Here is a 71,696-nt window from a genome sequence, read left to right as displayed (position 1 = left end):
GCTGCAGCAGCGGGGACTGAGGCAGAGGCAGTTAGGGGCGATGAGCCAGGCAGGCAAGCAGTTAGGGGCAATCAGGCAGGCAGGTAGAGTGGTTAGGGGTGATCCGCAGGCTGGTGAGCAGTTAGAGGCATCAGGCATGCAGACAGAGTGGTTAGGGGTGATCAGACAGGCAGAAAGAATGGTTAGGGGCGATCAGGCAGGCAGACGAGCAGTTAGGGGCAAAGAGGCAGGCATGTGAGTGGTTAGGAGTGATCAGGCAGGCAAGGAGGTGAGCAGTTAGGAGCTAGCAATCCCAGATTGCGAGAGGATGCAGGCCAGGCTGAGGGACCCTCCCAGTGTATGAATTTTGTCCACTGGACCTCTAGTATTGTTATAAATAGCCTTTTTACGAGGTCACCATGCTCCTTGCCTTGTGTCTCTACCTTTTCTTTTTTATCCTTTTATATCTGTTCTTGCCCCATCCTGCATTTCCACACAATTAGCAACAGTTATTTCTACCATTCTTACTCTGCCCCCTTTCATCTTTCCAATCAGGCAGAGGTCGGTGAGCAACAGAAGCCTCAGATCAGAACACATAGAAGCAGGGGAGCAACTGCAATGGCTTCAGGAATCCTGGTGAACATAAAGGAGGAAGTAACATGCCCCATCTGCCTGGAGCTCCTAACAGAACCCATGAGCCTGGACTGTGGGCACACATTTTGCCAAGCCTGCATCACTGCAAACAACAGGGACTCCATGATTGGCCAAGAGAACAGCTGCCCTGTGTGCAGGATCAGTTACCAGCCTGAGAACCTGCGTCCCAATCGACATGTGGCCAACATTGTGGAGGCCCTTAGAAAGGTCAAGTTGAGCCCACAAGAGGAGCAAAAGAGAGATCTCTGTGTGCACCATGGAGAGAAACTCCTGCTCTTTTGCCAGGAGGATGAGAAGATCATTTGCTGGCTTTGCGAGCGGTCTCGAGAGCACCGTGGTCACCACACATTCCTCATGGAGGAGATTGCCCAGGAGTACAAGGTAACAGACCAGGGTGGAGGAAAGACAGGGCAGAAAATAGCACTTGATGGGAAACCTCAACTTTTGTATTTGACTGTAATTTTTTTGCCACCACAGTCCTGAGGCCATCACTCTTCTTCCTACGTTCACCTTACAAGGCCTGAAGGACATTTCTATACATTCCACACCATCAATTACAAATGATGAGCAGACTGTAAAGGAGAGTAGGTATTTTCAGACCTTGTGCTAGTAGGTAGAGGTTTGGTGCACAAGCAAAGCTGTTATCATCTCTTTAGATATGAGGGGTAACTGGGCAGCTGGGTAGATCGAGACCTAAGTTCTTTCCTTTCTACAGGATCAAGTATTTTCTTCTAGGCCAAAGAAAATCAATTTCTCTTGACATGGTAATGGTGACTTCTATCTTCTGAGTCTTTTTTTTTTAAATTAAATCTTTATTGTTCAGATTATTACATTAGTTACTCTTTTTTCCCACCATAACTCCCTTCCACCCAGTTCTCACCCCACCCTCCGCCCTCACTCCCCACCCACTGTCCTCATCCATAGGTACACGATTATTGTCCAATCTCTTCCCTCACCCCCACACCCCTTCCCCCCCGCAAGAATAGTCAGTCCATTCCCTTTCTATGTTCCTGATTCTATTACAATCACCAGTTCATACTGTTCATCAGATTATTTATTCACTTGATTTTTAGATTCAGTTGTTGGTAGATGTGTATTTGTTGTTCATAATTTGTATCTTTACCTTTTTCTTCTTCTTCCTCTTCTTAAAGGATACCTTTCAGCATTTCATGTAATACTGGTTTGGTGGTGATGTACTCCTTTAGCTTTTTCTTATCTGTGAAGCTCTTTATCTGGCCTTTACTTCTGAATGATAGCTTTGCTGGATAAAGTAGTCTTGGTTGTAGGTTCTTGGTATTCATCACTTTGAATATTTCTTGCCACTCCCTTCTGGCCTGCAAAGTTTCTGTTGAGAAATCAGCTGACAGTCGTATGGGTACTCCCTTGTAGGTAACTGATTTTCTTTCTCTTGCTGCTTTTAAGATTCTCTCTTTGTCTTTTGCTCTTGGCATTTTAATTATGATGTGTCTTGGTGTGGTCCTCTTTGGATTCCTTTTGTTTGGGGTTCTCTGCACTTCCTGGACTTGTAAGTCTATTTCTTTCACCAGGTAGGGGAAGTTTTCTGTCATTATTTCTTCCAATAGGTTTTCAATATCTTGTTCTCTCTCATCTTCTGGCACCCCTATAATTCAGATGTTGGTACGCTTGAAGCTATTCCAGAGGCTCCTTACACTATCTTTGTATTTTTGGATTCTTTTTTCATTTTGCTTTTCCGGTTGGGTGTTTTTTACTTCTTCGTATTTCAAATCTTTGACTTGATTCTTGCGACCCTCTGGTCTGCTGTTGGGAGTCTGTATAATATTCTTTATTTCAGTCAGTGTATGCTTAATTTCTAGTTGGTTCTTTATCACAACATCGAGGGTCTCATTAGATTTCTTGAGGATCTCACTACATTTATCGGCGGTCTCACCAGTCTTCTTGAAGATCTCACTACATTTATCGGCGGTCTCACCAGTCTTTTCGAGGGCCTTATTAAATTTATCGGCGGCTTCTAGACAGTTCTTTAAAGACCTTAAAAGTGTGGTTTTGAACTCTATATCCAACAGTTTGCTTTCCTCCAATTCTGTTGTTTGTGTCCTGTTTCTTTGTCTCGGCATTTTTTATGCTTCGCTGTGTCGATAGAGTGCTTTTCTGTGCTAAATGTCCTAATTACCTGAGGTAGACACTCTTGGTGCATCCCCTTGTGGTCTTTGTGCACAGTCTTGTTGTAGTTAAGCCTTGATTGTTGTAGTTATCACTGGGAGGAATTGACCTCCAGGCCAATTGGCTGTTAGAATCAGCTGTGTCTGCAGTAGGAGAACTTCTGTGCTGGAGACACCCCTCTGGGGCTAGACTTGCTTCTATGGGGCTTTGGTGCTCACTGAGTCTGCCCCTAGAGTGTGTCTTTTATGGTTCCACAGAGCTGCAAACTGGATGGTCCCACTCTGACCTCTGGGCTTCCTGGCTCCTGGATCTCTATGGAGGTGCTAATCTCGCCTTTGCCTGAGGCTATCCAGCAAAAGTCTCCCTTCAGGGCTTGGGCACTGCAGGTCCCACGGTATCAGGGCGGGGTTAGCAATTATGGCTGCTCTCAGTCTTGCCCTCAAAGGCTCTGCTTCTCAGTGTCCCAGTAATCGCTGCAAGCCCCACGGAGAGAAAGCTGACCTAGGGTTCTGAGCGATGCCAGACAGTCCCACTTCTCCCATATGAGTCTGGGTCCCTAGAGACTCCCCCAGAACTGGAACCCAGAGCCTAAGACTCCCTCCCGATTGAAAACAACAACCGCGCCCTCAGCTGCCAGCCCACTCCGCATGCACTCCACACCTTAGTATTTTACTTCAGCACTGTGCCTCCTCTGAGTCTCTGTATGCTTTTCTCGTTCCTCCTAGTTGTAGAACTTCCACTCAGCCAGCCTTCCTGTGGTTCTGGATGATGTCCGTTCCATCTTTTAGTTGTATTTTTGAAGTGGTTGTTCGAGGCAGCAAACTCCGGTGTTTACCTATGCCGCCATCTTGGTTTCTCTTTTCTATATTCTATCATCTGAGTCTTAAAGAACACATAACCACATCAGGTTTCCTTAAAATCACAGGTTCTAATGGTCATTTTACAGTTTCTTTAGAGATGAACCTGATTTCTTCCCATTTAACCTCTCTTCTGATGAGGACAGAGCCCATAGCTTGACCCTAAAGTGATTCTTCTCCCATAGGAAAAGATCCAAGCAGCTTTGGAAAGGCTGAGGGCAGAGCAGCAGGAAGCTGAAAAATTGGATGATAACCTTGAAGAAGAGAGAACTTCCAAGAAGGTAGGAGGAGAGTCTTTCTGGTAATTATCCAAGAATCTGGGCATGACTTTGAGTTTTAGTCACAAGGATCCCCTTCTTTCTTGTTTTCTGACAGTTGATATGTTCAGAGTCATTGATTAGCCATTCTTTATCCTTTCCCTGGTAGAAATAGGGCTGGGAATAAGCATGTCACAAAATAATGCAGATATTTGTAGGTTAGTTATTCCCATTGATAGACTCTCTCGTGAGGATGGTAGTGAATTTTATATTCGTTTACCTTTGTGTGTGTGTGTGTGTGTGTGTATGTGTGCCTTTAACTCTTCCAGGGAAGGCAATTGCCAATGGTTCATGGCTCTGTCCCAGGTGCTCAACATAGGCTGAGGGTGGGGTGGGGTGAGGAGTAATGCATGAGGGCATCACTGTCCTGGGCAGCTCTGAGAGCTGAGCCACACCCAGGTGTCCCATTTTGGTTCAGGGTTGGCCTCCATAATGTAGACATGAGAGCATTATTTTGAATGTGATGAAGATGAAATAATGGGAAAAATCAGCCTCCCCAAGAATTGCTCCTCTGCTTCCATCTCTCTTCCCTCTGAGAACATCCAAATCAAATACTTCCTTTTCTGGATCCCACTCTGCCTGTTAACCTGAGTCACTGTCTTTCTTTCTCATTCCTGAAGGATCAGATAGAACATGAGTTAAAAAGTGTCCAGGATTATTTTAAACAACTGAGAGGTATCCTGGCCAGTGTGGAGCAAAAGGAGCTGCAAAGGCTGGAGAAGGAGGCGGCAGAGAATCTCGATGACCTGGCTCAGGCTGAGAGTGAGCTGGCCCAGCAGAAGAAGTTGTTGAGAGACCTCATCTCAGATCTGGAGCATCGGTTGCAGGGGTCAGCAGTAGAGATGCTGCAGGTAAGACTTAGAAATAAGCCCCAGCATCTGAACTTAAGGAAAATTAAGACTAAGTTTCCTTCTCTGCTGTGTGCTCGTTGTTTGTGGTGTTGACACTGGGGTTCCATTGGTCTTGCAGTGACCCTTCCCTGTATCTATTTCAGAGGTTATTGAAATTGTTGAATGCATGAACAACAGGGAAAAATCTGGTTCTTATTAATGTATCAATTAAAGTACAAAATTGACTGTGAAGAGAAGATTCCTTGTATTCTGTAGGCCCCTGTGTCAGTGATCTAGCCTAGAACTTTATTCAGGTATCTCTTCATAATACAAGAGTTGTTGTTTCTCTTTTTAGAATAAGTTGAAGTTTTTCTGTTCTTTCTGAATTTTCTGAATAAACAGTTGTGAAGGATTGGTATTATTTATTTTTTATTTCCGTACATTTACCATTGAAACCATTTTACTCTGGGCCTTTATGTTAATGGAAAAGTTTAAAATATTTTTTTTATTTGTATTAGGTTTTCTCAGGTTTTTTATGTTTTTTGAGTCAGTTCTTGGTAATGTACATCTTTGTAGAAATTTTTCCATTTTAAGTTGTCAGATTCATAAGCATGAAATTAGTCATTATTTCTTAGAATGTTTTTCATTTCTACAATACTAACAGTAATGGCTCCTCTTTTGTTTCTTATTTTGTGATTATTTTTGTTCCAGTAAGTTATAATTTGTCAAGGTCATTGACATTTTTTGGTTTGTTTGTTTGCTTTTTAATATATATTTATTGATTTTAGAGAAAAAGGCAGAAGGTGAGAGAGATAGAAATATCCATGATAAGAGAGAATCATTGATCTGCTGCCTCCTGCATGCCCCTACTGGAGATCGAGCCAGCAACTGGGGCATGTACCCTTGACTGGAATCGAATCAGGATCCTTCAGTCTGCGGGGCAAAGCTCTGTCTAGTGAGCCAAACTAGCCAGGGCTCATTGATATTTTTTAAGAATAAATTTTACTGTGTTATTATTTATTTATTTACTTACTTATTTATTTATTTATTATTTATATTTAACCTGTCTATATCACAGGTTTCTACTCTCACTTACATAGTTTCCTTAGTGTGTGTGTATGTAAATGCACATTTATATATGAGAGTGTGTATGTGTTTGTGTGTGTACATTGTATTTAATTCATTGTTCTTTTTCCAGTTTCTTTTTTTTATATATATATATATTTTATTGATTAAGATACTACATATGTGTACCCTCTACCCCCCCCCCCCCGCTAATCCCCTCACCCCCCCCCCCCGTTGTCCGTGTCCATTGGTTAGGCCTATATGCTTGCATATAAGTCCTTTGGTTGATCCTTCCCCTTTGCCCCCACCCTCCCCTACCTTCCCTCCAAGGCCCAACATTCCAATCAATGCCTCTCCATCTCTGGATCAGTCCTTGTTCATCAGTTTATGTTGTTCATTATAGTCCACAAATGAGTGAGATCCTGTGGTATTTATCCGCTCTCCAGTTCCATCCATGCTGTGGCAAATGGTAAGAGTTCCTTTTTCTTCTTCCTCTTCTTAAAGAATACCTTTCAGCATTTCATATAATGCTGGTTTGGTGATGATGAACTCCTTTAGCTTTTTCTTATCCGTGAAGCTCTTTATCTGACCTTCCATTCTGAACAATAGCTTTGCTGGATAAAGTAATCTTGGTTGCAGGTTCTTGCTATTCATCTCTTTGAATATTTCTTGCCACTCTCTTCTGGCCTGCATGGTTTCTGTTGAGAAATCAGCTGACAGTCGAATGGGTACTCCCTTGTAGGTAACTGACTGTCTTTCTCTTGCTGCTTTTAAGATTCTCTCTTTATCTTTTGCTCTTGGCATTTTAATTATGATGTGTCTTGGTGTGGTCCTCTTTGGATTCCTTTTGTTTGGGGTTCTCTGCACTTCCCGGACTTGTAAGTCCATTTCTTTCACCAGGTGGGGGAAGTTTTCTGTCATTATTTCTTCAAAAAGGTTTTCAATATCTTGCCCTCTCTCTCCTTCTGGTACCCCTATAATTCTGATGTTGGTACGCTTGAAGTTGTCCCAGAGGTTCCTTACACTATCTTCATATTTTTTGAATCTCTTTTCTTTTATCTTTTTCGGTTGGGTATTTTTTGTTTCTTTGTATTTCAAATCTTTGACTTGATTCTTGGGATCATCTTGTCTGCTGTTGGATCTCTGTAAATTATTCTTTATTTCAGTCAGTGTATGCTTAATTTCTAGTTGGTCCTTTTTCATGTCCTCCATGGTCTCACTATACTCCTTGAGGGATTCATTAAATTTATCGGCGGTTTCCATAAAATTCTTGAAAAACCTTATAAACGTGGCCTTGAACTCTATATCCAGTCGTTTGCTTTCCTCCATTTCTGCCATTTGTGACCTGTTTCTTTGTCTCCGCATTTTGGCTGCTTCCCTGTGTTGATAGAGTGGCCCTGCGCGCCAGGTGTCCTGTAGGGCCCAGTGGCTCAGCCTCCCCAGTTACCTGGGGTGGACACTCTTGGTGCACTCTTGGTGCCTTGGTTGTTGTAGGATCACTGGGAGGAATTGACCTCCAGACCAATTGGCTGTGGGAATCAGCTGTGTCTGAAGTGGGAGAATGGTCCCCCTCTGACCACTGGGTACAGTGGCTCCTGGATCTAAGGAGGTGCTAATTCAGCCTCTGCCTGAGGCCACACAGCAGGAGCCATGAAGAGGCTCAGCTGTGAAGCAATGCAAGCCGCTGCGGGGCCTTGGGCCTTCTCTTGGAAGTTCCGGGTCTGCCTGGCTCGGCTGCAGTTAGGTACATTCACATGCAAAAGCCTCTGCCGCAGCCTGGGTGGGGCGGGGTCTCAGGGAGTCCAAGGGTGGAGAAAGAAGCTATGGCTGATTCTCCGCCTGGAGTCGGGTGTCTCAGTGTCCCGGTAATGGCTGCAAGCACCTCTGAGGGAAAGCCGCCCTCAAGTTCGCCCGCTGCCGCCTGACAGACCAGCTTCTCCCCGTATGAGTCCTGGGTCCCCAGAGACTTGCTGGAACCGGAGTTCAGAGCATTCGGGAGCTTGTGATTCAAAAAGACAGCCGCGTCCTCAGGTGCCACCCCCTTTCTGCCGCCGTACCTCTGCACTTCACCTCCGCAGCTCCTCTGGCTCTCAGCGTGCTTTTCTTTTCTTCTAGTTGTAGAATTTACACTCAGCCAGGCTTCCTGTTGTTCTGGATGATGTTTGCTCTGTCCTTTGCTGTATTTTTCAATTGTTGTGTGAGGCGACAATTTCCCGGTGTTTATCTATGCTGCCATCTTAGTTTCTCCCCTTTTTCCAGTTTCTTAAAGTGAGAATTTCTTGTTTTATTTTGTTAGTCCTCACCCTAAGATATTTTTTCCACTTACTAGAGAGAGTAAAGGGAGTGAGGTAGGGGAGGAGGTAGGGAGAGGGGGATAGAGAGAGGGAGAGAGAGAGAGAGAGAGTGAGTGAGAGAGAGAGAGAAACATCATGTGAGGGAAACAGATTCATTGGTTGCCTCCGGCACACACCCCAAAGGAGTCCAGGGATCAAACCTGCAACACAGGTACATGCCCTTCACCAGAAATTGAACATGGGAGTCTTTGATCCTGGGGCCGACACTCTCACCACTGAGCTACACCAGCCAAGGCTTAAAGTAGGAATTTTGACCACTGATTGACAGTCTTTTCTCTTATAGTTTTTAATGGTATAAATGCATTGTTTTAGCTGTATTCCATACTTTGGGATTATTTACCTGTTTTTTTTGATTTCAGAGAGAAAGGGAGAGTGAGAGTGATAGAAACATCAATGATGAGAGGCAATCATTGATTGGCTGTCTCTAGCACGCACCCTACTGGAGATGGAGCCCGCAACCCTGGTGTGTGCCCTGACTGGGAACTGAACCTCAATCTCCTGGTTCATAGGTCAGCACTCAATCACTGAGCCCCACATGCTGGGCCTTTTATTATGAATCAATTTAACATTTTTTTCAGATTTTCTTTCTTATTTTTATCTTAACCCTTGAAATATTTTAAATGGTGCTGTTTAATGTATAAACACTTGGTGATTGTTTCACTTTTCCTTTGGTTGTGTATCTTAAATTTAATTCCTTTCTAATCAGAAAGCATATGTTTTATTATTTTAGTCTTTTAGATGTATTGACATTGGCTTTATTGACGAAAATATTATTTGAAAAGAATGTGAAGTGTATATTGATTGGATGAAAGGGTCTTTAGCTGTCAGGTGGAGCTGGTTGACAATGTTGGTCATGGCTTCCACATCATGATGATTTTCTTAATTACATTTTTGCTTTTTATTTTCTCCTTTTCTTAAGTCTCTTTAACCTTTCTTATTATACTGATTTGGTGGTGATTATCTCCTTGAGCTTTTTCTTATCTAGGAAGCTCTTTATGTCACCTTCAATCTACATTAATAAAAGAAAAACATGGCAATTGGCGTATGACCGCTACCCTTTTCATTGGCTAATCAGCGAGATATGCAAATTAACTGTCAGCCAAGATGGCGGCCGGCAGCCAGGCAGCTTGAAACTAACATGAGGCTTGCTTGCCTCAGTGATGGAGGAAACCAACATTCACCGCCTGCAGCTGCAGGACTCTAAGCCTGCAGTTTCAGACATTGTAACAAATACCGCCGGACTTCAGCTAGCAGGATCGCAACATTGTATGCAAAGGCCAGAAACCTACTTTCAGCAGCGGAGGCCTAAGAGCTGGAGCCAAGCCTCAAGCTAAAGCTGGCCCAGAATAAAAAATTAAAAAAAAAGGAAAAAAGGAGCAGTTGGGAGTTCAGTCACCCCCAGCCTGAAAACAGCCCTCAGCCCCTCACCCAGACTGGCCAGGCACCCCAGTGGGGACCCCCACCCTGAAGGGTGTGTGACCAGCTGCAAACAGCTATCATTCCCTCACCCAGGCTGGCCAGGCACCCCAGTGGGGACCCCCACCCTGATCCAGGACACCCTTCAGGGCAAACCAGCTGGCCCCCACCTGTGCACCAGGCCTCTATTCTATATAGTAAAAGGGTAATATGCCTCCCAGCACCGGGATCAGCGGAGCCGTGAGGCCTCCCGGCACCGGGATCAGCGCAACAGGGCGCAGCGCCCAAACCCCCTGATCGCCCTGCAGCTCTGTGTGTGACAGGGTGCAGCGCCCCAACCCCCCCCCCCCCCCCAACGGGCCCTGCTCTGTGTGTGACGGGGTAGAGCCATAACCTCCCCATTGGCCCTGCCCTGAGTGTGAGAGTGGCGGCGCCCCAAGCCCCTGATTGGCCCTGCTCTGTGGGTGATAGAGGGTGATGCCCCAATGCCTTCCCCCGCCCCCCCCCCCCGAGCCCTGCTCTGTGTGTGATGGGGTAGAGCCATAACCTCCCCATCAGCCCTGCCCTGAGTGTGACAGTGGAGGCGCCTCAACCCGCTGTTCCGCCATGCTCTGTGTGTGACAGGGGACGGTGCCCCAACTCCCCTATCGGCCCTACTCTCTGAGTGACAGGGGGGAGCTCCTCAACCCCCTGATGGGCCCTGCTCTGTGCATGACAGGGTACGGAGCCCCAACCCCCTGATGGGCCCTGCTGTGTGCGTGACAGGGGGCAGCGCCCCGAACCCCTGATTGGCCCTGCTCTGTGCATGACAGGGGGCAGCACACCAACCCCCTGATGGGCCCTGCTCTGTGTGTGACAGGGCGTGGCGCCGCAACCTCCCCATTGACCCTGCCTTGAGTGTGACAGGGGGCGGTGCCCCAACCCCCCAATCGGCCCTACCCTGAGGGTGACTGAGGGTGGCATCACAACCTCCCAATCCGCCCTGCTCTGTGCATGACAGGGGGCGGCGCCCCAACTTCCCAATTGGCCCTGCTCTGAGCCCGACCAGGGGCTGCACCTAGGAATTGGGCCTGCCCTCTGCCACCCGGGGGGAAGGCCTAAGCCAGCAGGTCGTTATCTCCCGAAGGGTCCCAGACTGCGAGAGGGCACAGGCTGGGCTGAGGGACACCCCCTCCTCCCCAAGTGCACAAATTTTTGTGCACCGGGCCTCTAGTTCTAAATAATAGCCTTGCTGGGTAGAATAATCTAGGTTGTAGGTGTTTGCTTTCCATCACTTTGAATATTTCATGCCACTCCCTTCTGGCCTGCAAAGTTTCAGTTGAGCAATTAGTTGGGATTCTGAGGGATCCCCCTTATAGATAACTAACTGCTTTACTCGTGCCACTTTTGAGATTCATTTTCTTGGTATTTTTCATTTCTCACAGGGTATTTTTTATGCTTTGTATCTCCTATTTATGTTTTCTCTCTCTTTGTTGAAGTTCTCAGTCAGGTAATCTATTCTTTCCCTAAGTTCATTGAGCATCCTTATAACCAGTGTTTAGAATTCTGCATTTGATAGATTGCTTGCCTCCATTTTGTTTAGTTATTTTTCTGAAATTTTGTCCTAATCTTTCATCTGGGACATGTTTCTTTGTCTCCTCATTCAGCTGCCTTCCTATGTTTATTTCTATGTGTTTGGTATATCTGCCACATCTCCCAACCTTGGCAGAGTGGCCTTATGTACATAGCAGGCTTCCCTTGGGCCCCAGTGATGAAGTTTCTGTGTTCATCTGAACCAGGTTCTCTAGGGGTGTCTAATGTTTCGGTTGTGCTTGCTTTCTTGTTATAGTTGAGCCTTGATTGCCTTTGGCACATCAGTGTGTGGGACTGTCCCTCAAGCTGAGTTGGGGTCCCATTTCATAATCTACACCTGTGGGTGTGGTACCAGCCAGTTTCATTTTGCCCCTCCTACCAGCCTTGTGTTGATTTTAAAAATAAATATGTGTTGATTGATTTTAGAGAGAAAAAAAGGGATAGGGAGAAACCTGTGAAGATAAATAAGATTAGATGACTGAAAATATTTAAGAATATGGAATGAGCTGTCTTGTTAGTGCCTGAAATGCAGTAAATATTATAGTGTTTAGAATAGCGGCCAAGTGGATATTGGTAGCATGGAAAAAGGTGTATAAAAGAGGAGATAATTTCTTTGTTGAAAAGTAAGTTACATAGCAAGCATCCTAAGTTACTGGTTCCTGTGGCTTCTTTAGTAGGTATTATATTAACCTGCATTTAAGAGACAAAACTGAGTAATATTAAAGGCTTGGAAATAAATTATAAATATATGTGTTTTGAATTTAAGGGTGTAGATAAGATCAATTATAGATAGTGGGTGAAAAATAAGAGACATTTAAGAAATGCCTACATTAATACATTCGTTTGCTTGTACACTAAGCAGAAGCCATGTGAATTTTTGAGGAAACTATCACTACTCATCTTTGTTTCTACAAATTATGGCAAAATGCCTGACAAGTAATAGTATACCACTTTACATTTGTGTTGAATACATGAACAAGCCATGAAATATTCAAATCATCTCATGAGGAGTCTTATGAACATGGGAATATATCAGGGGCCTCATATTTTTCTCATAAATATGTCTCATCTCCAGGTACTAGAAGCTTAAGCTGTGTTGCCACAATGGTCAACGCTGTTTCTATATTTTAGGGACACATACAACTATTTGAATATTCCAAAATGATTGACCCGGGTCTTGTCTCTATTATTTTACTCTCACATTAAGACCATCTCTATTCCCACCAGATCAGGGGTGGGGGGTTGGGGAGTGGGAAGATGTGTTGAAGCTTTGTTAGTGAAAAGAGCTTATTACTTCATGACTTATAGTTTCTCTTTCCTCCCTAGGATGTGAAAGACACTATGGAAAGGTATGTGTGGAAGACCAGAGATGGTGTTTTTGTGCTGTAAAAAGAAGTTTAAGCCATTAAAGTTAACTAGTGATTAATTAGAATAAAATATTTCTCAGGGCAGACAAATTTAGATGTAGTTTTATCTTAAATTTCTGTTCACACATGGTTTGTGTATTCCATATCTATTGAGGGTGAACCAGCTTTTATTTAGGCAATTTACTTGGGAGGAGTTGCAGAGTATGGATTAGTAGCAATTAAACATCAGATGTCTCAGTATCAGACCCATCTGACTTCATAAATTCTATGTACTCATCATGCCTGTATCTAATTCAGATTTCCACATTTCATAGGTTATGTATTCACTGTGGGAATGTCCTGTCTTCTTTACCTCAGAGGCACCCAGAATTTGAGACAACTCCTTTATATTTAAATGTCTTCTCTGGGAATATAAGATATGGTTCTCTTTCTTTCCAAAAGCAGGCTTGAATATCAAGGAATATTTTGACCTTGGGGAAAACCATTGCTCCATCTTGTACTATATTTTAAAGTTAGAATGGAAGGACATCATCTTTGTATCTAAATCTGAACACCTACTTGGCCGCACTAATCTCTTCCAAGCACATGAAATTCAGACCACTATTAGTATCATATTTACAATGTCTTCTTTTCCAAGGGTTACATTTTTTTCCCAGAAGACTGAAATCGCAGATGTAGTTCTGGAGGCCTCACTACAGGGCAGTGGAACTTAAAGGTGTTCAGCCTCCCCAGACAATATTCCCACACTTGACATATCTCAGACATAAACAGCCATGTTCACATTCTTTTCATATTGCTGGGAGACTACATACATGTCATGACATTTCCTTATACTAATTTATTTCACGGTACTAAATTTTGCATTTTAAAGAAATTCACTATGGCACATAATTTCATATGATTTTTAGGAGTTAGAAAGGGAGAGGATAGTTATCACAGTGAAAGGAATAAACTATTCTGAGAGGTCAGTGCCTTTCCAAGGGCAGATAGCAGTCAACTGGGAAAGTGGATTGAGCACATTTCTTCTGGTGCCAAGGTCAGAAGTCTACTCTCTCCTTTCTGAGGGGTCCATGAATGGGGGCTCAAGTTCTCCTTGGGGTGAGTAGATAAAAATCAGTGGTTTTGAAGAGACAAAAATTCAGAGGTGTGTGGATCTATTTTGTCATCCCTAGGAGTAAGACCTTCACTCTGAAGAAGCCAAGAACTCTCCCCAGGAAGCAAAGGACAGTGTTTCAAGCTCCTGACCTGAGAGGGGCGCTGGAAGCCTTTACTGGTGAGGAATGCTAGAGCATTGGGTGGCTGTGAGATTTTTGTTATGGGTTGAAGGTCAGGTTTTAGGTATAGATAGAGGAGACAAAGGAAGGCGGATATTATATGCTGATGATGTATTCAATGGGGAGTGGTCAGCTGTCTTGTTCACCTCTCATTCTTCCATGTACTACTATACATACACCCCAGTCTTTCTCTGATTTTGAGAGAAATTAGATGTTAATGTAGAATCTTTTGCCTGTACTTAATGTTATGGATTTTTTCTAATTTCAGAACTAACTGATGTGCGACGCTCCTGGGGTAAGGAGAAATCACAATATCATGAAGCCACCTTGTCCTCGTCTTGTAGTATTTGTCATTCTCTGCTAGGTCTCATGTATAAATCCATATTTCCCCTCCCACCACACACATACATATTATATTTCTGCAGTGTGTACTGCTCTTGAAGAACCAAACCAAATTCTTCCCATTTCCCACTCATTTTATTCTCAACACCTCTCTGACAATGTCACAAATCAAGGTACATCATATTCCTCACCAGCCCTATAATTTTTCTACAGTACACGTGACCCTGGATCCTCCCACGGATAAATCAAATATTGTCATTTCTGCGGATCGGAGACAAGTGAAGCCTGCTTTTTATTTGAGAACACTGTATTTGTATCAGAAAGGCTATTATGAGGATTATGGTGTCCTGGGGTCACCTCCTATCACATCAGGAAAACATTACTGGGAGGCAGATGTGTCAGACAAATATGCCTGGGTTTTGGGGGTGTATGGTGAAAAATGTACTGACTCCAATATGATGGATTTTGAAAGACAAGGTGAAAAACATGTTATTGTAATACAGGGTAAAAAACATCTGCATGTTTGCTCTCAATATCAACCTAAATATGGCTACTGGGTTATAGGGCTACAGAACCATTCTGAATATAAGGCTTTTGTGGATTCTGCCTCCTCTGACTCCACGACCTTAACCCTGTACCTGGGTGTTCCTCCCCGTCGTGTTGGGGTTTTCCTAGACTATGATGCTGGCACTGTCTCATTTTTTAATGTCACTAACCATGGGTTTCTCATCTATAAATTCTCTTCATGTTCCTTTTCTCAGAAAATGTTTCCGTATTTCAATCCTATGAAATGCACTGCCCCCATGACACTGTGTTCTCCAGGCTGTTAAACCTCTTACACCCTCACCCACTTCTCTGGAGTGCCTCTTGCCTTGGGTGCATCTAATTAGTTGAGCTTAACATTCTCACCATCTTTTCCATGCTCTTTTTTGTTTTTTTTTCAATTTGAACACCCTTCATTCATCAATAGGGTGTACAATTTTCCTCATGTCATATTTTCCCCAAAATCTTATTTGCATTCATAGACAATCCTAATTCTTGAGTTTTATCATCTCAAGGAAAATGACTAATGCCTCATAAAATAAAAGACATGTATGGAGGTAACAGCTCTACCAAATTCTACAATCCCATGTCCTCTGCCCTTGACTGAGAAGATGAAGGAAAGTTTTTCAACAACTTTTATTGAAGACCTTGAATAGAAGTCATTCACTACAGACTGAATCCTCAGAGGTCTGTCTGTCTATTTACCCATGATGCTTGTTATTCATCAAGGAGTGAAGAAGAAAATATTAAATGTGCGGTTTTAATTGATTTCTGAGAGAGAGAAAGGGAGAGGTAGAGAGAGATAGAAACATTAATGAGAGGGAAACATCAAAGGGCTGCCTCCTGCATGTTGCCTACTGGGGATTGAGCCTGCGTCCATGCAATGTGCTCTGACTGGGAATTGCTCCAGCGACCTCTTGGTGCACGGGTCGATGTTCAACCACTGAGCAACATCAGTCAGGCAATAAGAAAATATCATAAACTAGTGGCCTGGTGCACGAGATTCTTCCACTGGGGAGGGGAGGGGTCCTTCAGCCCAGCCTGCAGATCTCTCTCAGTCAGAGATCCTGGGGGGGATGTCTGTCTGCTGGCTAAGCTGGCAGTCAGACATCCTGCATGCAGTCCGGGGCTCTCTCAGTCCAGGACCCCTCACTCCTTCCTGCCCTCCTGCAGCGGAGGCAGGAGAGATTCCCACTGCTGCTGGGCTCACCAGCTGTGAGCCCAGCTTCTGGCTGAGCAGCACTCCCCCTGTGGGAGTGCACTGACCACCAGGGGGCAGCTCCTGCTTTCAGCTTCTGCCCCCTGGTGGTCAGTGTGCATCATAGCGACTGGGTGTTCTGCCACTCAGTCAATTTGCATATTATGCTTTTATTATATAGGACTAGAGGCCCATTGCAGGAAGATTCCTGCAAGAAGAGGGCTTTGCTCCCTCCTCTGCCACCTTGGCTCCCTCCCACCTCCTGCTGCCTCCCACCTCCTGCTGCCTCCCACCACTGCCTCCTGTGGCCTCCCACTGCCTCCTGCCATTTCCTGCCACCGCCTGCCGCCTGCAGCCGCCGCCTCCCACTACCTCCCACATCCTCCTGCTGCCATCGCCGCCTCCTGCAGCCTCCTGCCGCCTCCCGCCATTTCCCCGCTGCCGCAGCCTGCTGCCCACTGCCCAATGCCACCCGCCACCACTGCTTCCAAAGTCTCATGTTTTAGATCCCAGATATCTCTGTGCTGCTGTCTAGAATCCTCCAGCTCTGCCAGTGGTAGACAAGACTGTGTATGAGTGTGTGTGTGACTGAAAATTTTATTATAAGTCTGGTGTTACTGCATATTAGCCTTGATCAAGTAATCTGAATTATACATACTCAGTTTCACATTTGTAAAATAATATGAAATTTACCTGATGTATTATTGTGAAAATTAAACCATGGAATATTTTCAATAACTTCTGTCATGGCTAGTACATAATTAGTCATCATGTATGGTTTCGATTCATTTTTATTTGCCTCTCACTGTGACTGAAATAAATGATTTTAAGAATATATATTAGTTTTCTTTCAACTTTATTATTCTTGCTTTGATTTAAGAAATAAAAACAACTTGATGAAAAAATTGTAAAATCTTATGAACAAAATAATCTGATGAACAAAATGGAACCAGAAACAAGGAACAGACTGGTTGGTACCTGAGGAGAGGTGCATGAGGGGTGACTGAATAAAGCAGGTAAGGGTGTTAGCTAAAGAACAGATATGCATACCCCATGGGCATGGACAATAGGCTTGTGAAGGCCAAGGGACAATGTCAACATTAAAAATTTTTAATGAAAAAAGTTATTATTCACAAAATGATGTAAGTGTAAGAACAATTGTGGGATTTCTTAACAGTGTGTTGTTACCCAGTTCAGCCTTACTTTTTCAGTGAGGTGCAAGTTTGCAGGAACAAGAGAAAAGCCAGTTCTCCTACAAAGAGATAGCAGGGGCAAGATTTCTGCAATAGATATTCCCACCATCCCCTTGTCTTTTGGAATTTTTATTCCCAAATCTGTCCCCAAAGAAGTAAAAGTTAATTAATTAATTAGCTGACTGGGCTCTCTTGTAAATTATTATCTGCTCTCATCTCTGCATGGTCACAGGAATATCTAAATTCCTCACTTTGGATTATCTTTGATGTAACAAGGGATTGCAAGGTGGATATTATACTGTGTGTGTGTGTGTGAGTGTGTGTGACCTCTGCCTTCCTTTCATTCCATTGCTATGATGTCAGCGGCTATTACTTACTTGCAATACTCATTAATTATTGACAAATCAACTCCAGGACATTCCAGTTACTGGAATCCCAGTCCTCCAATTCAGGATGAAGTCTCTACGTACAAGGAAAACAAGACCTGAATGGTCAGATACAGCATTGTTGAGGCCCTTATCATCACTGACAAGACTGCTCAAACACACACACACACACACACACACACACACACACACTCACACACACTCACACACACACACACACACTCGGGAGGCATACTTTTGTTTTCAATTGTTTTCTCCCTTTTGGCCTCACTCTTTCCAGTGGGCTGACAGACTAGGGCAGTCCCCAGGACAGAAGACAAGTCTGTTCTTCCCCTTTCTGAGTGAAAGGGAGGGGAGTTGAATCTGCAGTGAATGTTCACGCAGGCCTTGGTGGGATCCCAGTCCAGTCTTCTGAAACAGAAAATTTCTTGCTCTTGAGGAAGTAGTATATGCAGATTTACTGGTCTTTAGGTTCAATGTATCTTTTGCCATAATAAACAGACAGGTTTCCCCCCCCCCCCCCCAAGTATTTGTCCAACTTTCCATTCTCAGTGGATAAAAGAGAACAGGATGATTTGGGATCTAGTGGTAAATGCGGAGATATACAGCAGAGGTATTTTTTGTATATTTGATCTACAAATTTTCTGACAATTGAAGGGGAGGGGAGGGCTCCACACATGCAGTGTTTTTATGTGGAGTGCCCATGGATAGCTTAGGACAGTGGTCGGCAAACTCATTAGTCAACAGAGCCAACTATTAACAGTACAGTGATTGAAATTTCTTTTGAGAGCCAAATTTTTAAAACTTAAACTATATAGGTAGGTACACTGTTATTAACTTAATTGGGGTACTCCTAAACTGGCCTTTGCTAAAAACGTCCTCAATCTGATTGAGGTACGTTCGCTGAAGTCGACCCCTTCCAACTCCCATCCACACTGGTCTTGTATACTTGTTTCATCTATCTCCTTTCGTTCATCCTCTCTATATGTCCAAACCATCTTAACATACCCTTCTCAATCCTTGACACTACATCTTCTTTCACTCCACAACGTTCCCTAAAATTAACTTAATAAACTTTACTTAAAGTTTTAAGTCTTAGTTAAACTATAGGTACGTTGAATTAATCTTAATATCATACTTAATAACCTTATTATTTATTGATAAAATTAACTTCCTTACAATTTACCTTACAATATCCATAAAATTAAATCATGACAATGACTGACAAACACTAATGTGAACAATGGCCTTACATCTCCTTGGAAAGTTTGAGTAAGTCAGGTTTCTATGTTGTTTTTATTTTAGGCACGATTCCAGGTTCTCATCAATAAGACGACTTCTCAATTTATTCTTGATAAGGTTCATGCTTGAAAATGATTGTTCGTATTAATATGTAGACCCGAAAAGGAAACAACAGCAAACGCTAGTTTTTTCAGTTGATTATATGAGTCAGGAATACTATTCCAGGAGTTAAAAATCAACATATCTACCTTCTCCAGGTCTTTCAAAGCAGACCACTTGTGCTGTGAACTAAGTTCACATTTGTTTCCCTCCAGCATTTCTATATCAGCGCAAAGACGTTCAAATTTTGAGCTCCACAATTCTTTGTTTTTTAAATCCAGCAATTGCATTTCAAAGTTGCCATGTCAATATTAAAGGGAGAAAAATTTATTTCAGTTACAGTAGCATTGAGAGGTTTTTTAAGAAAGGCTAACGTCGCTTTGCTGTTTCTGAATTCCTGAAACCTGTTGAGAAAAGCTTCCCTCATATTTAAAAGTGTTGTTTTGAAATAGCAAATGTCAATATCAGAATTATTTTTTTGGCGATGTTTCAACAGGCTTGGAAAGTGAATCAAAGTTTCTCTTTCAAAATCTTGAGCAAAAAGAGATAATTTGTTTTCAAATGAAATAACTTCTTCTAACATTGAAAAAACTGTGTTTCCTTTCCACAGTAGCTTATGATTAAGCTGATTTAGATGAGACATAACATTTACCATGAAATAAAATTTTTGGATCGACTGATTGTTCGTTAGTTCTGGATAGTGAACACCCTTCTCAAGGAGAAATGCTTTAATTTCTGTTAATAGGGAAGCAAAATGTTTCAAAACGTTTCCTCTTGATAACCAACGTACCTTGTTATGCAGCAGAAGATGTGCGTACTCACTCTCCATTTCAACTAAAAATTCTTTAGCCCTAACCGGTTTGGCTCAGTGGATAGAGCATCGGCCTGCGGACTCAAGGGTCCCAGGTTCGATTCTGGTCAAGGGCATGTACCTTGGTTGCGGGCACATTCCCAGTGGGGAGTGTGCAGGAGACACCTGATCAATGTTTCTCTCTCATCAATGTTTTTAACTCTCTATCTCTCTCCCTTCCTTTTTGTAAAAAAATCAATGAAATATATATTTTAAAAAATAAAATAATAATAATTCTTTAAATTGCTAATGATTAAGAGCTTTAGCTATAATGGAGTTGAAAATCTTAATCACCTATTCCATAACTTTGCAAATTCCTTCCGGAAATGTATGTGCACAAAGCGCTTCTTGATGAATGATGCAATGGTAAGTAAATATCTTGTGATTAATTTTTTCTTTCAAAATAGCAACAAACCCATTTCTTATGCCAGTCATACTTTTCAACCTGTCTGTTGAAACTGAGACAATTTTATCGAGTGGAATATGATGTTTTTCAATGCACTCATTTACAGCATTTGCTATATCCTCTCCGTGTGTTTGACCTTTGAGTGGCAATAATCCTAAAAGTTCTTCTTTAGGACCTGTAGATGAAATTAATCGTACAAAAAGTGAAACTGGCACTGTATCATTTATGTCACAAGACTTGTCAACTGCTATTGATAAAGCTGAAACCAATTTAAGATCTTTGACTTGCTGGTTGGTTATATTTGAAGACATTTTGACTGTTCTATCTTTCACTGTTTTAGCAGGCAATGGTAATTCTTTAATTTTTTTTTTTTACAATATCTGCTTTGTTCTTAAACTCACGAAATAGCTCTTCAGGTGCATTTATAAAACAACTTTTTTTATGTATTCGCCGTCTGTATATGGTTTTCCTCTCTTAGCAATCTCTTGACTAACCACAAAACTTGCAATATTAACATTGTTGGAAGATTGCATCCAGTAATTAAATACAGAACTTGATTTTTCTTGACTCTTCTGAAGTTCCTCAACTGCTTTCTTCCTTGCATCACCGACAGGATATTTAGTACTAAATGACACGTGTTTAGTCGTAAAGTGTCTCTCCAAATTTGATTTCTTTTTATGCGCCAATTTTTCCTGACAAATAAGGCAGGTCAAAAGGCCATTTAAGTTTTGAATAAACGTGAAAGTCTTGGTCCATTCAACTTTAAATTCACTCTTTTCGACTTCTATTTTTCTTTGCTTCTTCTTTGTAGCCATGTCAAACAGGGCACCTAAAAAAATGTTTCATTTATTAATAATAAAGCCACCTACACAAAATAATTACAATTCTTAAATTGATGACAAAAATACCTGTAGGATTTGCTGCTGGTTGGAAAAATACAGGTAACTTTATGCTTCGAGTAGGTACTTCTGTCACTTGTGCGCCATTTGAAGACGCCACTAGCACTAATCACTGCACAATGAGCCTGCTGACTGACTGGCTCACTCAACTCATGCATGAATCACGCGCGCCTCCCCGCGCTGCGCACTGGGTATCCTGCGGCCTGCCAGCTCCTAGTTTCCCGTCGCCCCACCTACCTTCTTCTAACGCGACTTCTTCAAAATAGACTCGCCCAGGCTGAAAACCGACTTCTGCACATGGACCACGAAGTTTCAATCGCACTGTAAGTGCGCGCCCGCAGGTGGTATTTTGTGGAAGAGCCACACTCAAGGGGCCAAAGAGACAGATGTGGCTTGTGAGCCAACCATTGCCCTAACCTGTTTGCCTCAGCGGATAGACCCTCGGCCTGAGGACTGAAAGGTCCCAGGTTCGATTCCAGTCAAGGGCATGTACCTTGATTGCGGGCACATCCCCAGTAGGAGGTTTGTAGGAGGCAGCTGATTGATGTTTCTCTCTCATCGATGTTTCTAACTCTCTATCCCTCTCTCTTCTTCTCTGTAAAAAAAAATATATATATATTTTTAAAAAATTAAGTGTTATCTTTTTTTGTAGCTACTTACTCCTTTTTTTTAAGTACGGGAATAGCTTTTTTAATCTAAGTGAATATACTAGATAAAAGTTGATTTGAGCCCTAACCAGTTTGGCTCAGTGTATAGAGCGTTTGCCTGGGGACTCACGGGTCCCAGGCTCGATTCCTGTTAAGAGCATGTACCTTGGTTGCAGGCACATACCCAGGAGGTAGTGTGCAGGAGGCAGCTGATCGATGTTTCTCACTCATCTGATCGATGTTTCTCTCTCATCGATATTTCTAACTCTCTATCCCTCTCCCTTCCTCTCTGTAAAAAAAGCAATAAAATACATTTTTTAAAAAAAGGTGATTTGACCTTCTTTTCTCTTCCCATAGTAATTCTCTTTCATTAGAAAGCCTTTCCTCTGTTTGCCCAGGTAGGGCTCCATGTTTCAGGTGTTGGTTCACATTATGACTTCCAGTGACAGAGGAGGGTCAGGGGTTCTGGATGGCTCCTCAGCAGTGAGGTATGTAGGTCAATGTTTCCCTTTCCTGGCCAGCCTCGCTCTTTCCAGGGAGCTGAAGGGCTGCATGTCCTCAGGAGTGAGTAGAGCCTCGTCTCCCCTCCAGTGAGACAGCAGGGCAGATGCTACAGGAAGGAGTGTTCCTGCAGCACGTGTCTGGCATTTTCATTTCCCACTCTTCCCAACCTGCTTATCAGCCAAGAGACATAGAAACACTGGGCTACTTGGCCAGTGTCTGCTCTGGTCCCTGTCTCACACGACATTCTTCAGTTCTCTGTTTCTGGAAGGCCTGTGGTGGGAGAGGGATTCCTAGATAGTTATGGAATAGATAACTATCTATTAGATAGATCATTCTCTTTCTTTCTCCCTCTCTCTCCCTCTTTTTCTCAATCTCTCTCTCTCTCTCTCTCTCTCTCTCTCTCTCTCTCTCTCTCTTTCTCTCCTCCATCTGTACTTTCCTCTACTGTGTCCTGTGGCAGCAGCTGCTTTGACCTCAGGTACTTGTAGCCCCACCATAAAAATAAATTCCGCAGCCCCAAGACACAATGCATGCTCTACTCCTCCTCCCTCTACAGGCTCCTGGTGGGTCTCAGGATGGGTTGGATCTTGGTTGAGGTACAAAATGATTGGCGGTTCCTACGCCAGGTTTGTGTCATGCTGGAGACATAAAACAGGGGTAGATATTAAATGATATCTTCCCTGGTACAATGTCTACCGCTGACCCTGCTGTTCATCAGAGCCTGATCTGGACCACAGTCTCTGCAGCCAGTGCTAACTGCATGTGGCCTCTGGGCTGTTTTCAGTATCTGGACCACTAGCTGGAATACACTTCTGTTCTCCTTCAGTCTCATTCAGGTTCCCTTCATGTTCAATGAACATGGTACCAGTGAGCAATTTTAGTCTGTCTAACTTCATCTCAATGCAGCCTTTATATTTTATTATTGCTGTATTTTACTAGTTATATTGTACCTTAAACCTATGTTATCACTTTGATATTTCTTACAGATTATTGAGGAACAAAGCTGAGAGATCAGGAGCAGGAGGAGCACATGGGAAGTATTTCCATAAGGGACATGTTTATAACATTTCATACAGCATAATGAGAGGCCTGATTGGTGTTAATAATCTGAAAAAATATCAGAAGTGTCATGACAACAAAATCTTAAGACCAATGAAAAAAGTGAGTTAAGGTACAGGTGCCTCTTCATTCATTTATTTAACTACCTCTCCCTTTAAAGACATAGCGGCGCCCAGACTGACACAGTCATTGCTCTCTCTCTCTCTCTCTCTCTCTCTCTCTCTCTCTCTCTCTCTCTCTTTCTTCTCTGGCTTCTCCTTATGTGATTTTCTCATACTGAATTCAAGATGACTTTGTGTGTTTTCACCTCTAGAACATTGTCCTTGTACCCTTCACTACCCTCAGTCATTTTTAGGCATACACGTTTTGAAATTGCACTGTTCACCAGATTCATTACCATTATCAATATCACATTTCACCTGTGCCAGTTAACACATGACTTTAGAATTATTTCATGCTCTATTAGTCAGGGTTCTCCTGAGAAACAGAACCAATATTGTAGATATATCCTTCATATATGTGAAAGAGACTGATTTTCAGGAATTGGCTCATGTGATTACAGAGTTTGAAAGGTTCCTGGCCCTGCCTTTTACAAACTGGACACTCAGGAAAGCTGGTGGTGCAGTTTAGTCCAAGTTCAACAGCTTGAGAACCAGGGTAGTCACTGGTGTAAGTCCCAGTCAAACGGCAATAGAAAACCTATACCCCACACAAGCAGGTATGCAGGAAGCAAAAGGAACACCTTCTTTCTGTCTTCCTCTGCCTCCTTGTTCTGCTTAGACCTTTAATCTAATTTATTGTGACCAAAGATCCAAATGCTATTCTCATCTGGAAACACACCCTCACAGACACACCCAGAAATAATATTTAATCTGGGCAACCAGTGGACAGTCACGCTGACTCATAAAATTATTCTTCACAATTACTTTTGTGTTTCATGTTTATTATGTCAAGACTATAAAGATTATATGTTAAATGGTATTAGAAAACTTTGCCCATCAGATGATACATCATGTAGTTCGATCTGTGCAGTCCATTTAGGAAAAGTATCATCTTGCCCTTATTGAATCCAGGTTCTGAAAGCCAGCATCACGGTACTACCATCTGTGATAGCCCCCTGGCTGACCACCTGAGGTAACTTCAGATTTGGGTAGCCGTTCCCTTTCACAGGACGGCCAGGACACAAGTTGGCCAGGTTCACTTAGCTTAGCTGGTAGGGACAGGACAGGGGAGAGCTGCCAGGATCACTGCCTCAGGTGGGCCTTCAGGGAGGGTCCTCCCTGTGGTAAAGGAGGTATTTCATTCCCTCCTCATGACACCTCATCCCGAAGGAACAAGATGAGGGTGATGGATAGGAAAACCAAGATGGCGGCATAGGTTAACACCAGAGTTTGCTGCCTCAAACAACCACTTCAAAAATACAACTAAAATACAGAACGGACATCATCCAGAACCACAGGAAGGCTGGCTGAGTGGAATCTCTACAACTAGGAGGAAAAAGAAAAGCATACCGAGACTCAGAGGAGGTGCAGTGCTGAAGTAAAATACTAAGGTGCGGAGTGCATGCGAAGTGGGCTGGCAGCTGAGGGCGCAGTTGTCTGTTTCAATAGGGAGGGAGTCTCAGACTCTGAGCTCCAGATCCGGGCAAGTCTCTAGGGACCGGGACTCAAACGGGACTGTCTGGCTTCGGTCGGAACTCGAAGGCATCTTTCTCTCCGAGGTTTGCAGTGGTTGCTGGGACTCTGAGAGGCAGAGCCCCTGGGGACAGGACTGAGAGCAGCCATAACTGCTCGCTCCACCCACCCTGTTGATCCCCTGGGACCTGCCCCACCCAAACCCTGCACAGAGGCATTTGCCGGATAGCCTCAGGCAAAGCCTAGATTAGTACTTCCCTAGAGATCCAGCACAGAAGTTCTCCCACTATAGACACAGCTGATTCTCATAGCCAGTTGGCCAGGAGGTCAAATCCCCCCCAATATTACCTACAACAATCAAGGCTTAACTACAACAAGACTGCACAAAAAGACCACAAGGGGGTGTACCAAGAAAGCATAAAAAATGCGGAGACAAAGAAACATGACAGAAATGGAGGATATAGAGCTCAAAACCACACTTTTAAGGTCTTTATATAATTTTCTAGAAACTGCCAATAAACTTAATGAGATCTACAAGAAATCTAATGAGACCCTCGATGTTGTGATAAAGAACTAACTAGAAATTAAGCATACACTGACTGAAATAAAGAATATTATTCAGACACCCAACAGCAGACCAGAGGAGCGCAAGAATAAAGTCAAAGATTTGAAATGAGAAGAAGCAAAAAACACACAACCGGAAAAGCAAAATGAAAAAAGAATCCAAAAATACGAAGATAGTGTAAGGAGCCTCTGGGACAGCTTCAAGCATACCAACATCCAAATTATAGGGGTGCCAGAAGATGAGAGAGAGCAAGATATTGAAAACCCATTTGAAGAAATAATGACAGAAAACTTCCCCTACCTGGTGAAAGAAATAGACTTACAGGTCCAGGAAGCACAGAGAACCCCAAACAAAAGGAATCCAAAGAGGACCACACCAAGACACATCATAATTAAAATGCCAAGAGCAAAAGACAAAGAGAGACTCTTAAGAGCAGCAAGAGAAAGAAACTCAGTTACCTACAAGGGAATACCCATAGGACTTTCAACAGATTTCTCAACAGAAACTTTGCAGGCCAGAAGGGAGTGGCAAGAAATATTCAAAGTGATGAATACCAAGAACCTACAACCAAGATTACTTTATCCAGCAAAGCTACCATTCAGAATTGAAGGTCAGATAAAGAGCTTCACAGATAAGGAAAAGCTAAAGGAGTTCATCACCACCAAACCAGTATTATATGAAATGCTGAAAGGTATCCTTTAAGAAGAGGAAGAAGAAGAAAAAGGTAAAGATACAAATTATGAACAACAAATACACATCTATCAACAAGTGAATCTAAGAATCAAGTGAATAAATAATCTGATGTACAGAATGAACTGGTGATTATAATAGAATCAGGGACATAGAAAGGGAATGGACTGACTCTTCTTGGGGGGGGGGGGAAGGGGTGTAGGAGATACGGGAAGAGACTGGACAAAAATCGTGCACCTATGTATGAGGACAGTGGGTGGGGAGTAAGGGCAGAGGGTGGGGTGGGAACTGGGAGGAGGGGAGTTATGGGGTGAAAAAAGAGGAACACATGTAATAATCTGAACAATAAAGATTTAATTTAAAAAAAAAGAAAATTTTTTAAAAAAGAAATAGGTAGATATAAAAAAAAAAAAAAAAAAAAGATGAGGTTGATGTGTTTGAGTCTCAGCTCAGGTCAGCCTAGTTCTCCAGAGGATGAATTACTGTGAGAGCCACGAGAACAGCTTCAGTGAAAAAAACTTAGATAGGATGAAGAAAGTAGTCACTGGCCCCTCTGAGCTAAGGAACAAGGTTGCTATTTCCCTGAGGTCCTTATGAAGGCCTCCCATTGGTCTATAGATTATCTCCTTTCTTGCTCCTCCCCTAAGAATTTAACTTTCATTTTCACTCTGTGCCTTTAAATCCCTTTTGTGGACATCAGGTCTCTGGTTTGGAGAGTGAATCCTGATCCTCACATAGCTGAAACTCCAGAACAAGTGAATAGGCTTTCTTCCCTGGAAGAATGGGGGTAAGTTTCACTCTGCTCTCTGAGCTGTGCCCGGGGGGTGCTAGTCTACCCAACACTGTTTCAGATCTTGAGGCAGGGAAATGCAGCCCCTCCCACCTCTGCCACTAGATCCTTGGGCTCAAGGAGCTCCCCTGTGAGGGCTGCCCTAGCCCAATGGCCAGGGCAGAGCCGTGGTGGCTGGCAGAGGCCACTCCAGTAGAATCACAAAGGTGAGGCAGGGGTGATAGCCCTGGGAGATGATGGGTGCCTGGCACTCCCCAGTCAGCTTTGGCCATTGGGGCTGCAGCATGGGGATATGGCTGGTGTACCCAGGAGCTTTGATCTGTTAGACTTGCAGTGGTTCTCAACCTGTGGGCCGCGACCCCTTTGGGAGTCAAACAACCCTTTCAAAGGGGTCACCTAAGACCATCGGAAAACATATATATAATTACATATTGTTTTTGTGATTAATCACTATGCTTTAATTATGTTCAACTTGTAACAATGAAATTGGGGGTCACCACAACATGAGGAATTGTATTAAAGGTTCGCAGCATTAGGAATGTTGAGAACCAGTGTGTTAGAGGGAGATGCAGCCCTGCTCTCACAAGGTAGGGGGTGGAGCATCAGTGTTGCCCCAACCCCTGAGTCTCTGACTCAGGTGAGTCCAATAGGCTTCCACTTCTTCCCAGGAAAGGGATCTCCTTCACACATGGTCTAGGTAGGCACTTCTCAAAAGTCTGCTTTTGCGTGGGTCATGGAGCAAGTCCTAAAAGACCTTTAAGTCCTGGGCACCTGCCCTTTAAAAGAGGAATATCCTGTACCCTACACCCCTAGGGTTCTTCTGGACACAAACCTTGTTGGTTTTTGAAGGCAGACACTCTGTGGATTCAAGTTTCTGATGCAGGTCCCCAGAGAGCCTCATGTGGGGCACAAACCCCTAAGTCCTCAAGGATGGGCTTCACATGTGTGATATCCTTCCAGCGCAGACACTACTCCTGTTCCCATATCTATCTCCCTGCCTTCTGTGGAACCCTAGTCACTGCGTAGGTATTGCAGGGTCAAACTCCATGTGTGAGGACTCAAGCTCCTCTGTACTTTCCTCTTCTGTGTCCTGTGACAGCAGCTGCTTTGACCTTAGCTCCTTGTAGCCCCAAGGGAAAATGCATACCCTGCTCCTCCCTCCTCTACAGTCTCCTGGTAGATCTCAGGATTGGTTGGGTCATGGATGAGACACAAAATAATTGGAGGCTCCTACCCCAAATTTGGATCATAAATGCTGGAAATGATAAACCAGGGATAGATATTAAATGACATCTACCCTGATAGAATGTCTATCCCTGATCCTGCAGCCAGAGGCTAACTGCATGTGGCCTCTGGGCTGTTTTTAGTACCTGGACCACTAGCTGGAAAACACGTCTGTTCTCCTTCAGCCTCATTCTTTATCAGGTTCCCTTCACGTATGATGACCATGGCACTAGTAGACACTGTTAGCAAGTCGAATTCCTCTCCATGCAGTCTTTACAGTTTTTTCCCTTCAGAGAAGAGAGCAAAGGGAAAATTTATTAACTGATACTCAGATCATTTTTTTACCACCAAACTTTGGCAACCATCATGACATGAATATCTACTGAGACCTTTTCTTTCTTTATTGCTTCATAGTCCCATGTACTTGAAGTTCCTGAGAGAGCTCCTGATCCTAGACTATAGCCGCAGGGCCATACCGAGTCCAGGTGGGAGAGTGAGCATCACTGTGTTACCGCTCCGTGATACCCTCTGGTAACTTAAGAAACATTCAAGCCTGTGAGGAAGTTTTGTGTATTTATTTAAGCCAAACTGCCCACAATTGCTGGGAGCAGAATCTCAATGGATTGAGATAATGCTCTAGAGAATGGTAGTTTTGCATCTTATATTATACACAAGAGGCCTGGTGCATGAATTCATGCACTGGTGGGTCCAGCCAGCCCTCCCCAATGGAGGCCAATCCGGGTTGGGGTCAGGTGGGGCAAAGGGCCACAGGGGGTTTGCCGAAAGGCCCTGCCCCAGATCAAGGTGTGAGGGCCACTTGGGGGTGGTGCCAGCCAGAGGCAAGGTGCCAGGGTAGTTCTGTTTGTTCTGTTCCTTCTGCTGTTCGGTCGCTGGGTTTTTATTATATAGGATTAGAATCAAAAGAGAAGATATAAGTATGTTATATGGAATCCATTGATGATAGATTAGTGAGGCTGAGGCAGAAGAAAGGAAAGAGGGGAGGGTACAGAACCCTGGGGTTGGATAAAAAGTAAAATAATAGACATATTCCACTTTTACTTAGGTGGGTGTAGGATAGTTAACTGTAACAATTAACTCAATAACAATGAGGGTATCTGTGGTCTCTGTACTGTGGTGTATGTGCTTTGAGGGGTCCAGAAAAAAAGGAAATTACCTGGACATTCCAACTCTATGTTATTATAGGTGCAAAAGGACAATAGACAGGCTCAGTTAAAGTAAAGATTGACTTTGTCAGGCAAAAAGGCCAGCCTAGGATATGACTAACCAACAAAAATGCTTTTTTATTTAATTTTTTTTTTAAATTTCAAACCATTCTTTGTGGTTATTTTAGGTCTCTGAATTTGCAAAGCTACCACACAGGCCTTTCCTGAGTTACATAGGTTAGCATGTGGTCCTTTTTGTCCACACCTCTTTGACCAGCATCCTTTGCAATTTGGATGGTCATTACCATCTTGTGACCTGTGAGATATAAGCTGTCTGGGTCACTTAGCTGAGCTGAGGATACAGGACAGGAGGCAGGGCATGCTGACATTGGCTGCCTTAGGGAAGCTATTAGTGGCGTTCTTCACAGTGCTATGGGAGGTACTTTATTTCTGTCATCTCAGACTTTTAAGAAGCCAGACTTAGTAGATGTCTGTGAAACCACTACAGTTTAAGTAAGCCTAGAGCTAGAGAGGGAAAATTACATTGTGAAAGCCCATAGGCATAGCATCCAAGGGCTATAAAGATACACAGGTGGTTATAAAAGTCACAATCCCCTTATGAAAAATGAAACCTAAGCATATTAACTGGCATTTGGGGTCTATATGAAATTCTCCTAAATCCAAACGCACTTTCCACATCAGGCTAATTTTGCTATCAACAATCTGGCCTTTTAAGGAAGCTGATCTTCCACTTTATTATGGCCTCATGAGTTTTCCAGACAAAAATAACAAAAGAACAAATTAGAAAACTTATCCAATATTGCCATTCAAGGAAGAAAGAATCCAGGCCTGATGTTAACCTTTTGTTCTCCATAATCTAACATAACTTCCAATCCATTCTTCTTAACTCATCCTATGTCTTACTCATCACCTGCTCTCCATGTCCTTCATCTTCTTGTCCTGAAAGCTATCATCATCTCTCCCCTGAGCAACTGTATGTGCATCCAACTCATCTTTCCAATCCTCCACTGGATCCATCGATTACTCCACACCCAACACTGGTGATTACTTTTGCTCTCAGCTCTAAACGTTACCTAATTCACTAAGTGCCATAGGTCACTGCAGGCTCATGTGATTCAGGAGGCCTAGCAGTTTTCTCACACGAGCCACACTGGCATTTTCCATCTCAGACAATGTGGTGCATCTTCAATTGACGGGTCATTTCCTTTACAAAATAATTTTCTTTTCTCTCCCATATGCCTTACTTCCTTCATCTTCCTCAGGTTTCAGTTCAGCCCTTAGGTATTTCAGTCTGAATTGCTGGACAACCCGTTATCTGCCCCAATAATTTGATTTCCCAACAACATGCACATCTCTCTAGTAGTGTTTTTCACATCAGCTTGTATATACATATGACTTAATTTACTGTTACTTTCCAGGTAGATGTCAGGGTCACAGTGGCTTAAACTCTCTGTTTAGACTCATTTCTGTGTGTGGGTATTAGTTTAGTTGTTAGCATGTAATTCATAGTGATGAAAAATTAGTTGAATGATCTTGCCTAATATTTTGAGATTTCTTTTGCAAGACTGATATTTACTTCATCTGTGTTTCTATTTTTTCAGATATGTGACTTGTGTGATCCTATGAACATCTTTATGCTATCTCCCTCCCCATCATCAATATACATACACACCATTAGGCTCCTGTCCATATTTTTGGCATATTTCCAGGCAAACATGAAATTGTACTATTTATCCAACAAGACTCCCCAGAACCTCCTAAGTTACCTATTTTGTCTTTAATTAACCCTGTAAGGTAGGAAGGGGGACCCTGAATACATTAGGATCATTGCAACTCTGTTTTGAAAATAAATGGTCTCCGTAAGTCACTCACTAACTTTATGTACACATCTGATAAAGGGTTTGCTCATGACATTTACACAAACACATTGTCACATATTATCTATACTAATAAAAGGGTAAATGCTAATTAGAATGGATAGACCAGAAATCTTCTGGATGTCCTTCCAGACGTCCTTCCAGACAAAGCCATGGTGGTGGGGGCCAAGGCAGAGGTGGTTAGGGCCGATCAGGCTGCCAGGGGAGAGCTCTTAGGGGCAATCAGGCCAGCAGGGGAGAGCACGTAAGGGTGATTAGGCTGGCAGGAGAGAGCAGTTAGGGGAGATCAGGCCAGCAGGGAAGAGTACTTAGAGGCAATTAGGCAGGTAGTGGAGCAGTTATGGGCTTCAGGCAGGCAGGCAGAGTGGTTAGGGGAAATCAGGCAGGCAGGTAGAGTGGTTAGGGGCGATCAGGCAGGCAGGTAGATGAGCGAATAGGAGCCAGTGGTCCTGGATTGCAAGAGGGATGTCTGACTGCCAGTTTAGGCATGATACCCAGAGCAGGTCTTTCTGATAAAGGAACATGGAAAGAGATTGTTAACGGAAGGATGAAAGTGAGTCCTACTGATACCAGGGTAGCAATGCCTGATGAAAGAACAGGTATAAAAGCCCAGACCCAAACGTGGTTTGGAGATGTGTTTGGTATAGGAAAGATTAAGCTGGAGAGATGCTGGGTCACACAAACATTTTTTCTTTGTAAAAACGCCTCAGGTCATCTTTGGTTTAGTAAGAGTAAATGACAATAACAACCATTGCACAGATGAAAATCTTAAATAAAAGTATTTAAAACTCTTATGTGCCTGGCTGGAATTTCTCAGTGGTTGGAGTGTTGGCTTGTGCATGGAAGGGTCATGGACACTTACCAGGGTTGCAAGTTTCATCACCACCCAGATTTGTGTACCAGTGGCAGACAACCAATTTATCTGTCTCTTTCAAATTCATGTCTGTCTGTCTGTCTGTCTGTCTCTCTCTCTCTCTCTCTCTCTCTCTCTCTCTCTCTCTCTCTCTCTTTCTTTCTCTACCCCTTCCTACCTTCCACTCTGTCTAAAAATCAATGGCAAAAAAATCCTCAAGTGAAGACTAACAAAAATATTAAAATAAATAATATTGGTACAAATAGTCTTTTTTTCTAGGTCACCATGCTCCTTGCCTTGTCTCTCTACTTTTCCTTTTTTGTCCTTTTACATCCGTTTTTGCTCCATCCTTCATTTCTACACAATTAGCAACATTTATTCCTACCATTCTTACTCTGCCCCCATTAATGTTTCCAATCAGGCAGAGATCAGTGAGGAACAGAAGCCTCAGATCAAGAGAGAAACGAGCATGGGAGCAGCTGCGATGGCTTCAGGAATCGTGGTGAACATGAAGAAGGAGGTAACCTGCCCCATCTGCCTGGAACTGCTAACAGAACCCATGAGCCTGGACTGTGGGCACACATTTTGCCAAGCCTGCATCACTGCACACAACAGAGAGTCCATGATCTGCCAAGGAGAGACCAGCTGCCCTGTGTGCAGGATCAGTTACCAGCCTGAGAACATGCGTCCCAATCGACATGTGGCCAACATTGTGGAGGCGCTTAGGGAGGTCAAGTTGAGCCCACAGGAGGAGCAAAAGACAGATCTCTGTGTGCGCCATGGGGAAAAACTCCTGCTCTTCTGCCAGGAGGATGAGAAAATCATTTGCTGGCTTTGTGAGCGGTCTCGAGAGCACCGTGGTCACCACACCTTCCTCATGGAGGAGATTGCCCAGAAGTACAAGGTAACAGACTGGGATGGAGGAAAGACAGGGCAGAAAATAGCACTTGATGGGAAATCTCAACTTTTGTATTTCACTGTAATTATCTTGCCACCACAGTCCTGAGGCCTATGATCACTTTTCTTCCTATGTTCACCTTCCAAGGCCTGAAGGGCCTTTCGATACATTCCACACAATTACATATGATGAGCAGACTCTAAAAGAGAGTAGGTATTTTCAGACCTTGTGCTAATAGGTAGAGGTTTTGTGCACAAGCAAAGCTGTCATCATCTCTTTAGACATGAGGAGTGACTGGGCAGCTGGGTGGATGGAGACCTAAGTTCTTTCTTTACTACAGGATCAAGTATTTTCTTCCAGGGTAGTGGTTCTCAACTTTCCTAATGCCATGACCCTTTAATACAGTTCCTCATGTTGTGGTGACCCCTAACCATAAAAGTATTTTTGTTGCTACTTCATAACTGTAATTTTGCTACTGTTATGAATCATAATGTAAATATCTGATATGCAGGATGTATTTTCATTGTTACAAATTGAACGTAATTAAAGCATAGTGATTAATCACAAAAACAATAGGTAATTATATATGTGTTTTCCGATGGTCTTAGGTGACCCCTGTGAAAGGGTCGTTCGACTCCCAAAGGGGTCTCGACCCACAAGTTGAGAACCATTGTTCTAGGGCAAAGAGAACCAGTCTTCTCTTGATATAGTAATGGTGACTTCTATCATCTGAGTTTTAAAGAACATATAACCACTTCATGTATCCTTCTAATCACAGATTCTAATGGTCATTTTACAGTTTCTTTAGAGATGACCCTGATTTCTTCCCATTAATCCTCTCTTCTGATGAGGAGAGAGCCCATAGCTTAACCCTGAAGTGATTCCTCTCCCATAGGAAAAGCTCCAGGCAGCTCTGGACAGGCTGAAGGCAGAGCAGCAGAAAGCTGAAAAATTGGATGATGACCTTGAAGAAGAGGGAACTTCCAAGAAGGTAGGAGGAGACTCTTTCTGGTAATTAACCAAGAATCTGGGCAGGACTTTGTGTTTTAGTCACAAGGAGCTCCCTTCCTTCTTGTTTTCTGACAGTTGATATGTCCAGAGTCATTGATCAGCCATTCTTTATCCTTTCCCTGGTAGGGATAGGGCTGGAAATAAGCATGTCACAAATTAATGCTCCTCTGCTTCCATTTCCATTCCCTCTGAGAACATCCAATTCAGATACTTTCTTTTCTGGCTCCCAGTCTGCTTGATAACCTTATTCCATGTCTTTCTTTCTCACTCCTGAAGGATCAAATAGAAAATGAGCTGAAAAGTTTCCAAAATTACTTTAAACAACTGAGGGGTATCTTCACCAGTGTGGAGCAAAAGGAGCTGCAAAGGCTGAAGAAGGAGGCGGTAGAGAATCTCATTGACCTGGCTCAGGCTAAGAGTGAGCTGACCCAGCAGAGGAATTTGCTGAGAGATCTCATCTCAGATCTGGAGCATCGGTTGCAGGGGTCAGCAGTAGAGATGCTGCAGGTAAGACTTAGAAATAAGCCCCAGCATCTGAACTTAAGGAAAATTAAGACTAAGTTTCCTTCTCTGCTGTGTGGCTGTGTTGTTTGTGGTGTTGCCACTGAGGTTCCATTGGTCTTGCTGTGACCCTTCCCTGCATCTGTTTCAGAGGTTATTGAAATTGTTGAATGCATGAATAACAAGGAAAAATCTGGTTCTTATTAATGTATCAATTAAAGTACAAAATTGACTGTGAAGAGAAGATTCCTTGTATTCTGTAGGCACCTGTATTTGTGATCTACCTAGAACTTCATTCAGGTATCTCTTCATGATCCACGACTTGTTCTTTTTCTTTTTAGAATAAGTTGAAATTTTTCTGTTCTTTCTGAATTTTCTGAATAAATAATTGTGATGAATTGGCATTATGTATTTTTTAATTATTCAATAGATTCACCAGTGAAACCATCTCACTCTGAACCTTTATGTTAATGGCAAAGTTTAAAATATTTTTTTTTACTTGTATTAGGTTTTCTCAGTGTTTTTTTTATATATATATTTCTTGAGTCGGTTCTGGATAATGTACATCTTTATAGAAATTTGTCCATTTTAAGTTGTCAGATTCATAAGCATGAAATTAATCATTATAATTTATTAGAATATTTTTCATTTCTACAATACTAATAGTAATGGCTCCTTTTATTCCTGATTTTGTGATTATTTTTGGCCAAGTTAGTTATCATTGGTTAAGGTCACTGATTTTTCTTTGTTTTTTTTTTAATATATTTTTATTGATTTTAGAGAGGAAAGCAGAAGGAGAGAGAGATAGAAACATCAATGATAAGAGAGAATCATTGATCGACTGCCTCCTGCACACCCCTACTGGGGATTGATCCTGCAACCTGGGCATATGCCTTTGACCGTAATTGAACCCAGGACCCTTCAGGCCACAGGGCAACGCTCTATCCAGTGAGCCAAACCACCCAGGGCTCATTGATGTTTTTTAAGAATAAATTTTACTGCTATTAATTAATTAATTTATTTATTTACTTTTAAGCTTTCTATATCACAGGTTTCTGCTCTCACTTATATAGTATCCTTGGTGTGTGTATATGTAAATGCACATTCATATATGAAAGTGTGCATGTGTTTCTGAGTGTGTGCACTGTATTTAATTTGTTCTTCTTTTTCTAATTTCTTACAGTGAGATATTTTTGTTTATTTCATTTTGTTAATCCTCACCCTAGGATATTTTTTCCATTAATTTTTAGAAAGAGTGAAAGAGAGGGAGGGAAGCAGATAAGGAGGAAGAGGGAGAGAGAGAGAGAGAGAGAGAGAAACATCAAGTGAGGGAGGCACATTCATTGGTTGCCTCCGACACACACCCCAAAGGAGGCCAGGGATCAAACCTGCAACACAGGTACAGGCCCTTCACCAGAAATTGAATGTGGGAGTCTTTGGTTCTGGGGACAACACTCTCACCACTGAGCTATACCACCCAAGGCTTAAAGTAGGAATTTTGACCCCTGATTGACAGTCTTTTCTCTTACAGTTTTTACTGTTATAAATGCATTGTTTTAGCTGTATTCCAGACATTTGTATTATTTACTTATCTGTTTGTTTTCTATTGATTTCAGAGAGAAATTGAGAGGGAGAGAGAGAGATAGAAACATCAATGATGAGAGACAATCATTGATCAGCTATCTCTTGCATGCCCCCTACTGGAGATGGAGCCTGCAAACCTGGTGTGTGCCCTGACTGGGAATTGAACATTGACCTCCTGGTTCATAGGTCAGCCCTTAAGCACTGAGCTCCACCTGCTGGGCCTTGTTATTTTGAATCAGTTTAACTTTTTTTCAAATTTTCTTTGTTGTTTTTATCTTAACCTTTGGAATATTTGAGTTGGTGTTGTTTAATGTACAAACACCTGGTGATTTTTCACTTTTTTTTGTTACATATTTTAAATTTAATTCAGTTCTAATCAGAAAGCATATGTTTTATCATTTCAACCTTATAGATGTGTTGATTTGCTTTTTCTACTAAAATTTTATATGTCCATATTTGTTATGTGAATTTGAAAACAACTTGAAGTGTGTATTGATTGGGTGAAAGGGTCTTTATTTGTTAGGTGGAGATGGTTGACAATGTTGGTCATGTGTTCTACATCATGATGATTTTCTTCTTTACATTTTTGCTTTTTATTTTCTCTTTTTCTTAAGTCTCTTTAACCTTCCTTATAATACTGATTTGGTGGTGATTATCTCCTTGAGCTTTTTCTTATCTAGGACGCTCTTTATGTCTCCTTCAATTTTAAATGATAGCCTTGCTAATAATAATCCTATATAATAAAAGAGAAACATGGTAATCAGCTGTAACTTCGCTACCCTTCCCATTGCCTAATCAGCAAGATATGCAAATTAACCCCCAACCAAGATGGCGGCCGGCAGCCAGGCAGCTGATGCGAACAGGGAGGCTTGCTTGCTCCAGTGACGGAGGAAGCCAGGTTCCCCGCCTGCCGCTGCCGGCCTCTCAGCTGCTCTCTAAGAAACATTGTTACAAATATAGAAGCTAAACAAAACCTCAGAAACCTGCTTTCAGTCAGCCGGGATCTCAGAGTTGGAGTCGCAACAAAGTTTCAAATACAGAAGGTAAACAAAGCCCAGAAATCTGCTTTCAGCAGCCAAGGTCTCAGAGATGGAGCCGAGCCTCAGAGCTAAAGATGGCTCTCAGCTCCAGTGACAGCCATAGAAGGTAAATAAAATCCCAGAATAAAAAAGAAAAAAGAAATAAAAGAGAGGTTGGGAGCTTCAGTCACCTGCCAGCCTGAAACAGCCCTCAGCCCCTCACCCAGACTGGCCAGGCACCCCAGTGGGGACCCCCACCCTGAAAGGGCTGTGACTAGCTTCAAATAGCCATCATCCCCTCATCCAGGCTGGCCAGGCACCCAAGCGGAACCCCCTCCCCGATCTGGGACACCCTTCAGGGCAAACCAGCCGGCCCCCACCCGTGCACCAGGCCTCTATACTATATAGTAAAAGGGTAATATGCCTCCCAGCACCGGGATCAGCGGAGCAGCGAGGCCTCACTGCCCCTGTGTCAAGCGGAGCCATGAGGCCTCCCAGCACCAGGATCAGCTGAGCAGCGAGGCCTCACTGCCCTGGTGTCAAGCAGAGCCGCAAGGCCTCCCAGCACTGGGATCAGCGGAGCCGCGAGGCCTCCTGGCCCCTGGAGCAGCATGACAGGGGGCAGCGCCCAAACCCCCTGATCGGCCCTGCTCTGTGCCTGAGAGGAGGGAGCTCCCCAACCCCCTGATCGGCCCTGCTCTGTGTGTGACAGGGTAGAGCTGCAACCTCCCCATCGGCCCTGCCTTCAGCATGACAGGGGGTGGCGCCCCAACCCCCCAATCGGCTCTACCCTGAGCGTGACTTAGGGTGGCATCGCAATTTCCTGATCCGCTCTGGTCTGTGCATGGCAGGGGGGATCTCCCCAACCCCCTGATCGGCCCTGCTCTGTGGGTGATGGGGGGAGCTCCCCAACCCCATGACCGACCCTGCTCTGTGTGTGACAGTGTACGGAGCCCAAACCCCCCTGATGGGCCCTGCTATGTGCATGACAGGGGGCAGCACACCAACCCCCTGATCAACTGGCTCTGTATGTGACAGTGGAGGCACCACAACCCCCTGATCTGCCCTGCTCTGTGTGTGACAGGGGGTGGCGCTGCAACCTCCCCATTGACCCTGCCTTGAGTGTGACAGGGAGTGGCACCCTAACCCCCCAATCCGCCCAACCCTGAGTATGACTGAGGGTGGCATCGCAACCTCCTGATCTGCCCTGCTCTGTGCATGACGGGGGTGGTGCCCCAACTCCCCTATTGACCCTGCTCTGAGCCCGACCAGGGGCTGCACCTAGGGATTGAGCCTGCCCTCTGCCACCCGAGAGCAGGCCTAAGCCAGCAGGTCGTTATCTTCCTAGGGGTCCCAGACTGTGAGAGGGTACAAGTGGGGCTGAGGAACACTCCCCCTCACCCCCCGCCAGTGCACAAATTTTTGTGCATGGGGCCTCTAGTAATGACAATAATAATAATAAATAGTCTTGCTGGGTAGAATAATCTAGGTTGTAGGTGTTTGCTTTCCATCACTTTGAATATTTCATGCCACTCCCTTCTAGCCTGCAAAGTTTGAGTTGAGGAATTAGTTAGGATTCTTAGGGAGCCCCCTCATAGGTAACTAACTGCTTTTCTCTTGCCACTTTTAAGACTTTTTTTCTTTGTGTTTTTTAATTTCTCACTGGGTGTTTTTTATGCTTTCTATCTCCATTCTATGTTTCCTCTCTCTTTGTTGAAGTTCTCAGTCAAATAATCTATTCTTTCCCTAAGTTCCTTGAGCGTTCTTATAACCAGTATTTAGAATTCTGCATTTTGTAAATTGCTTGCCTCCATTTTGTTTAGTGATTTTTCGGAAATTTTTTTCCTGATCTTTCATCTGGGACATGTTTCTTTGTCTCCTCATTCGGCTGCCTTCCTATGTTTATTTCTGTGTTTGGTATATCTGCCACATCTCCCAGCCTTGGCAGAGTGGCCTTATGTCATAGGCTTCCCTTGGGGCCCAGTGATGCAGCTTGTGTTCAGCTGAACCAGGTTCTCTAGGGGTGTCTCACGTTTGGGGTGTGCATGCTTTCTTGTTGTAGTTGAGCCTTGATTGCCATTGGCACATCAGTGTGTGGGACTGCCTCTCAGGCTGAGTTGGGGTCCCATTTTATAATGTTCACATGTGGGTGTGGTACCAGCCAGTTTCATTTTTCCCTCCTACCAGCCTTGAGGTGACTTTTTTAAAAAAATATATGTTTATCGATTTTAGAAAGAGGATGTAACAAGGAGAAACCTGTGATGAGAAACAAGGTCAGATGACTGAAAATAGTTAGCAATATGGAATAAACTGTTTAGACCCTGAAACACAGTAAATATTGTAGTGTTTAAAATAGTGACCAAGTGGATATTGGTAACATGGACGAAGGTGTAGAAAAGAGGAGGTAATTTGTTTGTTGAAAAGTAATATACATAGTAAATATCCTAAGTTACTGGTTCCCGTGGCTTCTTTACTAGGCATTTTATTAACCTGCTCTCACATTCAGACCATCTCTATTCCCACCAGATCAGGGGGTGGAGAGGGGAGATGTGTTGAAGTTTTGTTAGTGAAAGAGCTTATTACTTCATGACTTATAGTGTCTCTTTCCTCCTTAGGATGTGAAAGGCATTATGGAAAGGTATGTATGGGAGACCAGCGATGGTCTTTTTGTGCTGTAAAAAGTGTTTAAAGACATTAATGATACCTGGTGATTAATAAGAATAAAATATTGCTCAGGGCAGAAACATTTGGATGTAGTTTTATCTTAAATTTCTGTCAAATATGGCTTGTGTATTCTATACCTATTGACAATGAACCAGATTTTAGGTAGGCAATTTACTTGAGGGGAGTTGCAAAGTTTGGGTTAGTAGCAGTTAAACATAAGATGTTGCAGGATCAGACCCATCTGACTTCATACATTCTATGCATTCAGCATGCCTGTATCTAACTCAGATTTTCACATGTAACAGGTGATGTATTGACTATGGGAATGTCATGTCTTCTTTACCTCCTAAGCACTCAGAATTTGAGACAACTCCTTTATATTTAAATTTCTGCTCTCTGAATAGAAGATATGATTCTCTTTATTTTCCAAAAGCTGACTTGAATATCAAGGAATATTTTGACCTTGGGAAAAATAGTTGATCCATCTTGGTCATGCACTTTTGAAATCTGAATGGAAGGGCAGTATCTTTGTGTCTAAATTTGAACACCTACTTGACTGCATTAATCTATTCCAAACACATGAAATTCAGACCACTAGTAGTATAGCATTCATAATATCTTATTTTCCAAATGTTGTATTTTTTCTCAGAGAACCTGAAATCTCAGATGTAGTTCTGGAGGCCTCCTACTGGGCAGTGGAATTTAAAGGTCTTGGTTCTTCCCAGACAGTATTTCCACACTTGATATATCTCAAACGTAAGGAACCATGTTCTGCATCCTCACATTCTTGTCATATTGCTGGGAATTTACATCCATGTCACGACGTTTCCTTATACTAATTTATTTCAAGGTACCAAATTTTGCATTTTAAAGAAATTCACTATGGCACATAATTTCATATGATTTTTAGGAGTTAGAAAGAGAGAGGATAGTTATCACTGTGAAAGGAATAAACTACTTCTGAGAGGTCAGCGCCTTTCCAAGGGCAGACAGCAGTCAACGGGGAAAGTGGATTGAGCACATTTCTTCTGGTGCCAAGATCTGAAGTCTACTCTCTCCTTTCTCAGGGGTCCTTGAATGGGACTCAAGTACTCCTTGGGTTGAGTAGATAAAATCAGTAGTTTTGGAGAGACAAAAATTCAGAGGTGTGTGGATCTATTTTGTTGTCTCTAGGAGTAAGACCTTCACTCTGAAGAAGCCAAAAACTCTCCCCATGAAGCAAAGGAGAGTGTTCCAAGCTCCTGACCTGAGAGGGGTGCTGGAAGCCTTTACTGGTGAGGAATGCTAGAGCAATGGGTGGCTGTGAGATTTTTTTTATGGTTGGGGTTAAAGTTCAGGTTTTAGGTGTTGCTGGAAGAGAATTAGGAAAACGAATATTACATGCTGGTTATAAGAGCATATTCAATGTGGTCAGTTGTCTTGTTCATCCCTATTCCATGTACTAACTTACATAAACCCCAGTCTTTCCCTCATCTGCAGAGAAAATAGATGTTGATGCAGAATTTTTTGCCTATATTTGATGTTATGGATTTTTTTCTAATTTCAGAACTCACAGATGTGCGACGCTACTGGGGTAAGGAGAAATCACAATATCACAAAGTCACCTTGTCCTCATTTTCTTTTAGAATTTTGCATTTTCTGCTAGGTCTCTCATATAACGACTCAGGTTTTCCCTCCCAACACCCACATATATGTTATATTTCTGCAGTGTTTACTGCTCCTCAAGAACCAAATCAAATGCTTCCCATTTCCCACTCACTTTATTCTCAATATCTGTCTTACAATGCCACAAATAAAGTATGTCCAATTCCTCACCCAACCCTGTAATTTTTCTACAGAACACGTGACCCTGGATCCTCCCACGGATAAATCAAATATTGTCATTTCTGTGGGTCGGAGACAAGTGAGACCTTCCCGTTTTGGGTTACTCGGAGGTGATAATGTGGATTTTGGTGTCCTGGGATCACCTTCTATCACATCAGGGAAGCATTACTGGGAGGTGGAAGTATCACAGAAACGTGCCTGGATTATGGGGGTATATGGAGAAAAATATCCTGACTCCAATAGAATGGATTTTATAAAACTAGTTAACAATAGTCAGCCTGTTTGCTCTATATTTCAACCTAAATATGGCTACTGGGTTATAGGGTTACAGAACCATTCTGAATATAAGGCTTTTGTGGATTCTGCCTCCTCTGACCCCATGACCTTAACCCTGTACCTGAGTGTTCCTCCCCGTCGTGTTGGGGTTTTCCTAGACTATGATGCTGGCACTGTCTCATTTTTTAATGTCACTAACCATGGGTTTCTCATCTATAAATTCTCTTCATGTTCCTTTTCTCAGAAAATGTTTCCATATTTCAATCCTATGAAATGCCCTGCCTTAATGACACTGTGTTCTCCAGGTTCTTAAACCTCTTACACCTTCACCCACTTCTTTGGAGTGTCTCTTGCCTTGGGGGCATCTAATGAGCTGAGCTCACCTGCACTGTTCTTACTATCTTTTCCGGGCTTGTTTTTTTCCCATGTGAACACCCTTCATTCATCAATAAGGTGTACAATTTGCCGTATGCCATATTTTCCCAAAATCTTATTTGCATTCATAGAGAATCCTAATTCATCAGTTTTATCATCTCATGGAAAATGACTAATGCCTCATAACAAAGAGACATGTATGGAGGTAACATCTCTACCAAGTTCTACAATCCCATGTCCTCTGCCCCTGCCTGAGAAGATGAAGGAAAGCTTTTCAACAACTTTTATTGAAGACTTGAATAGAAGTCATTCACTACAGAATGAATCCTCAGAGGTCTGTCTGTTTACCCATGATGTTTGTTATTCATCAAGAAGTGAAGAAGAAGATATTAAATGTGGGGTTTTAATTGATTTCTTAGAGAGAGAGGAAGGGAGAGGTAGAGAGAGATAGAAACGTTGATGAGAGACAGACATTGAAGGGCTGTCTCCTGCATGCCACCTACTGAGGGTTGATCTTGTGTCCAGGAAATGTGCCGTGACTGGGTATTGCACCAGCAACCTCTTGGTACATGGGTCGATGCTCAAGCACTGAGCAACATCAGCCAGGCAATAAGAAAATATCATAAATAATATGTACTAAGAGTGTAAGTTCTGTGTCCTCATTTCTGAGTTCACATCCAATTTCTCCAAATATGCACAGTAAATTTTGAATAAAATACCTGAATGCTGATTTGTTTTCTTTAAATAATCCTGGTAATAAAACCATACCATAGTTAGTATCACTGTGAGAAGAAAAATGTCATTAAGTATATAACATGTAACTGTCTCAACTGAATAAATATTTCTCCACTAATTACTGAGAAATCTAAACTGTCAGTGTGTCATGAAACAGGTTTTGCTTTCAGGGGTACTTGGGCAGTTTTGACCAGTCTCATGTTTCAGATCCCAGGTATCTCTGTGCTGCTGTCTAGAATACTCCAGCTCTGCCAGTGTTACACAAGGCTGTGTGTATGAGTAAAAATTTTATTTTAAGTCTGGTGTTACTGCATATTAGCCTTGATCCCTTGATCAAATAATCTAAATTGTACACAATTCAGTTTCACATTTGTAAAATAATATGAAATTTACCTGATGTATTATTGTGAAAATTAAACCATAGAATAGTTTCAGTAATTTCTTTCATGGCTAGCACATAATTAGTCATCAAGTATACTGTTGATTCATTTTTGTTTGCCTCTCACAGTGACTGAAATAAATGATTTTAAAAATACATATTAGTTTATTTTCAACTTTACTATTCTTGCTTTGATTTAAGAAATAAAAATAACTTGATGAAAGAATTGTGAAATCTAGTGAAAAAGATAATCGATGAACAAAATGGAACCAGAAAAAAGGAACAGACTGGGCAGTATCTGAGGGGAGGTGGGTGAGGGGTGACTGGATAAAGAAGGTAAAGGTGTTATCTAAAGAACATATATGCATATCCCATGGACATGGACAAAAGACTTGTGAAGACCAAGGGAGGGGGGTTCAGGAGAAGGTTAATGTGGGAAAAGGAGGTTACAGGGGGATGTCTATCTGCAACAATGTCAACATTAAAATTTTTAATAAAAAATTTATTATTCACAGAAATGATTTAAGTACAATTGTGGGATTTCTTAACAGTGTTTTGTTGCCAAGTTCAGCCTTACTTTTGCAGTGAGGTTCAAATTTTCAAGAACAAGAGAAAAGCCAGTTCTCCAAAGATATAGGTGCATGATTTTGGCAATGAATATTCACACCATCCCCTTGTCTTTTGGAATTTTTATTCCCAAATCTGTCCTCAAAGAAGTAAAAGTTAAAATAAATACATTAATGAATTACCTAATCAATTAAATAGGCTCTCTTGTCAATTATTATCTGCTCTCATCTCTGCATGGCCACAGGAATATCTAAATTCCTCACTTTGGATTATCTTTGATGTAACAAGGGATTGCAAGGTGGATATTACAGTGTGTTTGTGTGAAGTTGATCTAAATTTTCCCTTGGACCTCTGCCTTCCTTACTCTCCGTTGCTATGGTGCCTGGGGCTATGCCTTACTAGCAATACTTCTCAATTATTGACAAATCAACTCCGGGAATTTTCAGTTATTGGAATTCTGGTCCTCCAATTCAGAATGAAGTCCGTAGTTACAAAGAAAAAAAGACCTGATGCTTAGATACCACATTTTTCAGGTCTTTGACACGACTGTCAAGACTGCTTAAGATCTGCCTCTGGTGAAGAGAGAGAGAGAGAGAGAGAGAGAGAGAGAGAGAGAGAGAGAGAGACCAGGCATACTATTTTTTATTGTTTTCTCTTTATTGGCCTCACTCTCCAGTGGGCTGACAGACTAGGGAAGTCCCCAGGACTGAAGACAAGCCTGTTCTTCCTCCTCTCCCCACAGTCAAAGGGCGGGGAGTTGAATCTGCAGTGAATGTGCATGCAGGCCTTGGTGGGATCCCAGTCCAATCTTCTGCAATACAGACAATTTCTTGCTTATGATTAAGTAGTATATGTAGATTTACTGGTTTTTAGGTTCAATGTATCTTATGCTATAACAAACAGCCAGATATTTTTTTCCAAGTGTTTGTCCCACTTTCCATTCTCACAGTGGATAAAAGAGAACAGGATGATTTGGGGTCTGGTGGTAAATGCAGAGATACACAGTAGAGTAATTTTTGGTGAGGTCTACATTTGATCTACAAAACTTGGTGACAGTTGAAGGGGAGTGGAGGACTCCACACATGGAGTGTTTTTATGTGGCGTGCATATAGGCAGGATAGGATGTGTGCCTCCCACAATCCCATATTCATCATATTACTCTTGCTTCCATTTGAATCTCTGATCTGAGTCCACATTCTAAGCCCCAGAGAACTATTGTGTTCCCTCCAGGCCCTGTGTGAGATGTTTTATGAGGTGCAGAGCTTGGAATGAGAAGGACAAAATCCTTTTGTTAATAAGGAGTATGGCAACTGGCTATTTATCAGATTTCACCTTTTAGCTCCCAAGACATCCCTTCTTTCAAAACTCAAACCACAGCATACGGTATACATTTTTTTGTAGGTTGAGGGAGGGCCACTTAGAGTTGTAAAGCCTGGGACCAATCTATAATTTGAAGATAACAGCTACAAGTGGGCCCTAATGTCTTTGAGCTTGTCTGTGAAGAGATTATAAAAATATTAATCAGGAAAATGTTTGAGGAAGTCAGAAGCCCAAGAGGGGCTGGGAGGGCTGGGGGAGTGGTGCTGGTGTCCTGGGAACTTCCTCTGAGACATTAAATTTAATGTGGAAAGACACCAGTGACAAAAACAGAACTTGCCAGGCCTATAGGAAACCAGGATGACCCATGCTCCTTCTCCCATCACGTAAAGTCCATCTCCACAGCCAAGCACGGTGCTGTGGTCCACATCCCAGCATATTATGTTCTGAGGCCCAGGGAATAATACATTCTCCTCAGGGCTCTGTGTTCCCTTTAGTCCCCACATCTCCTGTTGGAGAAATTCTCTGACTTCAGATCTATGATTTTTAACTGTTTCTGGACTGAAAATAGCACAGGGCACAGGCAGTAATGTGGTTAGAGTGTGGTGGTGTAGATAAAAAACAGACATTGAGGTAGGTATCTGAATACATCTTAGGAACAAAACAGAATGTGAGAAGAATTGTTGGTTAAAATTTCTTAAAAGAGTTTACATAAATGCTAACAATACCCTTTTGATTTATTGATTTTTAAATATTTTTTAAATAATTTTTAGAGAAAAAGGAAGTTAGAGGGATAGAGAGATAGAAGCATCAATGAGAGAGAAACATCAATGATCCACTGCATTCTGCTCACCCCATACTGGGAATTAAGCCCACAACCCAGGCATGGGCCCTTACCTGAAATGAAACTGGTGACCTCCTGGTTCCTGGGTCGATGCTCAACCACTGAGCAACACCAGCTGTGCTTGATTTATGAATACAGCAGTTATGTTGTCAGCAACACCAACAATAGAACAGAAGCATGATTATCATCAGCATGTTCAATGTAATTAAAATTATATCCATAGCAATATAACTGTATGTCTTTCTATTTAAATATCATTCCCTATATACCAATATTTTGTAACAAATCTGACACAATAAGAAATAACATAAAGAAGGTCCCTTCCTGCCTTCATTAATCTAATTGTTTTGGGATGTAAGGCTGGATGAAAGGAATACTCAATTATACTATTACTAGAGGCCCAGTGCATGGGTGTGTGTGTGTGTGGGGGGGGTGTTTGTGTCTGTGTGTGTGTGTGTCCCTCAGCCCAGCCTGCACCCTTTCCAATCTAAGACCCCTTGAGGGATGTCTGACTGCCCTCTCACAATCCAGGACTGCTGGCTCCCAACTTCTTACCTGTTTGCCTTCCTGATTGCCCCTAACTGTTTCTGCCTACCAGCCTGATCACCCCCTAACCACTCCCCTGCCAGCCTGATTGATGCCTAACTGCTCCCCTGCCATCCAAATTGCCCCTAATTGCCCTCCTCTGCAGGCCTAGTCACCACTAACTGCCCTCCCCTACAGGTCTGATCACCCCTAACTACCCTTCCTTTCAGGCCTGGTCCCTCCCAACTGCCCTCCCCTGCTGGCCTGATTGCCCACAACTGCCCTCCATTTCCAGCCATCTTGTGGGGGCCATCTTTGACCACATGGGGGTGGCTATCTTGTGTGCTGGAGTGATGGTCAATTTGCATATTACTCTTTTATTAGATAGGATGTGATGATGAAATGGAAAATAATACATTGGTGGGGGACAGGGTGAGCTACCTAAATCTGTGCCAGTAACCTGCATTCTGATGCACACTCTTGCTTGCTGATAAACCTCATTCTTATCTGTAATGCCTGTCCTGCATTGGAGAACCTGTTTCCCGAAATAGTCCCATTTTACAGAGGCCATAAACCATGAACCATATACAACCCCCTTAGGGGATTGGCAGCGCTGATGCAGACAGGTATCTGAGTATAATCTCACTTCCCCCATCCCAACTCAGGGAAGGTTACAAAGCCCGAGAAAAGTCAGGAAGCCTGATCCATATTTGGGGGACAAAGGAACTAAGGGGTATGAAGGGAAAGCTTTATCCATATTCATCACTTAGAATTTGGAGACTGCCTCCCATGAGTCATGGCACTAATGCATCTGCAATTAAAGGTTACTTTTCTGAATATCCTCTGAGAGCCCAGCTGATTAATTCTCTGTGCCACCTGGCAGCTTATCTGCAACAATGATAAAGGAAAAAAAATTTCAAGGTCTCAGAATGCACTTTGTGCAAAATTTACACACTTATCATTTGCACTTGCAAACCATCATGAGTTTATGTGTTGTTAGAAATGAATTCATTCGTACCCATGAAATGTAAACTGTCAATATGGGTCACCAAATGCATCTATATAAATTCCAGCTCCTGCCTCACAGACATGTGAATCAAGAAGAGTTTTAAGAGAAGGTTACCTTACTCAACTATAGTTACAAACAATACTAAAATGCCTGTGCTTTCCTTAAAAAGACATCAACATTTCAGATGTCCCCCATGTCTCCTGTGAATTAATGTGTGGAGATTGCCCAGCTCTGCACTCTTGTCAGTCAGGGACCCTTGTCTGGAGCTTCCACCAACTTATAGCTACAGCATCTGAAACATGTTTTCAGAAGGTTGATAATAGGGTACAAAAATATGTAGAGGAAATAGAAATGTTTCAGTTCTGCTTTTAAAAAATTACACTTATTTTTATTTTATTGCCATTTTATTTTTCTTATATACTTTGCAATGCATACATTGTACTTAAAATTTATTTGGATATATTTTCAGTTCTGCTTTGATTGATGGTGCAAAAGGTCCAAGTGTTTCCCAAAGAAGTGGTGAAAGTCAACACTTACGGAGGTGTGAGTGTTTTCCGGAGAAAGGTTCCCCTTGAAGAGCACCTTTTCTAAACCTCCATCCTCTTCCCACCTCCCAGTTGCTGGTAACATGTCACTGCCACAAATGTACCACATTATGTCTGGAAGGCTTTTGTTTCTAGGTCAGAAACAAAAACTGGTGGTTAACTGAAGGGCTAGATCAGATTTAATGGTGTTGTAGAAAAAATTTCTCAATTGGTTAAAAAAAATTCTAAATACAAGTTTTTATTAGCTGCTATTTAAAAAGAACATTTTTTCCTAAAATTCTAAGGACAGATACTACCATTCAGCTCAAATATCGGAGTTCTATCACTGGTTATCTTCCCATTATACTCTGCATTATGAAGGGCAGGTACCCAGACTAAATCATGGATCATGATTTTGTTAGGTTAGGTGGCTCAGGAGGCGGCGCAAGAAATAGAGATTCCAGTGAATCAGAAAAGAAAGTAAAAGAAAAGGTTTATTTCTGCGTCCCCGGGAGACCCACGTACCCCAAGACAGGGCACGTGGATTCACAGCAATAGGGAGGGGGGTGCTCTTTTTATACTGCAGTTGGGTGAGGGGCGGGGACATAAGCTGAGGTATTCAGTTGAGGAAGTTTCAGCTGCAGGGGTCAGCCAGGTATTCAGGAATGAGTCAGTATCTGTGTGGGGGTCATTGTGGATCAGGGAGAAGAAGCCTGTATCTGTGTCTGGCATGCTGATCTGTGAGAAATTCCAGGGGGAGTCCATTGTCTCATCACATGTCTGCATGTATCCGATCCTGGGCTCTCTCCGACCTAACAGATTTTATCCTTAGTAAGTAGTTCAGGAGATGAAAATAGGATAAGCTTAACTAGTAGGTATAGAATTAAATTGAAATTACTAAGTATTTAGGAAGGCTGTGGAGTGTATCATTAGATTTTACATTCTTCTTATTTGAACATTCTTGCTAGAATAATCTGCAAAATGGATGAAAACATAAGAACATACTGAAGCATTGCCTTCCCTAAGTGTCCTATGTTGTGACCTCCCATTGTTATTGTTCTTAAGTTTCTGTTTTGCTTCCTTTGTTTCATTTCTACTCCTATGAACTTAACTTTCATTTCTCGCTCCGCTTCCGTGGGGGAACTCCTCTGTGGAGAGCTGGTCGCTGGCTTGGTGAGTGAACACTGACCAGACTTACAGCAGATCTCCTCCATTGAATTAAAACTCCAGCATATTTCCTGAAAGTAAGTGGGGCAGTTTCTGGGGACAAAGGACAGGAGGCTTTGGGGGAGCAGATTGACTGTGTTTGGTGTCTAAAATTGTGATTCTGAAGCTGCTTTGCTGACTGTCTCTGCTGAGGTGGCAGAAAAGCAGAATACTGTGTCTGGGGGAAGAGTGATCTTTAGAGAAGGGCTGTTTAAAAGAGCAGTCTTATTTATTTCTTGGAGGGTCCATTATTTCTCCAGGCTGTTACCTCATTTTCTCCTGTTAGGTTAGGTGGCTGAGGAGGCGGCATAAGAAATATAGAGTCAAGTGAATCAGAAAAGAAAGGAAGGAAGGAAAGTTTATTCTGCATCCCCCGGAGACCCAAGTACCCCCAAGGACAGGGCACATGATTCACGCCAATAGGGAGGGGGGCGTTTTTTTGTGTGTGGTTGGGTGAAGGGTGGGGACATGAGCTGAGGTATTCAGCTAAGGAAGTTTCAGCTGCAGGGGGTCAGCAAGGTATTCAGGAAGGAGTCAGTATCTGTCTGGGGGTGGGTGTTGATTCATGGAGAAGCCAGTATCTGTGTCTGGCATGCTGATCTGTTAGAAATGCCAGGGGGAGTCCATTATCTCGTCACAGGTCTGCATGTATCTGATCCTGAGCTCTCTCTCCCCGACCTAACATCTCCCTATTCTGTAGTCTTGACTTTCTACCTTTTCAAGGTGAGCCAGAATACTCCTTTTCCCAGACAGCAAATCCCTCCTGTTCTCCAGGAAGCCTGTGAGAAGAGCCCTGTTCTCCCTCTTCATAAAGCCCAAGCTCCTGGTGAGGCCAGCAGGAGTGAGAGCCCTTATCAGGAGGCATGTGGGAGGGGTGGGCTCTTAGGGGCTCTGCCAGGGATCAGAACTTCTTGAAGCTGGTCCTCTTACTCTTTTGTGAAATTAGCATTATTTATTTATTTATGTGTTTATTTGTACAAACCTTTATTCTTAAATGTACAATAAGCTCACAGACAACACTTCATTCCAGCTGTATGTGGTAACAGATGTTATCATAAGGAATCCGGATGTTAAAACAGGAATGGAATTTAGGATCACCATTGCCCCAGGCACAAGGAACAGCTCATTTCTGGCCAGATTCCTTCATTTCATAAGTGTGTATTTATTTTTGGTGGGGAGGGGGGGGAGGGGGAGGGGGAGGGTGGATTTCCCCTTGGCCTTTGCTGTCTGCTCCTCTTTTGCTATTGTAAAGCCTTATCTTCCTCACCCATCCCCTTAGCTGGTTTCTTTGGCTGCTTCAGGGGCACTTTCTTGCTACCTTTGATATAGGACATGACAACTGATGCCCCTTCCCTGAATGCTGATCCTTTACTCTTGTCTTGGTAACTTCTGGGAAGCTTTTGTTACAGAAGAGCAAAGAAATACCAAGCAGGCTTCCTAGACAAAGGGCGGGACCCCTTTCACTAGTGGTCTCGGGGAGGGGGGGGGAGGGAAATGAGCTGAGGAAGTTCCCGCCACCAGTGTTGTCACAGATTCCAGGAAGGAACCAGTATCTGTGTCACCATCTGTCTGGCATGCTGAGCTGTTAGAAAATCAGGGAGGGTCCATTATCTCTGTCACCATCTGCCTTGCAGTGGCATGCATCCGCTCCTGGGCTTCCCTTTCACCTAACAGTCCCAATGTGGACACTTGCCTCTTAGAGGTCCAAGAAGAGGGAATTTATTCTCTCCTGAGGGCCATGGCTCAGTTACCTCAATGCACCCTATGACTCTCTGGTGTCCTCTGTTGCTTTAGAACCAGTTCTGAATCATCTTACACATTCCCTTCCTTTCTAATTATATTGACTCTTTACTCACTTTTCCCTTTGCATGCAGCTAGGAAAAGGAGTTGCTAATTTTTCAAAAGGAAGTCCACCTTTATCTCACCTTTGAGCAATTTGTACCTTGATCTCTGTGTTACTTAGATTTTGATGTGTACTTTCTTTTCCTCCCTCATCTCAGAGATGATATATCTGTTTTTTATACTGGAGACAAGATCCATGTCTGATGTATACTAACTGAATGCTCAGGTCCCTCAAAACAGAAGAATGTAAATTTTTTATTAAGATTGCAATAACAAATGAATTCACCTGTGGTATAAAACTCTTAATTTCTATAGAATGCACCCAAATGACTTCTTTGAAACAAATTGACCCAGCAGCTAGTGTCTCCATAATTTGCGAAAGTCTGATAAGGGGTTTTGTCAACATCCTTGTAATCTCTCCTGGTCAATAACCATCATTAAAAAGGTGAACCTATTCTTGGCATCCTTATACTTGGGAACCTCAGACAATTGCAATTCTTCCTATTCCTCTATATTCAGATTTCTGTCTTCTACCCCACCTCCTTCCATCAAGGTTTTAATCTGCACCACATTAATGAACTCCCCCAAGAGTTCTAGCAATCAGGGGTGGTGGCCCTGGAACGGGAATGAGGCATGGGCCCTCTCCTGTCAGCTCTGGCAGCCCAGCAGCAGCAGGGGGATGCGGCATGCACACTCAGGAGCACTGACAGGTTAGAGGGAAATGGAGCCCTGCCATGGCAAGATAGAGGATGGAGCTCTAATGCCACCCCCACCCCCACATCTCTGCCTCAGGCGAGTCCCACAGGCTTCCACTCCTCCAGCAGGAAAGAGATCTCCTTCACACTTGGTCTACCCGTGATCGGCAAACAGCGGCTAGCAAGCCACGTGCGGCTCTTTGGCCCCTTGAGTGTGGCTCTTCCTAAGCCTTAGGAGTACCCCAATTAAGTTAATAACAATGTACCTACCTATATAGTTTCAGTTTAAAAAATTTGGCTCTCAAAAGAAATTTCAGTCGTTGTACTGTTGATATTTGGCTCTGTTGACTAATGAGTTTGCCGACCAGTGGTCTAGGCAATTCTCAAACCTCAGCTTTTGAGTGGGTCCTTGTGCAAATACTATCAGTCCTTCAAGTCCTGTTTAGGAACCCTTTAAGAGTGGAATCTCCTGTTCCCTATACCTCTATGGTGCTCCTGGGCATAAGCCTTGTTGGTTTTTGAAGACAGACATTTTTTGAGCTCAGGTCTCTGGCAAGAGTTAGGGCAGTGATGGCGAAACTATGACACGTGTGTGAGAGGTGAAATGCAAACTCATTTTTTTTGGTTGATTTTTCTTTGTTAAATGGCATTTAAATATATAAAATAAATATAAAAAATATAAGTCTTTGTTTTACTATGGTTGCAAATATGAAAAAATTTCTATATGTGACACGGCACCAGAGTTAAGTTAGGGTTTTTCAAAATGCTGACACGCCAAGCTCAAAAGGATCACCATCACTGAGTTAGGGAGACTGATGTGGGCCACAAACCCCTCGGTCCTGAGGATGGACTTGGGCATTTGTTATATCCTTCCAGCATAGATACCACTCATGTTCCCATATCTATCTGCCTGCCTGCTGTGGAGCCACAGAGTCACTGCTTAGGTAGTGGTGGGGTCAAACTCCTTGTGTGAGGACTCAAGTTCTTCTTCACTTTCCTCTTCTGTGTCCTGTGGCAGCAGCTGCTCTGACCTTAGCTCGTTGTAGCCCCACCATAAAAATAAATTCTGGTGCCCCAAGGCAGAATGCATGCTTTTCCTTTCTCCTCTACAGGCTCTTGGTGAGTCTCAGGATTTGTTAGATCTTGGATAGGATGAGAAATATTTGGAGGCTCTTACACCTTGTTTGGATTATGTTGGAGCCATAAAATGATCTGTACCACCGTCTCTGCAGCCAGGGGCTAACTGCATATGGCCTCTGGGCTGTTTTCAGTATCTGGCCCACTAGCTGGAATACACTTCTGTTCTCCTTCAGCCTCATTCCTTATCAGGTTCCCTTCATGTATGATGAACATGGCATTAGTAGACAGTGTTAGTGGGTCTAAATTCATCTCCATGTAGCCTTTATAACTTTTCCCTCAGAGCACAGAGCAAAGGAATAAACTTATCTCATATTGCAGATCTTTCTTTAACCTTCAAACTTTGGCAACCATCAAGACATGGATATCTACTGAGATCTTTTCTTTCTTTGTTTATTGCTTCATAGCCCTATTTACTTGGAGTTTGTTAGAGAATCCTGAGCCTAAACTGTAGCCACAGGGCCATACTGAGTCCAGGTGGGAGAATGAGCAACACTGTGTCACCACTCTATAATACCATCCCTAACAGACCACCAGCATCCTTTCTAATTTAAATGGTCATGACCATCTATGTGACCTGATAGTTGCCTGCCAGGGTCACTTAGCTGAGCTGGAGATACAGGACAGGAGACTGGGCATGCTGACATTGGCTTCCTTAGCTGAGCTATTAACGATGATCTTCTCAATGCTATAGAAAGTACTTCATTCCTGTTATATCTCAGCCTTTTGAGAAGCAGACTTAGTGGATGTGTGAGAAACCACCAAAGGTATGTAAGCCTAGAGCTACAGTGCAAATTATGTTGTCAAAGCCAGTAAGCACAATGTCCAAGGGTCTAAAAGAGACACAGGTGGCTAAAATGTCACAATCCCCTTATGGAAAATGAAGTCTAAGCTTGTTATCTGGCACTTGAGGTCCATAGGAAGTCCTCCTAGTCCAATGCACTTTCCACATCAGTCTAATTTTGCTATCAACAATGTGGCCTTGAAGGCAGCAGACCCTCCACTTTATTGTAGCCTCATGAGTTCTCCAGAAACAAAAACAAAAAGCCAACTTATTAGAAGAATTAGCCAACATTACCTCGATGGGAAGAAAGAGCCCAGGCTTGATGTTGCCCTTTTGTTAGAAAGTATATAATAGAACTGCTAGTCTTTTCTTCTTACCTAGTCCTATGTTTCACTCTTAGCCCCTGCTCCCCATTCCCTCACCTCCTTGTCCTGAAAGCTATCATCATGCCTCCTTGGAAGTTGTGCTTATATCCTACTCATCCTCTCAATTCTACTGAATCTATCTAATATTTCATAGCCCAACACTGATCATTCCTTTTACTGTTGGAAAAGTGTCTGAAATGTTAGAAAATTGGTGAATTGTCAAAGGGCCATATGTCATTATCACTACAGGCTCATGTGATACCAAAAGCCTAGCAGTTTTCTCACACCAGCGACATTGGCATTTTCAAAATCAGACAAGGTGGTGTGTCTTCACTGAACAGGTCATTTCCTTTACCTAATACTTTTTTATTTCTCTCCCATATGCCATATTTCCATAATATTCAGCTTTCAGTTTAGCCTTTATGTTTTAAGTTAGAATTTCTGGATAGCTCTTTACCTGTCCCCATTATTTGATTTCCTAACACACACATTTCTCTAGTATTGTTTGTCACATCAGCTTGCATATAATGTGCTGTACTTTGCATGTGAATGTCAGGGTCATAGTGGTTTGAACTCTGTTCAGACTCATTTTTTTGTGTTTATGGGTATTAGTATTAGCATGTAATTTGTAGTGATGAAAAATTAGTTGAGCCCAGCCAGTGTTGCTCAGTAGTTGAGTATTGATCTATGAACCAGGAGGTCATGGTTCAATTCCCTGTCAGGACACATGCCCAGATTGCAGGTTCGATCCCCAGTGTGGGACTTGCTGGAGGAAGCCTATCAATAATTCTCTCTTATCATTGATGTTTCTGTCTCTCTCTCCCTCTTCCTTCCTCTCTGAAATCAATAAAAACATATATTAAAAAAAGAAAAATTAGTTAAATGACCTTGCCTAATATTTTGAGATTTCTTTCCAAAGACTGATATCTATTTCATCTGAATTTCTAATTTTTAAGATATGTTACTCACATAATTCTAAGGTATATTTCTCCTATCTCCCTTTACCATCAACATACATACACACCATGAGGCTCCTATCAATGTCATTGGCAAATTTCCAGGAAAATGTGAAATGTTACCATTTATCAACACAAGAATTCTCAGAATTCCTAAGTTACTTGTTTTGTAAGGTCCCAAGACCCCCGGTGAGTCCGACGGAGGGGGCGACGACCCCAAGTCAAACGCGGAGACCGAAACTTGATGCAAAAGCAAGAGGATTTTTATTACAAGCGCAGCGCAGGGGCTCTCAGGCAGACAGACAGCAACACAAGGGAAGTGCTGGCTGACTGGAGCCCTGAGCAATTGCAGAACATGAGTTTATAAAGGCAAAAACCACACGCAGGTGGCCGGAAAACAGGGAACTAGGTTAACAGTTAACTCATCTCCTGCAGGGACAGACCTTTGTTAGTAGTTGACTCATTTCCTAAGGGGCAGGGTGGTTTGTCTTTACACAAACCGATCCCAGGAAGAGATAAGATAGCTATGCTATGACCAGACCAGGGCACCAGAGCTTACTGGAAAGGTCAGTTAAAACACAGGAGGAGGGGGGTTTTCTCTTTGATCTTACAATAACCAGGGCTTACTGGAAAAGTTAGTTAAGAGGGGGAAGGGAGGTTTCAGCGGCCTTACAGTTTCACCTTTGATTAACTCAATAATGTAGGAACAGACCCCTGATAGAGCACTGGTCTTGTAAACCAGGGGTCGTGAGTTCGAATCTCACTGGAGCCTCCAAAAGAATCCGCTCCCTTTCCTCTGTAGTAAAGAGAGTCTGGAGAAGCTGCTCACAGTCGTCCCAAGTGGGCTGGTGAGAGAACATAAGGGACTCGACCAGCCCCATCAGGCGCTGGGGATCTTCTGCTGCGGCGGGGGCCTGGGCCACGAGAACCCAGGAGGCTCCGGGCGCAGCCAGGGTTTCAGCCAAGGGGGAGGGTTTTGGACCAGGTCCTGCCAGACGACGATATACGGCTGCTGGTCCGGGTGGCCCGCCGGGCCTGATTGGAACACCTTATTCTTTACTGCAAAAATAATAGACAGGTCAAAAGTCCCATCCGCTGGCCACCCCACGCCTAGGGCTGGCCAGTCGGATGAACAGAAAGTCTGCCAGGGACCCTTCTTGACACTGACGGAAAGGTTGAGTCCCTGACTCCGGACGTCCTTCCAGTGTGCCACTGTAAGAGAAAGAGGGGTGCTGCTTCCTTGGCCCATGTTACCTGGATGGGAGAGGAGGAGTAGAAGACAAAAACAAAGAACAAACAATGACGCGACAAGACACCGGATCCACAAGAATTTACCCAGATACAGAACGGCCGCTGAGGGATGACATCCCTCCCTGATGCTAGTCCGGCCGGACACGCGAGTGCCCGTTGCCGGCCAGCCCGAAACAGAAGTGACCAAGACCTCTTGGTCACCGCCCGATCCTGGGGCGTCCCCCAGGGTGACAGTTTTTCTGGCCGAAGTCCCTTCGACCAGAGGAGCCGACTCCTTACGGTGCCGACAACCTGTCTTCCTGAAAACCTGAAAAACCCGAAACTAAGAACGAACAAAGGACAAGGCAAACACTGAACACCTACGGAGTTTGCTTACCTCCAAGACCGATGTCCGACGTTTGAGGGGTGGTCGCCCCAAATCCCGGACGAGCCCCCAAAATGTAAGGTCCCAAGACCCCCGGTGAGTCCGATGGAGGGGGCGACGACCCCAAGTCAAACGCGGAGACCAAAACTTGATGCAAAAGCAAGAGGTTCTTTATTACAAGCGCAGCGCAGGGGCTCTCAGGCAGACAGACAGCAACACAAGGGAAGTGCTGGCTGACTGGAGCCCTGAGCAATTGCAGAACATGAGTTTATAAAGGCAAAAACCACACGCAGGTGGCCGGAAAACAGGGAACTAGGTTAACAGTTAACTCATCTCCTGCAGGGACAGACCTTTGTTAGTAGTTGCCTAAGGGGCAGGGTGGTTTGTCTTTACACAAACCGATCCCAGGAGGAGATAAGATAGCTATGCTATGACCAGACCAGGGCACCAGAGCTTACTGGAAAGGTCAGTTAAAACACAGGAGGAGGGGGGGGGTTTCTCTTTGATCTTACAATAACCAGGGCTTCCTGGAAAAGTTAGTTAAGAGGGGGAAGGGAGGTTTCAGCGGCCTTACATTAGGGACCTTGAACATAGTAGGTTCATTGCAACTCTGTGTATTGAAGATAAGATCCTTGTAAGTCACTTACTATCTCTATGTACAGATCTGATAAAGGGTTTGCTCTTGCCAGGTACACAAACACAGTGTCACATATCATGTCAAAATAACAAGAGAAATCTTTTTAAACACACAGAAAATGATGGCAATCCTTACACTGTAAATAAGCAAGTCAGAACAGGTCTTTCTGATAAAGGAACATGGAAGGAGATTGTTGACTGAAGTATGAGAAGGAATCCTACTGATACCAGGGGCAGCATTGCCTGCTGAGAGACGAGTGGGTGTAAAAGCCCAGACCCAAAAGTGGTTTGGTGCGTTTATTATTGGGGATGTGTTTGGCATAGGAAAGAAGAAGAAGGAGAGATGTGGGGTCACGCAAACATCTTTTCTTTGTAGAAAGGACCTCAGACCATCCTTCTGTTCAGTAAAAGTAAAGATCAATAACAACCATTGAACAGAAAGAAATGAAATGTGTCATGTTAAATTAATTAAAGTATTTAATATTGCCAGGTCACTGTGATCCTTTCTTTGTCTCTCTACCTCTTCTTTTATGTCCCTATATCTGTTCTTTCCCTGTCTTTGATTTCTATACAATTAACAGTATTCATTCCCACTGCTCTGACTCTGCCCCCTTTTAACCTTTCCAATCAGGCAGAGATCAGGGAACAAGAGGAGCCTCAGTTCAGAACAGGTAGGAAGGAACAGGGAGCAGCTGGGATGGCTTCAGGAGTCCTGGTGAACATAAAGGAGGTGATGACCTGCCCCATCTGCCTGGAGATCCTAACAGAACCCATGAGCCTGGACTGTGGGCACAGCTTCTGCCAAGCCTGCATCACTGCAAACAGCAAGGAGTCCGTGAACGGCCAAGGAGAGAGCAGCTGCCCCGTGTGCAGGATCAGTTACCAGCCTGAGAACCTGCGGCCTAGTCTGCATTTGGCTAACATAGTGGAGGTGCTCAGGGAGGTCAAGCTGAGCCCAGAGGAGGAGCAAAAGAGAGATCTCTGTGTGCGCCATGGAGAGAAACTCCTGCTCTTCTGCAAGGAGCATGGGAAGATCATTTGCTGGCTTTGCGAGCGGTCCCAAGAGCACCGTGGTCACCAAACTTTCCTCATGGAGGAGATTGCCCAGGAGTACAAGGTAATAGACTGGGATGGAGGAAAGACAGGGCAGAAAATAGCACTTGATGGGAAATCTTAACTTTGCATTTGACTATAATTATATTGCCACCATAACCCTGAGGCCTGTGTTCACTTTTCTTCCTACATTCACCTTCTAAGACCTGAAAGACATTTCTGTGCATTCCACACAAATGATGAGCAGACTTTCAATCAGAAGTAGACATTTTTAAACCTTGTGCTAATAGGTGGAGGCTTGTACACAAGCAAAGCTGTCATTGTCCCTTTGGGCAGGAGAGTGAATCAAGACCTAAATTCTTTCCTTACACAGGATCAAGTTTTTTCTTCTAGGGCAAAGAAAGCCAGTCTTCTCTTGACATAGTAATGGTGACTTCTATCATCTGAGTCTTAAAGAACACATAAACACATCAGATTTCCTTCAAATCACAGATTCAAATTGTCATTTTGCAGTTTCTATAAAATCAAGTCTCTTTAGAGATCAACCTGATTTCTTCCCCGTTTGTCCTCTCTTTTGATGATAAGAAAGCCCAAAGCTTGACCCTGATGTGATTCCTCTCTCACAGGAGAAGCTCCAGAAAGCTCTGGATAGTCTGAGTGCAAAGCAGCAGGAAGCTGAAAAATTGGGAGTTGATCTTGAAAAGGAAACAACTTCCTGGAAGGTAGGAGGAAACTCTTCCTGAGGTAGCTAGACAAGATTCTGGGTAGGACCTTGGGTGTAGTCAGATGGAGCTCCCTATCTTCAGTGTCCCTGGCCATTGATATGTCCAGATTTATTGATTAGCCATTTGTCATTCTTTCCTTGGTAGGGCTCAGGCAGAAAATGAACCTGTTACAAACTAACACAGATATTTTTAGGTTAGTTATTCTCATAGTGAATTCTGTGTTCATGTCGCTGATTATTTTGAGCCATGAATGGTTGCCAATGGCTCATGCCCTGATGTTCAACATAGGTAGAGTTTGGGGTGGGGGTCAAGGGTAATGATGGAAGGCATGACTGCCTTGGGCTGCTCTGTGAGAGCTGAGCCATACCTTGGTGTCCCATTTTGTGTCAGTAGTGCAGATTTGAGGTCATTATTTTGGGATGTGATGAGAAGAAATAATAGGAGATATCAACCTCTCCAAGAATTGTTCCTGTGTTTCCATCTCCCTTCCCTCTGAGAACTTCCAAACCAAATACTTTTCTGGCTTCCAGTCTCTTCTTGATTGCCAGAGTCCCTCTCTTTCTTTTTCATTCCTGAAGGATCTAATAGAGAATGAAAGCCAAAGTATCCAGGATTATTTTAAAGAACTGAGAGGTATCCTGGACCGTGAGGAACAGAAGGAGATGCAAAAGCTGGAGAAGGAGAAGAGATATATTCTCAGTTACCTGGCTCAGGGTGGCAGTGAGCTCATCCAGCAGAGCCAGTTGTTGAGAGATCTCACCTGTGATCTGCAGCGTCGTTTGCAGGGGTCAACAGCAGAGATGCTGCAGGTAAGACTCACAAAGAATCATCAGCATCTGAATTTGAGGAAAATAAAGACTAAGTTTCCTCTGATGTGTGGCTGTGCTGTTTGTTGTGGTGATGCTGAGGTTCCTTTGGTCTTGTAGTAACCCTTAGTTGCATCTATTTCACAGGTTACGGAAATCATCAAATGATGAATAACAAGGGAAAATCTCATTTTTGCTTTTATAATGTACTAATTACAGTGCAAAAGTGACTGTGGAGAAAATATCTATTGTCTCCAATTATTTTCTGCCAGGCACTATATTTTTGACCTAGCCTAGAACTTTTTTTCTGATACCTCTTTATTATCCAAGAGTTGTTTTTCCTTCATAGAATGCGTTGAGATTCTTCTCCTTTTTCTGAATAAACAATTGTTTTCTGGATAAGCAATTGAGAAGGATTGGTACTATTTATTCTTTCATTATTCAATAAATGCACCAGTGAAACCATCTCACTCTGGGCCTTTTTGGGGGAAAGGTTTAAAATATAAATATTTTTTACTTGTGCTAGATTTTCTTGGGTATTTGTGTGTGTGTGTGTGTGTGTGTGTGTGTAATATACATCATTTTTTGATAATATACATCTTTGTAGAAATTTGTCCATTCTAAGTTGTCGATTTACAAACATGAATTTATTCATTATAATTTCTTAGAATCTCTTTCATTTCTATGGTATTACAGTATTGGCCCATCTTTTATCCCTCATTTCAGTGATATTTTTTTTTGTCAGTTTAGTTATATTTGCTTAATTTTATTGATGTTTTTAAAAAATGAACTTAAATGATTTATTGACTTTTAACCTTTCAATATCATAGATTTATGTTTTTACTTATGTAGTTTACTTTGTGTATGTATATGTAAATGTACATTCATACATGAGTGTGTGTATGTGTTTGTGTGCATGTGTGTATTGGTTTAATTTATTGTTCTTTTTCTAGCTTCCTAAAATGGGAAGTTTGACCACTGATTCAACAACCTTTTCTGTTATTTTTTAATTATATAAATGTATAGTTTTAGCTATATTCCACACTTTTGGATAATTTACTTGTTATTTAGATTCAACTCAATGTATTTTCAAATTTTATTTGTTATTTTCATCTTAACCCTTGAAATATTTGCAACCGTGTTGTTTAATTTACTAACACTTGGTGATTTTTACTTTTTCTTCTGTTGTGTATTTTAAAATTAATCCCTTTCTAATCAGAAAGCATATATTTTACTATTATGTCTTTTAAATATATTGATATTAAAATATTGTATGTCCAAATTTTTATATGAATTTGAAAAAAAATTGTGTATTGATTTGGTGAAAGGATTTATAGATGCCAGTTAGAGTTAAATCGAGCTGGTTGATAATGTTGGTCATGTCTTCTACATTGTGAATATTTTCTTATTTATATATTTTTCCTTTTCTTGAGCCTCTAACATTTCTTGTAATACTGGTTTGTTGTTATTGTTGAACTTCAGCTTTTTCTTATCTGAAAAGCTCGTTATGGTTCCTTAAATTCTAAATGATAGCCTTGCTGGGTAGAGTAATATAGGTTGTAGGTCATTGCTTTTCATCACTTTGAATATTTCATGTCACCCCATTCTGGCCTGCATAAGTCTATCAGCTGATTGGTTGAGAAATCAGCTGATAGTCTTACAGTGGCCCCCTTATACTAGAAATATTTCTGCTTTTCTCCTCCTGCTTTTAAGATTCTCTCTCTATTCATTTCTCACTAGGTCTTTTTATGCTGTCTGTCTTCTTTTTCAAGTTTCCTGACTCTTTGTTGAAGTCCTCAGTGAAATAATCTATTCTTTTCTTAAGTTCATTGAGCATCCTTATAACCTGCATTTAGTTTAGAATTCTGCATTGGATAGATTGGTTACCTCCATTTTGTTTAGTTGTTTTTCAGAAATTTTGTCCTGATCTTTCATTTGGGACATGTTTCTTTGTCTCATTGTTTTTGCTGCCTTCCCATGTTTATTCCTATGTATTTGGTTTATCTGCTACATCTTGCAGCCTTGGCAGAATGGCCTTATATGGTTGGTGTCCCTTGGCAACAGTGGTACAGTTTCCATATTCATCTGAAAAAAGGTGCTATTGGGTTGTGTGTGCTCTCTTATTGTAGTTGAGTCTTGATTGCTGTTGCACATTGGTGAGTGGAATTGCTCCTCAGGCTGAATGGCTGTCCCAATTCTTAACCTCCACACATGGGTATGTTACCAGCCAGTTTCATCTCCACCCTTCCTACCAGTCTCAAGGTGGCTTCTTTAAATTTTTAGTTATATTCTATAATTTAATTATAATTTTGATATGAGTTTTGGAGAAAACAAACACATTCTTTACCTAGTCCATCATTTTGTCCAAGATTCTCTTTTTACTTTTGCCAAATTTGTATCTTTGAATCCAAAATATGTCTCCTATAAGCAGCAATACTATAAGTTGCTTTTTAGCTAGACCAGCAATCTCTATCTTTTAAATGGTGAATTAAGGCAATGACATTTAATGCAATTGTCAATGTAGCTCTATTTAACTTATATTATGCTATTAGCTTTTATATGCCACCTACAATTTTCATTGTTCTCTTTCTCATTGAATAGCTTCTTTTGAGTTAACCAAATATTTCTAGTATAAAATTTGTTTTAAACTTTTTTTATTTTTGTGGTGGTTGCTCTTCTCATTACAATATGAATCCTATTTTATCAAGACCTATTGCATATTGATACTAAATTAATTCCAGTAAAATATGGATACTTGCCTCCAATATTGCTTTTTATTACTTCAGCCACAGTGCAATGATACTTTTAATAGGGGGACTTAATCTAATGCAGGCCCATGCCATGCAGGCCTTAGAATTATTTGATATAACTGGGAAGGTATACTTTTAGATGAAATTTATATGAGGAAATAATATTTTTTTTCAAGAACTGAGGATAAACTCAATAAAGAGGTAGAGTTTGGACAATGACATAAACCAGGTCCTGATTACAATGTTTGAACTTCGAGATGAAACTTGATTAAATTAAAACTGTCCCCCAAATTCCTTTTCATTTTCTCTACTTTACCTATTTTTAATTTCTTTTTGTCATGTACAACAATAAAACCCTAATATAGAGAACAAAGCAATTTTTGTGTGTGTGTGTTTGTGTGTGTGTGTGTGTGTGTGTGTATGTTGATCCTCTGGTTGGCCTAGTTTTGGGTGTCATGAAAAAAGTTAGTCTCAGATAGGTGATACCAAATATATTTGTGCATATCTGTTTAAAGGAACAAATTTGTGATGATAAACAATTTCAGATGACAAAAATAATTAATAATATGGACTAAACTGTTTTGTTTGAGACTGAAACGCAGTAAATATTGTAGTATTTAGAACAGTGACCAAGTGGATGTTGTTAACATGGACAAAGGTGTAGAAAAGAGGTAGTAATTTGTTTTCTGAAAAGTAAGTTACATAGTAAACAGCCTAAGTTACTAGTTCATGTGGGTGCTTTCCTAGACATTATAGTAACCTGCATTTAAGAGACAAATCTGAGTAAAAATAAAGACTTTGGAAAACAATTATACATAAGTGTGCATCAAATTTAAGGGTGTGTACAAGATCAACTGTGGATAGTGGGTGAAACAAGAAGGGAGATTTGAGAAATGCCTACATTAATACATTTGTTTGCTTGTACACTAAGTGGAAGCCATGTGAATTTTTGAGAAATACTCTAACTACTCATCTTTGATTCTTCCAATTAAGGCATAAAACTTGACAAGTAATAGTTAATTACTTTACATTTGTGTTGAATAAATGAGCAAACCATGAATTATTCAAATCAACCCATGAGGAGTCTTATGAACTTGGGAAAATATGATGGCCTCATGCTTTTCTCATAAATATATCTCATCTCCAGGTACTGGAAGCTAAAGGTGTTGTTCCACAAGGGTCAATATTTTAGGAAAACTGACAACTGTTCATGAGTCTTCTGAAATGATACACCTGGATCTTTTCTTTACTATTTTGTTCTCACATTAGGACCATCTCTATTCCCACCAGATCAGGGGGACCTGGGGATGTGATGAAGCTTTGTAAGTGAGGAGGACTTATTACTTTTTGACTTACGTTTTCTCTTTTGTCCCTAGGATGTGAATGGCATCCTGGAAAGGTATGTGTGGAAGACAAACAATGGATGTTTTGTCCTGTAAAAAGAGGTTTAAAGCCATTAGAGTTATCTGGTAGTTAATTAGGATAAAATATTGCTCAGGACAGAACAAGCTGGTTGCAGTTTTAGCTTGAATTTCTGTTCACATATGGATTGAATATTTTTTAAATATTTTTTTATTGTTTAAAGTATTACAAATAGTAGTACATCTCTCTCTCTCTCTCTCTCTCTCTCTCTCTCTCTCTCTCTCTCTCCCCCCCCCCCCCCGCCCCAATTGACTTTCTCCCAACATAAAAGGACCTGGTATCTTCTATTCCCAGAGCAGAAATTTAAATGTAACTGAGTTGTCTCAAATTCTGGCTGCTTAGGAGCTGAAGAAAACATGACATTTCAACAATAAATCCATCACCTATGTACTGCAGAAATCTGAGTCAGATACAGACAGGCTGATAGAACAAAATTAATGTGGCCACATGAGCCTGATACTGCAACATCTTATGTTTGACTGCCTCTAATCCAAACTCAGCAACTTCTCCCCACCTAAATATCCTACCATAAAATCTGGTTCATTCTCAATAGTTATAAAATACTCAAACAAAAATGGTTTCTCTGTATTTTCAAAAACAAACATAAATATCAAGGAATATTTTGACTCTGACACAAACAATTGATCCATCTTTCTCACGTACTTTTTAAAAAAATTGATTTCAGAGATGAAGGGAGAGGAAGAGAAACATCAATGATGAGAGAGAGTCATTGATCAGCTGCCTCCTTCATCCCCTAACTGGGGATCAAGTCCGCAACCCAGGCATGTGCTTGTGACTGGAATTAGACTGGGGACCCTTCAGTCTACAGGCTGATGCTCTATCCACTAAGCCAAACCAGGTAGGGCTCTTGCTCATGTACTTTTGGCGCCAATGGAAGGGCACCATCTTTGTGTCTAAAATTTTTTTAATCCTCACCTAAATATACTACTTTTTGTCCATTGACCATCAGATAGTGATTGGAATGTAGGGAGGGTGGTAGTGAGGGAATGAGAGAGAGAGAAAGAGAGAGAGAGAAAGCAAGAGATAAAGAGAAAGAGAGATAGGGAGAGAGAGGGAATGAGAGAGAGAGAGAGAGAAACATCAATGTGAGAGAGACACATCGACTGGTTGCCTCCCACACATGCCCCACTGGGTCTGAAGTTCAAACCTACAACCCAGTCGCATGCCCTTGATAGGAATAGAACCTGCGACCCTTCAGTCCTCTGGCTGATGCTCTAACCACTGGGGAAAATAGCTACTTCTAAGTCTAAATTTGAACATCTACTTGACAACATCAATCTCTTCCAAGCACATGAAATTCAGACCACTGTAAGTACAGTGTCAATAATGTCTTTCCCAAGTGTTACATTTTTTCCCAGAGCAACTGAAATCTCAGATATTGTTCCTGGGGCCTCCCTACTGGGGAGTAACATTTAAAGGTCTTATTCCTCTCCAGACAGTATTTCCACACAGTATGTCTCAAACCACCAAGAGCTAGGTTCTGCAACCTTCCTTTCTTGTCATAATGCTAGGACTCTACATCCATGTCATGGCTTTTCCTTACATTAATTCATTTCAAGGTACCAAATTTGGCATTTTAAAGAAATCCACGAGGAGAACCAAGATGGGGGCATAGGTAAACACCAGAAATTGCTGCCTCCCCCAACAACTTCAAAAATACAACTAAAAGACAGAACGGACATCATCCAGAACTACAGGAAGGCTGGCTGAGTGGAAATTCTACAACTAGAAGGAGAGAGAAAAGCACACTGAGACTCAGAGGAGCTGCGGAGGTGGTGTGCAGAGGTACAAGGTGCACGCGGCAAAGGCTGGCAACTGAGGACGCGGCTGTCTTTTCCAATAGGGAGGGAGTCACAAGCTCCTGACTGCACTGAACTCCAGTTCCAGGAAGTCTCTGGGGACCTAGACTCATATGGGGAGAAACTGGACTGTCTGGCAGTGGGCAGAACTCGGAACTCGAGGGTGGCTTTCTCTCAGCAGTGCTTGTGGCAATTACCAGGACACTGAGACACAGGGCCTCTTAGGGCAGGGCTGAGGATCAGCCATAGCTGCTTGCTCCACCCTGTTGATTCCCTGAGACACCGCCCCACCCAAGCTGCGGCAGAGGCTTTTACATATGAAAGGCCTGGCCCTTTTCAATCTGAAAATTACCTAACAAACTGCAGCTGGGCCAGACAGACACAGAACTTCCAAGAGAAGACCCAAGGCCCCACAGCAGCTTGCATTGTTTCACAGCTGGGCTTCATCTGGGCACCTCCACTCTTCAAACAAGGAAGGGGAATCTGCAGATCTCTTTGTAGTTCCTTCTGGGTAGCCTCAGGCAGAGGCTAAATTAGCACCTCCTTAGAGATCCAAGAGCCAGTGTACCCAGTGGTCAGAGTGGGACCATCCAATTACAACTCCTCAGATCCATAAGGGACACACTCAGGGGGCATACTCAGTGGGCACCAAAGCCACACTGAAACAAGTTTTGCCCCATAAGGGTGTCTTCAGCACAGAAGTTCTCCCACTGTAGACACAGCTGGTTCTCACAGCCAATTGTCCTGGAGGTCAATTCCTCCTAGTGATACCTACAACAATCAAGGCTTAACTGCAACAAGACTGTGCACAAGGCCCACAAAGGGGTACACCAAGAGTGTCCACCTCAGGTAATTGGAGTGGCTGAGCCACTGGGACCTATAAGACACCTAGCATACAAAGCCACTCTACCAACACAGGGAAGCAACCAAAATGTTGAGACAGAGAAACAGGTCACAAATGACAGAAATGAAGGAAGCAAACGACTGGAAATAGAGTTCAAAACCACAGTTATAAGGTTTTTCAAGAATTTTCTAGAAATCGCCAACAAATTTAGTGAGACCCTGGAGGATATGAAAAAAGACCAACTAGAAATTAAGCATACACTTACTGAAATAAAGAATAATATACAGAGATCCAACAGCAGACAAGAGGATCACAAGAATCAAGCCAAAGATTTGAAATACGAAGAAGCAAAAAATACCTAATCAGAAAAGCAAAAAGAAAAAAGAATCCAAAAATATGAAGATAGTGTAAGGAGCCTCTGGGATAACTTCAAGTGCACCAACATCCGAATTTAGGGGTGCCAGAAGAAGAGAGAGAGCAAGATATTGAAAACCTATTTGAAGAAATAATGACAGAAAACTTCCCCTACCTGGTGAAAGAAATAGACTTACAAGTCCAGGATGCACAGAGAACCCCAAACAAAAGGAATCCAAAGAAGACCACACCAAGACACATCATAAGAGCAAAAGACAAAGAGAGAATCTTAAAAGCAGCAATTGAAAAACAGTCAGTCACCTACACTGGCATAACCATATGACTGTCAGCTGATTTCTCAACAGAAACTATGCAGGCCAGAAGGGAGTGGCAAGAAATATTCAACCAAGATTACTTTATCCAACAAAGCTATTATTCAGAATAGAAGGTCAGATAAAGAGCTTCACAGATAAGAAAAAGCTAAAGGAGTTCATCACCACCAAACCAGTATTATATGAAATGCTGAAAGGTATTCTTTAAGAAGAGGAAGAAGAAAAAGGTAAAGATAAAAATTATGAACAGCAAATACATATCAAGAAGTGAATCTAAAAATCAAGTGAATAAAAAATCTGATGAACAGAGTAAACTGGTGAATATAATAGAACCAGGACATAGAAAGTGAGTGGACTGACAATTCTTGGAGGGAAAGAGGTGTGGGGGTACAGGAAAAGACTGGACACCTATGGATGAGGACAGTGGGAGGGTAAGGGCAGAGTGTGGGGTGGGAACTGGGTGGAGGAGAGCTATGGGGGGAAAAAAGAGGAACAACTGTAATAATCTGAACAATAAAGATTTAATTAAAAAAGAAATCCACTATTGCATATAATTTCATATGATTTTTAGAAGTTAGAGAGGAGAGGATATTCATCTTGAAAAGAATAAGCTGTGATTCTGAGAGGTATACTCCTTCCCAGGATCAAACAAAAGGCACCTGGGAAAATGGGCCAAGCACAATTTTTCTGACTCTAAGCTCAGGAGTCTACTCTCTACTTTCTCAGGGGTCCATGGAAGGATGCTGAAGTATTCAATAAGGTGAATGGATAAAAATCAGTGGTTTGGGAGAGTCAAAAATTGCAGAGGTGTGGAGATCTTGTTTTGTCGTCCCTAGGAGTAAGACCTTCACTCTGAAGAAGCTAGAAACTATATCCAAGGAACACAGGAGACAGTTCCAACTTCCTGATCTGAGAGGGATGCTGCAAGTGTTTAATGGTGAGGAATGCTAGAACAAGTGGGTATCTGTGGATTCTTGTTATGATGGTGGTTAAAGAGGAAGAAGAGTTCAGTTTCTAGATGTGGGTAGAGGAGACAGAGAAAAATGTATATTATGTGCTGACTATATGGGCATATTCACTGGGGAGTGGTCAACTGCCTTGTTCACCTCTCATTCTTCCATGTACTACCTTACATAGACACCAGTCTTTCCCCTGATCTGGAGAGAAAATAGATTTTAATGTAGACTCTTTTGCTTATATTTTATATTATGTATTTTTTCTACTTTCAGAACTGACAGAGGTGCGCCGCTACTGGGGTAAGTAGAAATCACAGTATCATGAAACTACCCTGTCCTCATCTTCTTTTAGAATATTGCATTTCTACTAGGTCTCTTTACTAATGCAAATAAGATATTGATATAAATGTAACACGAGGCAAATATTCCTACTGATGAAGGAAGGGTGTTCAAATCAGAAAAAACAAAAGGCAGCAAAGATACAGTGTCAGTGTATCTGACAGTGGTGCAGATACACTCAGTGTGTTAGATGTACCCAAGGAAAGAGACTCTACACAGAAGTAGGTTAGGGTGTGAGCGGTTGTGAAGATCCATGTTTTCCTTCCAACAGACATACACATTATATTTCCACAATGTTATCCTGCTCCTCAAAGACCAAAACAAGTTTTTCCCAGTTCCTACTCATTTTATTCTGAAGATCTTTCTTGCAATGTCACAGTAATACATCATTTTCCTCACATAGCACTGTAATTTTTTACAGCAAATGTGACCCTGGATCATCGGAGGGCTAATTCAAATATTGCTATTTCTGCATATGAGAGAGAAGTGAGAAGTGACTTCAGTGACTTTTTTCAGAGAACACATTGTCCACCTGAGAGAGAAGATTATGAAGATTATGGTGTCCTGGGATTACCATCTATCACATCAGGGAAGCATTACTGGGAGGTGGATGTGTCACAGAAACATGCCTGGATTCTGGGGGTATGTGTGGGGAAATATCCTGTCTCCATTAGGATGGATTTTGGAAAACAAATTAAAAATCAGCCTGTTAGCTTTCGGTATCAACCTAAAAATGGCTACTGGGTTATAGGGTTACAGAATTATTCTGAATATAAGGCTTTTGTGAATTCTGCCTCCTCCAAACCTTCATTCTTAACTCTGTTCCTGGCCGTTCCTCCCCGTCGTATTGGAGTTTTCCTAGACTACAAGGCTTGCACTATCTCATTTTTGAATATCACAAACCATGGGTTTCTTATCTATAAATTCTCTTCATGTTGCTTTAATCAGGAAATTTATCCATATTTCAATACTATGAAATATTCTGACTCTCTGAAACTGTGTTCTCCAAGCTCTTAAAACTCTCATATCCTCACCCACTTCTGTGTAGTCTCTTTCCTTGAATGCATCTAACAAACTGAGTTTTTCTGCATCACTGTCACCATCTAATCTTTGCTGCTTTTTTTCTTCTGATTTGAATACCCTTCCTTCATCAGTAGGGTATATAATTTGCCACATGTTATATTTATCCCAATATCTTATTTGCATTAATAAAGAATGCTAGTTCATCATTTTTATAATTCTAAGGAAAATGACTAATGCCTCATTAAAAAATGACATGCATGTAGGTAAAATCTCTACCAATTTCTTAAAATCTCATGTCCTCTGCCTCTGACAGAAGATGATGGAAAGCTTTCTAACAACTTTTGTACATTATTGAAGATTCTGTATAAGAGTCATTCACTTCAGAATGAATCCTCAGGTGTGTGTCAGTTTACCCCGCGATGTTCATTATTTGTCAAAGAGTGAAGGAGAAAATATTATAAATAATATGTACCAAGAGTGGAAGCTTTGTGTCCAGAGTGTCTGAGTTCAAGTCCAATCTCCCCAAATATGCACAGTGAACCATGAATAAAATACTTGAATGCTGATTTTATTTTCTGTAAATGGTCCTGGTAATAAAACCCACCATAGTTAGAATCACTGTGAGAGGAAAAATGTCACTAAATGTATAACATGTAAGTGTCTCAACTGAATAAACATTTCCCCACTAATTACTGAGAAATATAAACGGTGTCAGTGTCTCATTAAACAGGTTTTTGCCTTAAGGGGCACTCAGATGGTTTTGACTGAAGTCTCATGATTCAGATCTCAGATACCTCTGTGCTGCTATCTAGATACGTCCAGCTCTGCCAATGATAGATAAGTCTGTGTGTGTGTGTGTGTGTGTGTGTGTGTGTGTGTGTGTGTGTGATAGAGAGAGAGAGAGAGAGAAAGAGAGAGAGAGAGAGAGAGACATTGAGCATTTTATTATAATTCTGCTGTTACTACATATTAGTCCTGATCAAATAAACTAAATTCTAGGATATTCTATTTTACATTTGTAAATATATACACTGAGTGGCCATATTATTATGACCACCTGATGTTTGCAGGAAAATTAGCTATAATTTCATGCTGAAGTTACTAGAGAGCCAGACCATTATAAATAGGGAAGCAACTTGTTTATCACAACCGTAGAAGTGATTTTTTTTCTGAAGATATGTGTAAACAACGCGATTTAACAGCCTTTGAACGTGGGATATATATATACTGAGTGGCCAGATTATTATGACCACCCCATCAGTACTTCGTTGGGCCACCTTTTGCCTTCAATACTGCGGCGATTCTTCTTGGCATTGACTCCACGAGATGTTGAAAGGTGATGCGAGGAATCTGACACCATGCCTGATGAATAGCACTGTCCAGTTCTGGGAGATTTGATGGTTGTATAACCAGCTGCCTGATGGCTCTTTTAGCTTCGCCCCACAAATGCTCAATTGGATTGAGATCTGGTGATTGTGGGGGCCACCTGAGCAAGGTAAAGTCTCCCTCATGTTCTTGAAACCACTCCTGCACAATACGAGCACCGTGGCATGGTGCATTGTCTTGTTGGAAGAAGCCATCTCCATTGGGATATGCCATCAACATGATAGGATGAACTTGATCAGCAATGATACTAAAGTATGTTGTGCTACTAAGACATTGTTCCACACGAATTAAAGGGCCCAAATCATGCCAGGAAAACATGCCCCAAACCATAACACTGCCCCCAGCAGCTTGACGGGTTGTACTCATGCATGTGGGGTGCATGCTTTCATGCTGTTTCTGCCAAATTCTCACTCTGCCACCTGCATGATGCAACTGGAAACATGATTCATTGGACCACATGACTCTTTTCCAATGCTCGACTGTCCAATCCTTGTGTTCCTGTGCGAATTGGAGACGTTTTATCTTGGTAACTGCAGACAGCAGTGTACGGCTAATTTGCCTACAAACATCAGGTGGTCATAATAAT

General features: G+C 42.3%; 3 protein-coding genes across 3 annotated transcripts in view; all 3 read left to right on the top strand.

Annotated features, from left to right (window-relative positions):
• Positions 1–14,999, top strand: part of LOC308524049 (tripartite motif-containing protein 5-like) — a gene marked incomplete at its 3' end in the record, with an annotated part of 24,618 nt that extends 9,619 nt beyond the window's left edge. The window contains exons 3-9 of the mRNA XM_081098203.1: positions 535–1,014; positions 3,818–3,913; positions 4,570–4,800; positions 12,513–12,535; positions 13,726–13,826; positions 14,096–14,122; positions 14,383–14,999. Of these exons, the coding sequence (XP_080954329.1) occupies positions 598–1,014; positions 3,818–3,913; positions 4,570–4,800; positions 12,513–12,535; positions 13,726–13,826; positions 14,096–14,122; positions 14,383–14,999 (1,512 nt within the window). The 5' untranslated portion in view covers positions 535–597. The remainder of the gene's footprint in view (positions 1–534; positions 1,015–3,817; positions 3,914–4,569; positions 4,801–12,512; positions 12,536–13,725; positions 13,827–14,095; positions 14,123–14,382) is intronic.
• A 13,520-nt stretch (positions 15,000–28,519) lies between these two features.
• Positions 28,520–42,102, top strand: LOC308524139 (tripartite motif-containing protein 5-like; the record flags this gene model as incomplete). Its single annotated transcript, XM_081098287.1, has 8 exons — positions 28,520–28,583; positions 32,434–32,916; positions 33,806–33,901; positions 34,198–34,428; positions 39,641–39,663; positions 40,863–40,963; positions 41,236–41,262; positions 41,528–42,102. Exons 2-8 carry the CDS (start codon positions 32,482–32,484, stop codon positions 42,100–42,102), a joined length of 1,488 nt encoding a protein of 495 aa, XP_080954413.1. The 5' UTR covers positions 28,520–28,583; positions 32,434–32,481.
• A 7,114-nt stretch (positions 42,103–49,216) lies between these two features.
• On the top strand, positions 49,217–70,421 carry LOC308524043 (tripartite motif-containing protein 5-like). The gene is made up of 8 exons (XM_081098197.1): positions 49,217–49,308; positions 57,932–58,417; positions 58,980–59,075; positions 59,657–59,887; positions 64,011–64,033; positions 68,243–68,343; positions 68,636–68,662; positions 69,123–70,421. Exons 2-8 carry the CDS (start codon positions 57,998–58,000, stop codon positions 69,716–69,718), a joined length of 1,494 nt encoding a protein of 497 aa, XP_080954323.1. The 5' UTR covers positions 49,217–49,308; positions 57,932–57,997; the 3' UTR covers positions 69,719–70,421.
• Positions 70,422–71,696: the final 1,275 nt, after the last annotated feature.

This window comes from Myotis nattereri, assembly GCF_964212035.1.
Source record: "Myotis nattereri genome assembly, chromosome: 9".
Taxonomy (NCBI): domain Eukaryota; kingdom Metazoa; phylum Chordata; class Mammalia; order Chiroptera; family Vespertilionidae; genus Myotis; species Myotis nattereri.
Note: the sequence above shows the minus strand (reverse complement) of the source record. Positions and strands in the feature narration are given on the sequence as shown.

What these genes read in the sequence shown, in the direction of transcription:
- LOC308524043 (XM_081098197.1), top strand. Translation starts at nt 57,998, where the DNA reads ATGGCTTCAGGAGTCCTGGTGAACATAAAGGAGGTGATGACCTGCCCC. An exon ending in AGATTGCCCAGGAGTACAAG is followed by an intron (nt 58,418 to 58,979) that starts GTAATAGACTGG and finishes CCTCTCTCACAG; the next exon opens with GAGAAGCTCCAGAAAGCTCT. An exon ending in AGGAAACAACTTCCTGGAAG is followed by an intron (nt 59,076 to 59,656) that starts GTAGGAGGAAAC and finishes TCATTCCTGAAG; the next exon opens with GATCTAATAGAGAATGAAAG.